Source organism: Ochotona princeps, chromosome 23, assembly GCF_030435755.1.
Source record: "Ochotona princeps isolate mOchPri1 chromosome 23, mOchPri1.hap1, whole genome shotgun sequence".
NCBI lineage: Eukaryota > Metazoa > Chordata > Mammalia > Lagomorpha > Ochotonidae > Ochotona > Ochotona princeps.
Window position 1 is genome coordinate 11,312,696 of NC_080854.1, and position 60,948 is coordinate 11,373,643.

Sequence of the window (60,948 nt, forward strand, 5' to 3'; positions counted from 1 at the left end):
GGGCTGCTTCTGGCTGAAGCCAAGAACTTGTGATCCCATCCACATCTCCCAGGTGGCTGGCAGGACTCATCACTTGTGCCATCACCTGCTGCTTCAGGGTACACAGGATCAGGATGCTATAAGGAGGACTCGAGCCCACAGTGCCTTCTATGACACGTTACCAGAGTCTGATCAATAGAGCAAGTCACTAGCTGCAGCCCACATTCTAAGGAAAAAGAATGCAAATATTAAAAACATCCACTTTCTTATTTTAAAATGATACTTCTTTTTCTTGTAAATGTTTTAAATTTTAAGATGGTCCACTTTTTAAAACTTATTACTTGAGAGGCCGAGGAACAGAGGGGGGGAGAGTACAAAAGGCTTCCCTCTGCTGATTCGCAACAGCTGGGGCTGAGCCAGGTAGAATCCAGAAGCTGAAAGCTCCATCCAGATCTCCCACATAGGTGGCAGGGGTCCAGTGACTTTGGCAGTCCTAACGCTAACAGGGCTCTAGGTTAGAAACAGAATAACTGGCACTAGAGCTGGTGCTCTGAGATGGAATGCTGGCATCACAAATGGGTCTTTAAGCTGCTGTGCCAAGATAACACCTTCACCCAATTGTTTTAATTTGGAAAACTTCCCAATACATGGTACTCAGACAATTATGTATTTATATGTAAGGAAAACTAACCTTGACCATTAAACTGACATTATACATAAGAATTAACTCAGAGTAGATCATATGGGTGGGCATTTGCTATGGCAGGTCAGTCACCACTTGGGACACTTTTATCCCCTGTCAGAGGGTCAGGTTTTGAGCTCCCTACCAATGTGCACCTGGAAGCATTAGAGGATGGTTTCAATAGTTAAGAGCTTCACATCCATGTGCAAGCGTCCATCGAGTTTTGGGATTCTGGCTGTGATCTGGCCCAGCTTCAGCTGTTGTGGAATTTGAGTGAGTCAGTAGGGGTGTGTGTGTTTGTGTGTGTGTGTGTGTTTCAAATAAACAACTAAACTATGCAAAAATTTTAAAAGCAAATAATTGCTCTAAATTATCATATCTTTAAGACTTGTTTTAGGGTCTGGTGCATGGCTCAATGACTAAATCCTCACCTTACACACACCAGGATCCCAAGTGGGCACTGGTTTGAGTCCTGGCTGCTCCACTTCCCACTCAGCTCCCTGCTTGTGACCTGGGAAAGCAGCAGAGGATGGCAGACCCTGCACCCACATGGAAGACCCAGAAGAGCTCCTGGCTTTAGATCAGCTATCTCTGGCCATTGTGGCTACTTTAGGGAGTAAACTAGCAGATGGAGGATCTTCTTCTCTGTCTCTCCTTTTCTGTGGAAATCTGCCTTTTCAGTAGCAATAAATGTTTAGAAAAAGGACTAATGTTATTCATTTGAGAAGCATAGAAACATAGGGAGAGGGTGGGAGAAATTAATCTCCCATGCACTGGTTCACTCCCTAAATGACTACAATGACCTGATGCCTGGCTTCTGGCTTCAGCCTAGTCCATTACAGCCATTAAGGGATTAAATGTTTGTCTCTCTCTCTCTCTCTTTCACTCTCTCTCTCTCTCTCTCTCTGTAGGTATAGCTTACAAATAAATAAGTAAATCTTTAACATAACATCATCAACAACAACCAACACTTAATTCTTACAGCTCTGGAAGTTGAGAAGTCCAGGCTCATGGTGCTGGCCAATTCAGTCTGGTTCACAGACGGCCACCTGCTCTCTTGTCTACCCAGGGAGGAAGTGTTTAGGGAGCTCCATGGGGTCCGGTTTGTGTGTCTGATTCCCATTCATGATAGCTCAACCCTTATGGTCTAATGCCACACAAAGATCCCACCTCCAACCTGGGCACCCAGTTCTTTCCCTTCTTGATTCACAGAAGTGGAACCTGAGCCTTATGTCCCAAGTGCCAGGCAGCCGCAGGTGTGTGGAGATAGGCGTTGGCACCACACGGCCTCTCCAGACTGAGGGGATGGACTGTGGTCTCCAGCCTTGCTTCTAGCCTTTGGCACCAAGGAAAGGCCATTCACAAATGTGGTTTTATGACTTGGTCAGAAATATGTCCGTGAGACTCCCAACACTCACACCAAATCAAACTTTGGGGAGCAGGCTAGGCATCTTTTAACAACAGTGCAAGCCAAGTGCTCAAAAATTCTATTTTACCCCTTAGTCCACTTTTTTCACTTTACAAAAGTTTCCTTTTTTTGTTTAATGTTAATTCATTCACTCATTTACTTGAAAGAGAAGTGAGAAAGGGAGAGACAAGGAGATCTTCCATCTTCACGCTTCAAATGCCTGCTGTTGCCAGGGATGGGCCAGGTCAAAAGCAGGAGCCAGGAACTCCATCTGGGTGTCCCATGTGGTGACAAGAACTTAAATTCTTGAGCTCTTGCACCTGCTGCTTCCCAGGAGGATTAGCAGCAAGCCAGATTGGAAGTAGAGGCAGCACTCAATCTGAGACACCAGGTGGCAGTTCAACGTGCTACACACGGTAACCCTTGCCACTCTTAAGCTAATTAGCACATCACTCGGGTGTGGTCCAGGGTAGTGCTGCTCAGAGTGTGGTCCTGCAAACTGTTACCAGTCTCTGACTAGAGAGGGAGCTGATGCTGGACTCTTCTCCTGAGAATGTTTGGCTGTGCAAAAATGTCAGCTGAGATTAGCGCTTAATGACTTCAGGGCATAGTGACATCGCTTATTTACATTCTGGCTCAAGTTCCTTAATGTGTTACTACAGCAGTCCAAACTTTGAGTAGCTCTGATAATGAACTAGACTCTTTGGAGGATCATAAAATCAATGTTGGGAATTTCAACTTTGAACAAAAAGAACTAACAGAATGGAAAAATATTGGAGTATATGCTAATTAGGAAGAGAAAATATTTACTTATAAAACTTCTGTTTTAGCATCTATGTATACATACTCAAACATTCATCTACACATACTAGTACAGGCATAAAGTAATAATGTGCATTTCTAACTGTGGTTCTTGAAAAGCTCCAGCCTATCACTTCTCAGTCTCTTGGCTAAGATCAAGTGTAGAAAAGCACCAGCCTAGCGTAGGGCTGTGACTCAATTGGCTAATCTTCCCCTTTCAAGCTCCAGGATCCCATTTAGGTGCCAGTTTGTGTCCCAGCTCCTCCACTTCCGACAAGCTCCCTGTTTATGACCTGGGAAAGCAGGCAAGGATGGCTCTTACCAGCATGGGAGACCCAGAGGAGGCTCCTGGCTCCTGGTTTCAGATCCGCTCAGCTCTGGCCATTGTGGCCACTTGAGGAATGAACCAGCAAATGGAAGCTCTTTCTGTCTGTCCTCTCTGTCAATCTGCCTGTCTAACAAAAATAAATCTTTTTTTTTTTTTAAGATTTATTTATTTTATTACAAAGTCAGATGTACAGAGAGGAGGAGAGACAGAGAGGAAGATCCTCCATCCATTGATTCACTCCCCAAGTGGCCACAACAGCTAGAGCTGAGCTGATCTAAAGGCAGGAGCCAGGAGCCAGGAGCCAGGAGCCAGGAGCTAGGAGCCTCTTCCGGATCTCCCATGTAGGTGCAGGGTCCCAAGGCTTTGGGCCGTCCTCCACTGCTTTCCCAAGCCACTAAAAGGAAGCTGGATGGGAAACGGGGCCGCCAGGACACAAGCTGGTGCCCATATGGGATCCCGGTACGTTCAGTTCAAGGACTTTAGCCACTTAGACTACCTCACCAGGCCCAAGTCCATTTTTTTAAAGAAAAGTTATCTCTTAAAAAATGATCAGTCTGAATGTAGAATTACTAGAGTCCAGAAAGGGTTAGGGAGGGATAGAGGACATTTGGATGATAGGACACAAAATGCAATAGGTAGAAAGAAAAAATTTTAGTATTCTATGGCATGGGGCAAGGGTGACTATAGTTCACAATAAGCAATTATCCATTTTATGAATAAATAGGAGAGAGAAACTCAAAGATTCCAATTACGAAGTAATGATAAGGAGATGATGTTAATTATCCCAATTTATGTGCATTTCTTTAAATATCACATTGTCTCCATAAATATGTATGATTAAATACTAATAAAAATGTTGAATGTTTAAGAAGATGACAATGCTAACTAACCTGATTTAATTCTTATATATTTAATACATGTATTGAATCATTACATTGTGCCCTACCAACACATACAATTAAATTAATAAAACATTCACGGAAAATGCCAGGAGTTAATGTCAGGAGTAATCTTCATGAAGATGGGAATTGATTGTCAAGGCTCTGGTTTTCCAGACCCCTCTAAAATACTTCACCGTTTTTCAAGTGTGCCACACCTTTTCTAAGAGGGGTCTTGGTAGAACTGAACGCCTCTGGCAGTGTCTCATTCACACATGCTGGGGATTAAATTGTGTGCTTCCCAAACTCAGGTGTTACAGCCCTCACTCTAAGTACCTCAAAATGTGGTAGAAATGAGGCTTTTTATAAAGACATGGTCATATTAATAGAAAGTCCTCAAGGTAGGACCTACTCCAATAAGACTGGCATCTTTGTAAACAAGAAATTTGGATGCCCAGAGATGCCAGAGGTGGACACACAGAAAACAGATCCTTTGATGGGGACCCTACCTGCAAGTCAAGGAAAGCGGCCTCAGAGGAAATCAATCCCACCGACACCTGACCTCAGGCTTTCTTTCTCCCAAACTGATGTTTTTGATGCAATCAGTTCCTGCCATTGCTTCTAGGTAGAGAAGGTCTTGACGTTGAAAACCACTCGGGGCCAAGGTGTGACTGTAAGTGCTGGATGTCTAGTATTCCATAGCTGTTGGTGAGTGAGGAGCGCTGTGGTGCAGTGTAGATGTCTCATGTATGCCCTTGCAGTTCTAAGCACAGTGAACTCATACATCTTTTCCTCTCAGAGACAGGAAGGCCTGGTTGATCTGATGTGGCCAGCTCAGAGCTTGTGTGGACCATGCTGAAACCTACCACTGTAAGTCAACATGTGTCTGAAGGTACCAAAACCATATCCTAAAGCTCCCACCACACACGGCACCCCAATTCCAGCACACAAGCTGTTGGGAGACACATTCACACTGTTGCCAGACCACAGCAGGACTGTATGACTCAGAGAACTTTCCCTCTATGTGTTACTGCCACAGTGAGGTTGATCTGAGACACATTGGTTTGTTGTTGTTGTTGTTGTTGTTTTGTCCAGTGTTAGAGGTTATTCTAAAAAGTAGGACCTTTGTTTGGAATATTGCTTTTTAAAAGGGATTGCTTAGTGTGCATTCATAATGATCAAAATCTCACATACACACCATCTTTTTTTTTTTAAACAGTTCCTGGTTTTGTTCTTAGCCTCATGATGCAAACAGAAGTGCCCAGGTTTTTACCCCAAAGCAGACCTAGATCTAGATTCAGTTTGATCACTTGCAAATAAGTCTGTTGTTGTTTCTTGGAGCTTTAGTTTCCTTGTAACAACAGTACCCACCTTGCAAGGTAGCTGGGAGAGGTGAAATAATATATACTTGCTCAGTACTCAGCAAGTATTTATAACATGGAATTATATCCTCTGATCTCCAGTTAGTTTCTACAAATCCAATGAAGGAGAAAAAAAAGAAGGAAAATCCATATTGAAATTAAAGGCATACCTTTTAGATATTCTTAACATGTTTTATAATTTGAAAAGAAATTAAATAAAAAACCACCATCACACCACACCCTACCACAAACCCCAAGTAGCCAATTTTCCTTTAGTATCCATGCAGCAGGAGAGGAAGGAGCTGGCCTGTATTTACAGATCATGCTGTGTTTATGGTGTGTGTGTGTGTGAGAGAGAGAGAGAGAGAGAGAGAGAGAGAGAGAGCGAACATATGTATATATTTGGATGTTTGCATACCAGGATTACAGTCTACACAGCATTGTTTACACTGTGATGGGTCAACCAGAAGTAGAAATGATGCATGCCTCCCATCACAAACGAAACCCAGAGCGTGTTTGTTGAGTGAAATGGAGAGCCATCGGTGGCAGACCTCAGGTTCTGCATTAGTTCCTCATGATAATTTACATATGCATAAAGTAAGTATAGTTCTTTTCTTTTCAAGATTTATTGCTCTATTTATTTATTTATTTGAAAGAGTTGGAGAGAGAAAGAGAGCAAGACCTATCTTCCATCTACTGGCTCATTCTGCAAATGACCACAACAGCCAGAGCTGGACCAGGCCAGAACCAGGAGCTTCTTACAGATTTCTCACATGGATGGCAGGGCACCAAGTACTTGGGCCACCTTCCACTGCTTTCCCAAGGGTGTTAACAGGGAGTTGTATCACAAGTGGAACAGCCGGAACAAAAACCAGTGCCCTTATGGAATTGGTGTTGCAGGTGGGGCCACACCATGATGCCAGCTCCATATAAATCATTTCAGTGCTTTCCTTGGGAGGTGCTAATTTACATGACTTGGGTGAAGCTCCATTCTTCTTGCCCTATGCATCCCATCTTATTTTTTAGTAGTTTTATTTTATTTTTGAAGATGTTGACAAGGATGCATGCCCAGGAGGATTAGCATGGGGGAAGTTGAGTGGGATAAATGCTTCCAATTTTCCTATGTTTCCCCTTTCTCCAGTATGTGGGTTTAGGGGAATGAGAGAAGGGGAAGGAGCTGTTTCCACCTGCCAAACTATATCAGATCTTAAGTACGATTCTCTAGAGAGAGAGAGAGCGCTCTTCCATCTGTTGGTTCACTCTCCAGATAGCTGCAACAGTCAAGCTGAGCCAGGAGCTAGAGCTTTCCTCCAGGTCTCCCGTGTAGGTGACAGGGTCCCAAACACGTGGGCCATCTTTCACTTTCCCAGAGGCATTAGCAGAGAATTGGATTGGAAGTGGAGTAGCCAGGAAAACAATCAGTGCCCATAAGGGATGCTGGCCTTTAGACAGTGGAATTATGTGCTGTGCCACAATGTCAGCTCCAAAGTAAAGTTTTTTAAAAACTCTCCCTAGCTTCCATTTTAACACAGTCCTACTTTGGAATCATAAAGCAATTGTTGGTAGTTATGGTTGCTCCACTCTGAATTTTTAGTCAGACTTTTTAAAACAGTTAAACTTAAGAAATCTTCACAGTATGTATTTTGAAATGTAAATTGAAATAAAGGAAATACAATAAGCTTTAGAGGTTGTATTTTAATATTTGAAACATCAGAGTAACAGAGAGAGAGAAGACATTTTCTTTTGAAGGAAAAAAAAAGCCCTGCTAAATTAAAAGACCTTAGTATTAGAATAACCTACAAAACTGGACAAGTGCCTGCAGTTGCTGGGGCTGGGCCAGGCTAAATAGGAGCCAAGAATTCTAACTGGGTACAGTGGATACAGTGGCCCAGTACTTAGACTATCTGTTGCTTTTCCAGGCACATTAGCATGGAGCTGGACCACAAGTAAAGCAGTCAGGACTTGAACTTGTACTACAATATGAGACACCAGCCTTTCTGGCTGAAGCTTTAATCCTCTGCATCCCAATGTTGCCCCCTGATATTTGCATATGACTTATGTACATCCTCCAATATACTTTAAATCTACAAATTACTTAACATACCTGATACAATGTAAATGTCCTATGAGTCATTGTTAATGCTAAATCTTTCAGGGTATAAGAAAGGTTTGTGTTTGTTGGGGCTGGCACAATGACTCAACTGGCTAATCCTCCACCTCCAAGCATGGCATCCCACATGGGCGCCATTTCAGTCCCAGCTGCTCCACTTCCCATCCAGCTTTCTCTTTGTGGCCCGAGAAAACAGTAGAGGATGGCCTAAAGCTTTGGGGTCCTACACCCACATGAAGACCTGGAAGGAAGCTCCTGGCTTCAGATCAGCTCAGTTCTAGCCAGGGAGGCCACTTGGGGAGTGAACCAGTGGATGGAAGATCTTTCTCCCTGTCTGTTCTTCTCTATAAATCTGCATTTCCAATAAACATAAATAATTTTTTGAAGTCTGTACTTACTTGGTACGGATGCAATTTTTAAAAGGTATCTCAAATCTGAGATTGGTTGAATCCTTGGATACAGAGCCTGCGGGTAAGGAGGAGCACCTGCGATGACTTTCTTCCCTCTCGACCTCTAAGAATGTATTGCTCTTGAAGAAGATCTCTAAGGGGTAAAGAAGCCAGCATTGGGAGGACAGACTAAACACTATTGAAATTTAAAGCACTGCTTTCAGTTAGGCTCAACACTCATCTGTAGGCCATGATTTTGAGAAGAAATTGAGGTGTTTTCAGAGACTTTCACTTTTTTACAAACACTAGATAAAGGCTACAATAAAATCCTTCTGTGATTTCATCTTCTATTTCTATTTTCTAAGGAAAATAGAATGGATTAATCCCTGGATTGGTTGCATTGTAGCAGCATATATTCTCCACCATCATCAAACATGTAAGTTTGAACACAAATGAAGTGAACAGAGGATTTCTGAATGTGTAGTAATAATTCTCTTTTTCCCAGAGTAAATTCTAGAGCTTGGTGGGCACATTGCCTGAACCATTTGGGGCTAACCTGACAACACAGGATACACTGAGCAATTTCAACAATAGATGTTTATTTTCTCACCATTCCCGAGGCTGGGAAATCTGTGAGCAGTATCCCGCAAGGCTAGTTTCTGGGGAGGGCTCTCCTCCTTGCCTGCTTAAAATGTCTTCCTCCTTTCTGTGCACTTACATGGCCTTTCCTTGGTGTATATACACACACACACGGAGGAAACACAAGTGGAAGTGAGCAAGCCCATAAGAAGGGGTGAGATCCTCTGATGCCATGAGATCAGGACCCCACCTGATACCCTTCTTTACTGTTAATTGCTGCTTCCTCACAGGTTGTGTTTCCAAATGCAGCCACACTGCGAGGTATGGCTTCAAAACACACAGTTAGGGAGAACACTTCAGCCCACAGCACACGCTTATTAAAGAAATACTATGCCTGTGATGCTACTCCTTGCAATAAAGAAATACCACTTTTAGCCACAGGTTACACTCTATTATAATAAGCTTAAATAATGAACTGCATCTTGGTTACTCTTGTTTTATAATGTACTTGCTCCTCTAGTAATCTAGCTAATAATACATGTTTTGTTGTTTATTTCTAAATGACCTGAAATACTCAAGTGTGGGTATTAGATGGCACAGTGGTAGAGATACTACCTGGATGCCCTTGTGCCATATCAGAGGGTGTGGGTTTGAGTTCTGGTTCCATACCCCATTCTAGCTTTCTGCTAATGTGGCACAGCACGGGAGGTAGCAAAGTGATGGCTCAAGCCGCTGGCTCCCTGCCACCCGAGTGGGAGATCCAGAGCGAGTCCCTGGCTCCTGTCTGGCCCAACCCTGTCTGATGCAGGCACCTGCAGAGGAACTAGGGAGAACAAGTATGTGGAACTAGCAGATCTGAGGAGTAAACTGTTGGATGGGAGATCTCTGTATCTCTCCTCCTTTCAAATAGGGAAAAGAAGCAAATACACCTCGAAACAAGAATTCAGATTCTCAACAGAAATGAAAGATGAAAGTGGACTCTTTTCTAAAGCAATGCAAGTTGGCATTTCAGACTGACAAAGAGAAAAGGTTTTGCTAGTTAGGCTATGTGGCAAGCATTTTCCACAAATAGAAAGGACTACATCTACAGCTTTGAAGTTTTGACAAAGATATGTTTAAAATGTGTGATAAGATATAAGCATTCTACTTAAAAATATGTTTGGGCACAAGAGTATTGAAATTGAGAACATTTCCATTTGTCTCCTTTTCTGAGTATGTGGAGTTAAATACACCCCTTTAGGTAGGGGGAAAGTATAATTAAATAATTGGTTGATATGTCTTGGCAGTCATTTTTGGTAATCTTTATCAAAATTGAAGTACATTATACTGAAAAAGACTATAAAGTTTATTAACAAGTCCTTTTCTAACTCCAGTAGCTTTTAATTTGTTGTTTTAAGCATAAAGAAACATAATTAAAATATGGCATATAGATCACTAAAAATAATATTTACTAGAATATCATGTTACTAAGGAGATCACAATGAAACGTGATGGTTAAGTAGCATAGCCCTATGAGTCCTGTTTACTTACTATTCAAATGTGGCTTCCCAAGTCTACTTCTATTCAAGTTGAGAATAAGAATAGAATTTGGAGTTCAGTGGGCTAAACCAGCCTCCCATATGAACACCAACTTGAGTTCCAGTTGCTCTATTTCACATTCAGCTCCCTGCTAATGTTCTGAGAAAAGCAATAGAGGGTAGCCCAAGTCTTTGGAGCCCTTCATCCATGTGGGATAGTCAGAAGAAGCTCCTGACTCCTAACTTCTGACCCACCCAGCTCTGGCCGTTGTCAACCAGTGGATGGAAGATCTCTCTCTCTCTCTCTCTCTCTCTCTCTCTCTCTCTCTCTCTCTCTGTCTCTCCTCTCTCTCTGTGACTCTGCCTTCCCCATAAAAATAAATAAATCTTAAAAAAAAGAATAGTATTGATGTTAGCCTCTCAATCTAGTATTGTCATATCCACCCACAGGTACATGAATTAACTTTTAAAGATCTTAATAATCTTATCAAGATATTGATTTTAATGTAATTTTTACTTCATAAGCTTTCATTTATAATACATGTGTATTGTTTTAATCAGTTATGAGTTAATAATAATTGTGCTGATAAGTCAATCTGGAGAACTATTAATTTACACTGTAAATTTAGAGATGTTTTTATTACAGATAAAATAAGGTATCAGCAAAGGACTGCTAAGTATAAAGCTTATTACACTTTGGAGAAAACAGAGCAGAATATGACTTAAGGGGAAAAAGGAATCATAGAAAGTTTCCTACTATTAAAGAAGATACAAGTTGTGCATTTTTAAAATGAATGATGGAACATCAAATTGCTACTAAAACAGTTAGACTCCAGTGCATACATATCGAAGTGTTCTATAATGGTTTTACATTAAATGGTCATCATTATAAATAGTAGAAAGTATATCCTTTACAATAGAATATTTAAACTTATAAAGAAAAAATTAAATGTCAGCCTAAGCATGTGGGGAAAGGGTGCAGCTATTGAAAAGTTTTGGGGTATGCATTTAGCCTAGAAGCTAAGAGACTGGTTAGGGGGAGGCCTGATTCTCACCGGAGTGCCTGGCTACATTGTGTGGCTGCAGACACAGCTCATGATTCAGCTTCCTGCTGGATGCACACCCTGGGAGGCAGCAGGCTCCTTTCCTCTCATGTGGGGGACCGGGATTGAGTTTCCACATTCAGCTAAGTGCAGTCCTGCTCAGGGTAGGTATCTGAGTAATGAGCTAGCATTTAAGAGTATTGTCTTTTCCCCTCTTTCCTCCCACCCCTCTCAAGTAATAAAGGGATCCCTTAAATTAAATAAATTGGGAAACCTAATCAGTCTTCTTTTTACAACTTTAATGTTTTAATTTAAAGAATCATTTCAGCATATGTCAAATGTATGGGATACCATGTGTTTTGTTCCATATAATCTCTATGATATCCAATTGAGGTGATCTGGTCTTCTTACAAAGGCATGTTAGTTGAGGATGGCGCTGACTCACAGGTTGAACAAATGCTCATATCTGTGTTTTCCTGTAGAACCTTTTTCTTTGGTGAGACAGGCACTTTAACCAACTAAGCTAGAGAACCATGCGGAGCCCTCTCTCTCTTTTGATCTGTATCTTTTCTCCCTTTCTCCTGTCTCCCCCCCCCGCCCCCCCCGTAATCACCATGCATTCCATCTCTTCTTAGCAATCTCTGTTTAGGCAGAGCTTATCACAATCAGTTGGCTTTCGCAGAGAATGGTCATCCATCCCAACAACAAAAATTTGCTAGAGTGCCACACTGGAGGAATGGATAAAAGTCAGCCTAATGCAAGGTACCCTTGTTGGCTTTGCAGTCCAAAGCAATACTGAGAGGTAACATTAAGACAATGTTCTAGGTTATGGTTGCAAAATGGAAACACATGGACTGACTTGTGATTTCCTTAACATGATGTAATTTAGACTGTGCTTAAAGTTTTTAAGTTAGTTGATGAGTTTTAGGGGTCAGGCATTTGTCCTAGACATTAAGATGCCAGTTAGCACACCCTCATCCCAGATGGGCCTGGGTTTGATTCCTACTTCCTGCACCCCATTCTAGCATCCCACCCATGTGGACTCTGGGAAGCACAATGATGACTCAAGTCATTAGGCTCTACCCTCCCACATGACCTGGATTTCATTCCTACTCAGGCCTAGCCCTTGGCCATGGCAGGCATTAGAAGGCTGGACCAAAGGACAGGAGCTCTGTGTCTATACAAGAAGGAGGAAGGCAAGGAGAAGAAAAAGAAAAGTGGGCCATTAGTTAGCAAACTTTAAAAGCCAGAACATTTCTCATGAAAGTCTGTCATTTCAGCTGCTCCTGAGAAACTGGAGTATCTGGGCGCACTGGGCTATTCTCACAAGGCAAGTCACTGCTGGAATAGGGTGACAGCTGCCCATGTAGGCAGAAGACCCTCTCTCCCAGCTCACTGCTGCTCCCACTTTTTCTATACTAGCCTCCTTCACTCATGCATTATGTTTGCCTGACTACCGTTGGTATCTCAAATTAAGGCATTAACTTTAGCTAGTTTATGATTTCCTCTTGGGTTAGAGGGGATTTATAGAAGGCTAAATACTTATGTATTATAATCATTCTACTAAGAGCTGCTTTCAGGAAGTCATGTGCTCATAGTATGCCTTCAACTTGCATGGAAGCCCACTAAAACAAAGTATTATAAACCTGCTAGTGCCAGGTTAATGAGTATTTTAAAAATTTTTGTTTATTCATTTGTTTAACAGGCAGAATAACAAAGGAGACTGGGAAATCTTCCATTTGCCGGTTCATTCCCCAAGTGGTAGCAATAACCAGGGCTGGGCCAGGCTGAAGCCAGAAGCCAGAAACTCCATTCGGGTCTCCAAGTGGGTGGCAGGACCCCAAGCACTTGGGCCAGTCTCTGCTACCTTCCCAGGCACATCATCAGGCAGCTGGGTTGAAAGTGGAACAGCCAGGACTTGAATCAAAACTGAGATGCCAGTATCACCAACATTGGTTAAACTTGCTGCTGCACTGCCACGCCCGGCCCCCAAGTATTTCTTTTGAACAATTCTGAAAAGCTTTTATCTCCTTGAAGGATTTGTGGATTTAACCCTCAGCAGCAGCGAAAATTGGGCAGCTAGCTGATTGTCTCCATTGTTTCTGCTGTGCTTTGCTTTGGCTCTCAGGCCTGACTCTACATTGTTCTGCGAACTCTGACACTGCACTTCAAGATCTGCATATTCTTGTTCTTATCCGTGTTGATCTCCTAGTTAGTGTCCTTGGTCCACATTTTTTATATGTATGGACTGTTATCTGTCCCAAATCACACGTCTACAGCCAATCTTTCCTTGATTTATTCTATTTGGTGAAGGTGGCTTCCCTAATGAAGTGTCCATGGTTTTACCTTTGAGCTTTCCTAGCTCTTGCCTCCATTGACCAGCTACAGAAATTTGACTACAGTCACTTAGATGACAAAGAATGAGCACTTTTAAGGGGGTTCATGGTGCTCAGGATACAACATAGGACTTAATTCTATATAATGCCATCTGTTCTGTAGTGAAATGGCCAGAAGGTAAAATTATCATTTGGACTTACAAGAACAAAAAAGAGGTTTGTACCTATATACTGACTCTTTTAAGTTTCATCATCAAAAACATCGAAAGACTGACCCATTGATGTGACAGATTTGACACACTTTCTCATAAAGGGAATGTGTGGCAGACTGGACTGCAAACCTTTCCTCCAGGGATCAGGAGGGGGAATGCCACTCTGCTTAACTGCTTGTTAACTTAGCTTCGTTTGTCTTTTTATGAATCCTTATATTACTCCATGGACACAGACTCTTTATGATGGAAAGCATCACAGATGCTTATACAAAAAAATCCTTAGAATTTCATAAAAAGAAAATTTATAGAGGCTCTAAGTTCATGAATGTGCATGTGTCTGGGTCTTTCCTTCATGCCACGTGTATACTTCAGATTAGGTGGTTTGCTATGAGAATGTGTTTCTAGCAGAGGCTGCTGCAAACACTCTCGCAGGCTCCGATCTGGGTCTGGCCTGCGTCCCACAGCTCCAGATCCGTTTGAGATCTGTGTACAAGGTGTGCTCCGTGCTCCTGCTGAACACTAGTCACCTGCAGTTAACTCCAAGCCATTTTTCACTTTGAAAACTCTGAACGCCTCATTGAGGACAGTAGGAACGACATGTGCCAAGCCTCTGGTTTCAAAGTTCAGCTGTTTTGGAGTTATTTGACTGGACAAAAGGTCACAAGATATCTTTCACTGCTGGGAAAGTGTAATTTTCCATGTCTTTATGATGTTTTGAATAGCTGCAGTGACTTTTTTACCCTAAAATTTCCATAAAGAAATAACATTTACTGGTGGCATAAACTTGATTTTGACAAGTCCTGGCAAAACATTTTGCAAATAACCCTCTTTGCTTCTCCCATGACTGATTTTCTGACTCTATCCCTCTGTATCTCAGGAACAGGAGAATTCATGGGGACCCTAGGCTTAGATACAGAGCTTTCCCTAATGGATTGAAAGTCTGGAAGGTTTTAGGTACTAAAAAGTTTCTTGGCCCAGCGTAGTAGCCTAGCAGCTAAAGTCTTCACCTTGCATACAGCAGGATCCCATACGTGTGCTGGTTCACATCCCAGCGGCCCTGCATCCCATCCAGCTCCCTGCTTGTGGCCTGGCAAGCAGTCAAGGATGGCCCAAAGCCTTGGAACCCTGCGCCTGCGCAGGAGACCTGGAAGAAGCTCCTGGCTCCTGGCTCCCGGCTTCAGATTGGTACAGCTCCAGCTATTGCGACCACTTGGGGAGTGAATCATTGGATGGAAGATCTTCCTCTCTGTCTCTCCTCTTTTCTGTATATCTGACTTTACAGTAAAAAAAAAAAAAAAAGTTTTAAAAATATCTTAAAAAAATGTTTCTCTTGGGGCTGGTACTGTGGCATGTTGGGTTAAACCTACATCTGTGGCACCTGCAACCCATATAGACACTGGTTCTTGTCCTGGGTAGTTCTATTTCCCACTCAGCTCCCAGCAGCAGCAGCAGGTGGCCCAAGTCCTTGTCTCCCTGCACCATAGGGGAGACCCCTACATCCTCAGCACCTGTATCCCAGATGAGCACTGACTGGTTCATGTCCTGCTAGCTCCACTTCCCATCAGCAGCAGGTGGCCCAAGTCCTTGGGTCCCTCCCCCAGGGATATCCAGAAGAAGCTTCTGGCTCCCAGCTTCAAACCCCTCCAGCTCCAGCCATTGAGGCCATTTGGGGAGTGAACCAGTGGGTGCAAGACCTCTCTGTCTTTCCTTCTCTGCAACTCTGCCTTTCAGACAAAAATAAAATATATTTTAAAAAGTTTGTCAACTTTTGACACAGCCCTGAAACCTCAGCCCTGTTATTTACCATGAGGTGTGCTTTAGCCATTCTGTGCTAATGGCGTCTGCACCCCACTTTTCTTGGGACCTTAACACATCCTTTCTTCTCCACGCTTGGGATTCTCTCAGGTCTCCCACCTGAGGACTGCGTGTGTCTTCCAGGTCTGCAGGCCCTCTTTAACACGTGCAGGATCCCCAACTTAGGACTACGGCCCAGTTGTCAATTTACATGGCCACGGCTCCTGCTCAAGTAGCCTAGCGCGTATGTGGGCTTAGATCACGCACCCCTAAAGAAGAGCAGATGGACCTGCTGAGCCCTGTCTTCCCTCTTCCCACTTTCGGACTAGCTTCTTGGAGGGTAGGAGGGACTGGGGGTGGGGAGCGCTGTTGATACAACAGGGTTTTCATACCTTTCCTGTTCTTCCATAGGTCTGCCACTCCACAGACCATTTGGGGATTAACGCCCCACCCCCCGGGTTGGTTTATATTTTTCCTCCCTCAGCGCATACTATTTAATGAGCGTCTTCTTTGGATTGTCCAAGTATACGCAGCATCCTTCTCTTCCCAGTCCATCTCTCGCCTTGCCTTGTGGGCTATTACCACCTTCCAGAGTCTGCTGGACAGGTGTCTGCCTCCATCGTTCTGAGCCCTTGTGCGAGGGTCCCCATTACCCTTTCCGCAGGTCTCCCCGGGGAAGTCACAGCGCCGCGGACGCTGTCTCTCCCTCTGGACTGACCCCTCGCCCCGTCGACCACTTCTCCCAATCCGCACAGAGCTTGCCCCTCCTCCCCTCCCGTGGCTTGGTAGCTCGCTTCTTCGCACTTAAGAAGTCTACCCAGGGGTCGCTCCAAGCCTCTGCCTGCCTCACCCACGCCCCACCGCAGCGGAGGGTCCAGTGCCGGTCCCCAGCTGTCCCCCGCCGGCCGCTGAACGTCGGCTGGCTGGACGTGGGTCTGTCCCCCGCTTGACTCTTAATTCGACCAGAACTTTGTTCCGGCCCAGCGCAGAGCGGCGGTGAGCGCGGGTGCGGGACGCGCGGCGCGCGGGCGGGGCGCGGACAGGCGCGGCGAGGGGCGCGGGCGGGGTGGGCGTGCGAGCGGGCCGGGGGCGTCGCGGGCCGCCCTGCCCTATAAGGGGCCGAGCCGCCTCCGCCGCCGGGCGGGTGCCGGGCGGACCGCGGCGGCGACGGCGGCGGCGGCTGCGATTGGCTCAGGCGCCCCATCCGGGGACTGGGCTCGGCGCTGCTCGTTCGCCCTAAAGGTACCAATATGGCGGAGGTGAGCAGGGAAACCGGGCAGGAGCGGCCGGGCTGGAGCGGGCGTCCGGCGGCTCCTTGCGGCCCCTAGGCCAGCCTGGGGGCGCCAAGGCCTCTTCCGCGGGCCCTTGGGGGTCGCTGAGACGCTGCGGAGGACCCGGGCGGCGACGGGCCGTGGCGGGGCCGGCCGGGGGGCGGGAGCGGGCGCGGGAGCGGTCTCCCTCCGGGACTAGGCCGCGGCCGCTTCGGGCCCCGGCCCGGCCGGAGCTGCGGGGCCGAGCGAGGGCGGCGGCCGGCGGCAGCGAGCCCCGACCCGGAGACAGCGCCGCTCCGTGTCCCCGGCCGCTGACGCGGGGCCGCCGGCACCTCCGCGCCTCCTCCCGGGGGCCGAGGTGGGTGGAAACCGGTCGAGCCCCCCCATTCCACCCTCTCCGCGGACCGGATTGCAAAGCGGGGGAGCGGGCTGCGCCACTGCCCTGCAGGAGTGCGCTGCGCCCCCGGCCCACCGCGCCCCGGCTTCGGCGCCGTGCGGCCGCACTCTCCACTTTGCCCCGGGCACAGAGACGAGCGGGATGCGCGGGCGCTGGGCTTTGCGGGAGAGGAGCGGGACTCTGCCCAGCAGCTCCGGAGGTGCGGGATCCCTCGAGATCGAGGAAGCCGACCCAGACTCCCGACGACAGCTCCGGGAGACAGCCTCGACGACTCCTCTTCCTTCTGGGCTAGAGGAGCGCGGCTGGGCGGGAGAAGCTGCCCTGGCCGCCCCCTGGGACTCGGGGGGCTGGGGGAGGGGGCGAGGCAAGAGCTGGGGCGCAGCGCGGGCCGGGAGGGAACTGAGCACCCTGACAGGAACCAGCATCCTAGGGTCGGGGCGGGGATGGGGGCTTAGCCTCTCTGGACTTGAACTGTGGACGGCGGCGGGGGTGGGGGTGGAGGGAAAGCTCCCACTTGGGTTTGGGGTCGAGTGTCCGGTTCTAGCCGGCCTACGTTCCAGAGGAAAGAGAATGGCCCCGGAGTTGGGGCTCCCGTAGTATCCCGAGGGAGTGATATGGGGGCACCGAGGGTGAGTCCCTTCAAGGAAGGGGTATTTCGTTGGCTAAAGAGTTGTTGGGGATGACGGAGAGTCGGATGCGTTGTTGGGAGGTATTCTGGAAATGCCTGGGACGGGGGATTGATGCTGCCAGCCGGCAGCTCTGGGCTTTGCTTCTCTTTGTAACTTGCTGAGCTCCAAGAAGCGGCAGCGGAGTTGCCTGTTGGAGTCCGGGCTTCGTCCCGGTCTGCGAGTCTGTACCCTGGGGATCAGGAGAGGAAGGCGATGCAGCCAAGAGGGGGCCCCGAAAGGGGCCTGGAGGATCGGAGCGAAGCTACGTCTTGCACTTTTGGCAGCCGCGGTGGAGTGCTCGCTCCGCCTCTCCTGCGCCCTGTTGCCTGAGCTGCCTCTTCCCTGGCTGCGCGATCTAACCTCACGTTTTTTTTTTTTCCTCTCTCTCTCTTCTAGGCTTCCTTTGGAAGTTCGAGCCCAGGTTTGTCCTTAATTTCCTGCTTCTTGGGTGGGTCCCAGTGGTTCCCCGAAGCTCTGGAGTCCGTGGTTAAGAAGGACTTCCCTAGCCGCACTCCCAACCCCCACCCCAGTTTTTCATCATTTAAGAGCTTCGGTGTGCATTTGATAATTAGGTTGTTTGAGAAACAGTTCTACCATTCCCGTTTTCCCCCTTGCGTGCTGGAAATAACCTTGTTAAAGTGCCACTCACAGACAAGACTTCCTCTAAGTTACAAGTCTTTAATTTTCACTTTTTTCCCCCTCCACCCAAGCCGGAAACAGTGAATCCCAAACCAACTTCAGCAGTTCAGTTTAGATTTTAATTTCAGTTTCTTTGAGAGATTGATTTGGCTTGTCACAACTTTAAAGCTGCCGGGATTTAATATTGGCTATAACTCCCCATCTTGTGATTCTGTTTGTTTTCCATAATTAAGAAATATGTTTAGCATGTGTTAAAATAGAGAGGTAGGTAAAAAACACATTTTAAAAAATCCCCAGCTTCCAGTTTTTGTCACGGAGAAGTGGTAATTGGCAATTTTGGAGCAAAGAAAAGCATGGGCCATTTAGGACCGTGTTTCCGGAACCCCCTGGCAGGGTTTGATAAAGTAGGGGGGACTCTGTCCCTGGAACCCTCCACATGGGTATAATTATAGGTGGCATTCCTGGAGTGGGGACAGGAGAAGGGGCTCGGTGCACAGGTTATAATGTGAAGTTTGCTGGCATTTCTCACTGCCTTCGAGCGCCCCTCTTGGCTGCCTCTTTCCCTTCTCTGTCCATCAGAGACTCCTCTGGTTTAGTCCAGCTCCTTTATTTTACAGTCAAAGAGACCTAATTAGTGGCATGAGACTCGCCTAGTTAGTAGCTGGACTAGCCAAGTGATGAGTTCTCACATCTTCCGTTACAGCATGTTGCCCTGGAATGTAGTACTCTTATTGCCTTGCCACATGACTTTTCATATTTAGTCACCTTTTGAGACCTGGTCATTGTGGCTGTTTTAAAAATAGCTACATCTTTAGGTTTAAAAATCATATTACAAAGGTTTTCTAGTTTTGAAGCACGTTTCTTTGTTGTAAACGTTTTCAGGAAAAGAGTATGTACATGATGTCAGACAGCTGGTTGATAATAAAACTTTTCCATTTCTCTGCATGGTGCACTTGAAGAAGTTGCAATAGAATAGATGAGATGTGTTTTTAATGTCTAAACAGACACCTTTCACCTGTTTCTAATTAATTAGCTTTGAAAGAGAATTTTGGTGCTGAAGGGATTCTAGGGATCGTTTTGGTCAACATTTGTGTTTCGCCATTGGCAAACCAGAGCAGATTAGGAAAGTTTAAATGACTTGCTTAGGACTGGGACGGTCAAGGGCATAGCCGGGAGGAGACCCGCAGCCCTTCTGCTTCGCCCTAATGCTTTGGCAGCCCGTGGGGGTATCCAGGAAACAATTTAACATGGTGGCTGTTCTGTTTTTTTCTGTTTTCTCCATAATCAAAGTTTTGTCCTGGTTCAGTGTTTTGTTGATGGCCACACACTGTCCTTAGAAACTTACAGCTTACAACATACTAACCAGCTTGACTAAAGCCAGGTGGGAGATTGTTGCTGAACATGCTTCCATGGACCCTCCTTCCTCCTCCCCTGGTCCTGAGACCTTTGCCTCCCCAGCTGGTCTACTGGTCTACTGACATACACAACAAGAGTAAAACAAATGGAGAAAATCCTGCTTTTCAGAAAATCAGTTTCATTCTCTTGGGATTATAGGTGTTACTCATTTCTTTGGGTTTTTGGAGTATCCAGTGGTATTTGGATTGGCTACTCAAAAATATTAAAATTTTATATGCAGATGTGGATGAAATAATGCAAGTTGTGATGGGCTACATCTTCCAGAAGCTTTTGGATAGATTTTTATTCCCTAACCCTAACCCTAGTCATTAAGTCAGACAAGGTAATGTTGGGGAGCTTGAAATACTGTTAGGGAAATGCAAAGTGATAAAGTGCTTTAAAAACGGAATTTCTGCTTCACAGAAATGTGTTTTTCTATAAACCAAACTTGTGTGTGTGTGTTTGCAGGTTAGAGTACAGGTAAGATGTTCCTGGAGCGTTAAGCTTGGTGTGTAGCAGAGCTTGTTATGGCTCCCATGCATGGAAATTTAACCCTTCTGCTCTTTTGCTGTTGCATTTGGACAAATGTATTCAACTCAGTGATAAGCAAGTTGACTTCTTTTCCACGAGGACATGTATTTAAGACCATGCCATTGAAATCACTGTGCTGGTGTTAATGAGTTATTTTCACATGGGCTGGATCCCTTGTAAATGTGTTTGTAAATTACTCTGCCTTGTTCTTTTGCTGATTTAGATATCTTCTCAGAACCACACTGTTGTGCTTATAGCCTGTAAAGTATGTAGTAAAGTCATTTAATAAAACCCACATAGAAACATTAAAAGAGACTGGCAGAAGATCACAAATTTTATTTTCTTTTGTAAATAGCCTTGTGAATATGTGAAATGATTCAGTTTGTTTCCTTCCAGTTGGGTCTTTGTCTTCTGAGGACCATGATTTTGACCCCTCTGCTGAAATGTTGGTCCATGACTATGATGATGAAAGAACTCTGGATGAAGAGGAGATGATGGATGAGGGTAAAAACTTCAGTTCTGAAATCGAAGACTTGGAAAAGGTAAAGGATTTAGTATTTAAGCACAAACTTGTACTAAAGATTATTGAAATTATGTTGTGAAATCTGTCGTAATTTGTTTAAAATAAAAATAGCATCAGCATTTTGTTCTTATCTTACTTTTACAGAATATTGCTGGTTCTCGTCATTTTAAGGAGCAGCCTAATAAGTACATTAACTAATTGCTCAGGATCATTTTTTATGTTACCCTGATTTTTCAGCCTATGATAGCAGAGTCGAGTAGGTATATCTAGTAGTTCACAAATGAGAAAGTTGAGCTGGAGAGAGCTGTAGACCAAGCCTAGTCCTGCATCCTGGCCCCTTTTGCCTGTTGTCATCCTATGTTACTGGAGATTGAACTTGAGTGTGGCTAAGACCGTAGTGTGTAACTTACAGTCCAAATAGCTTCATATTGTTAAGAAAATCAAAAGTCTTAGCTGTGTTTTCATATGTCAGTTAGCTACATCATATTCAGTCTTCAAGGTAGTTTTTTGTAGGGAGAAGTCTTCCATCTACTGGTCCACTTTCCAAATGGCCTCAGTGGCCAGATTTGAACCGATCTGAAACCAGGAGCCAGGGATGCAGGGGCCCAAGAATTTGAACCGTTCTCCACTGCTTTCCCAGGCTGTAAGCAGTGAACTGGGTGGGAAGTGAAGCAGCCAGGACTCAAAAATTGCCTCGCCCATGGAATGCTGGCGCTACGGGTGAAGGATTGACCTGTCATGCTACCATGCCAAATTTCTTCCACCTCAGTTCACAGATTTTTTTAAGGCCAAAGTCAATATAAATTCAAATTAACTTTATTGTAAACATGTATTTATGTATCAGGACATTAGAGACCTAAAGGGGTTGATGTGAAAGTTTGAAGCATTATACTTACTTATGGATTCACCTTGCTTGAACACTTTTTTTAAAGATTTATTCATGTATTTTTATTGGAAAGGCAGATTTATAAAGATTAGGAGAGATAGAAAGATCTTCCATCCATTGATTCACTCCCCACTTGGCCTCAACAGCCAGAGTTCAGGCAATCCAAAGCCAGGAGCCAGGAGCTTCTTTTGGGTTCCCCAAATGGGTACAGAGTCTCAAGGCTTTGAGCTATCCTTTACTGCTTTCCCAGACCACAAGCAGGATGTTGAATGGAAAGTGGAGCAGCCAGAACACAAACTGGTGCCCATGTGGGATCCATCACTTGCCAGGTGGTTTAGGTGAGGATTTAGCCACTGAACCACCAGCTAGGCTCCAGAGTAGTGAAACTTTCAGGAATACTGTTGTCTAACATTAATCCTGTGAGTTCTCATACCTCTTCTGGAAGAGGGCAGAGCTCATTGCTATGTATCTGTGTACGATCTGTGAGGTGGTAGGGGAGTACTGTGTTGCGTGTTTTTTTTTATATTAACACATAGGAAATAAAACAGGCTTGCTCCAGGAGATTTGAAGTTTTCTGAATGCATTCTTTCTTCCAACCAACAAATCCAGTATTGTTTCAGCTAGGTTTATTCACTTAAAAAAGATAGCTCCTATAAAACTGAACAGATCAGAGGTTCTAAAACTGAAATTGTAATGAAATTCTCAAGTGGTAGAAGAAGAAAATTCTTTTGCCGGATGTTCCTTTACAGGTGAAGATAAAAGATCGCCTGTCAAAGGGAAAACATGCCTCAAAATTTGCTCTGTGCCTTGGCTGTCTGTATGCAGGCAGGTTTTTTCCTAGCTGAGAATAGTGGAGAATTTAATTGTGGCTAACCTTCATTCTCTCTAAGCCAGGGACTGTGGGAGGTCCTGGGATTGCAAAAGTGAGCAGTTTAACAATGCCCTCAGACCCCGGGAGCTCACAGTCCAAGGCCAGGTAAAACTGGAAACAAAGATTTTTAACATGATGTTCCGACAACTGAAAGAGATAAGCAGTGAGAGGTGTAGGAAAAAGGGTATTTATCTTTAGTGAAGGATGGTTAGGCTGATGTGGAAAGTCAGGGTGGCTCTTGTAAATACACAGTCCCTCTGCCTGTCATGATGGCAGGACCGCACCGTGGGTGCATGGCAGTAGTCCCTAGCAGCAGTCCCTAGTAGTCTCAGAGCACGCCCCCACTGGTGTTGAGTTTATCATTAAAGGTGGAGAGGCGGTAGTTGTAACCTGATTTAAAAAAACATGATGGAGGCCCGGCGCGATAGCATAGTGGTTAAAGTCCTTGCCTTGAACGCGCCAAGATCACATATGGCGACCGGTTCTAATCCTGGCAGCTCCGCTTCCCATCCTGCTGCCTGCTTGTGGCCTGGGAAAGCAGTCGAGGACAGCCCAAAGCCTTGGGACCCTGCACCCATGTGGAAGACCCAGAAGAGTTCCTGGCTCCTGGCTTCGGATCGGCACAGCACTGGCCGTTGCAGTCACTTGGGGAGTGAATCATCAAATGGAAGATCTTCCTCTCTGTCTCTCCTCCTCTCTGTATATTTGCCTTTCCAATAAAAATAAATAAATCTTTAAAAAATTAAAAAAAAAAACATGATGGAAGAGTATGAGACTTCATTTTTCTTTTTTCTTGGAAAGGCAGATCACAGACATGAGACAGAAAGATCTTCTGCCTGCTGGTTAACTGCCCAGGTGGCCACAATGGCTGGAATAAAGCTGATCCAAAGCCAAGAGTTTCTTCAAGGTCTCCCAAACAGGTGCAGGATCACAAGGCTTTCGACTGTCCTGCTTTCCCAGGCCACAAGCAGGCAGCAGGATGGGAAGTGGAGAAGCTGGGACATGAACCGGTGGCTCCCTTATGGGATCCCAGCACGGGCCAGGAAAGGATTTAGCACTAAGCCATTGTACAGGGCCGGATGCTTCATTTTCTTTTAGAGATGTGTGCTTGAAAGGAATAGTAAGAGAGGGAGAGAGCGAGGTTTACCATCTATCTGCTGGATGATTCCCCAAGGACTGCAACTTCCTGGGCTGAGCCAGAGCAAAGCCAGGAGCCTTCAGCTCCGTCTCGGCCCCGGAAGCTAGGACCCCAGTGGGCCCGTGAGGCGTGCTACTCTTACAGGTAGCCCAACTCACCATGCCACAGTACAGGCCCCCTTTGTCTTATTTCTGTTTTTAACTAATTTTTGTTTTTGTTTTTGTTTTTTACTGTGTTAACCAAGTTACCACTTGAGTGTGAGTTATCTGATAGAAATGCTTATGGTATGGTATAATGTTTTTTCATATTTTAGATTTTGTTCTTCCAGAGATTGTGTTAAGGCTGCTTTGATCAGTGTTCAGAGAGTTTTTAAAAGGAAATGGATGTAAAGAAATTAGTAGCTAAGAGTTGATAAATATTCACAGAAATTTCATTTCTGTGATTTTAATTTTGAGTAAATACTAGGAATTGAGTCTTTGTTATATGGTTTTTTGTCACCAAAATTTGTAGGTTTTGAAAAGATTATAGGTCTTTGACTATTTCAGCTTCTCTGTATGTGCCGGGACAGTTTTGTTTGTGGGCATCTTGTACTGTTGGAAGCTGGAAAGAAAAGTACAGATGACTTGTAGACAGATTCTGGAAGGCCCAAGAGTTGTGCCTCGGTTTAGTAGGGTAACCCTTCTCACCCGCACACAGACCAGAGGAGCTGTTCTTACTAGGGACTGGTGGCCTACTGCTCTGGGGTTCTGCTCTGTAGTAAAGTGTAGCTGTGTGGTTGTGGTCTCTTCCTCATTGCTGTTTAATGAAACTTGAAAAGAAACAGAAGCACAGAAAGTAACCATTAGTCATTTTTTGGAAGATATTTCAAGTTAGGTTTTGATCATTTCTGTGTAATTTGAAATAATGCAGTCTGTTGATCTTTGATTATTGGAGCACTGATTTAGATGTTGGTGGATGGATGGATGGATGTTAATTTTCATCTACAAAAATTATTCATTGGATGCTCACAGTAATTTGATTGTCAACTGTAAACATAGTCTATATTTTATGTATTTAAGATTTATTGTATTTTATTTGAAAGACAGCTACAGAGGGCGGGGATGCGGGGAGAGACAGAGAGAGTTCTTCCATCTGCTGGTTCACTCCCCACAGGGTCCTGACAGCTGGGGCTATGCCAGGTCAAAGCCAGGAGCTTCTTGTAGGACTTCCATGTGGGTGCAGGGCCCCAAGCACTTGGGTCATTTTCTGCTGCTTTCCTAGACTATAAGCATGGAGCTGGTTTGAAAGTGAAGTATATGGAACTTGAACTGGTGCCCATGTGGGATAATGGCACCATAGACAACATCTTTACTTGCTATGCCACAATGCCAGTCCCATTATACTTCATTTTAGTGCTTAGAAACTTCTGGTGTATCATATGGTAAGGAAAGTGAGATGACAGATATAGAATCAGGTTCTTTGTTTAGCTCTTTGGTGAGGATAGATGATGTGTTTAGATTTTAGTTACTAAGCATACACAAATGAAGCTCATATCACCTGGAAGAAGTTTGCATACTGGTATTAGAGCATATCCTGCTAGCGCTGGTGTGCATAATAGGATTGAGAATATAATGGTATTTGCCTTTGTGGTGTTTGTTTTTTGTTAGTTTTTGTTTTTTAAGATTTATTTTTGTTTGAAAGGTAGTTATAGGGAGAAAGAGAAAAGATTTTCTATCCACTGGTTCATTCCCCAAATGGCCACAACAGCTGAAAATGGGTCAGTCAAAAACCAGGACCTCTTCAGGGTCTCCCATGGGTCCAGAGACCTTGTGCTATCTTCCACTGCTTTCCCAGAGCATTAACGATGCCTGTGTCTTGCACTGCACTCAACATGGTACCCTGGTAATTAACATTGCTTAGCCAGTGTCATTGATGGTGGATCATGTGTTGCTTGCGCTCAGCTGTCTGTCCTCTTTGAAGAGTTTGCTGAGCCTTCACCTTTTGTGTGTACTACAGTAGCCTGTATTCATTATTCCTGGCATGTAGACCTTCTCTTCCCCTTTTTTAAGATTTATAATATTCTAGAATTGAGTATTATAGCTACTGTACTCTTAGGATTTTTTATTTTAATTTTTAAAGATTGATTACTATTTTTTGTTAGAAAGTCATATCTACAGAGAGGAGAGACAGAGAGAAAGATCTTCCATCCAATGATTGACTCCCCAAGTGACTGCAAAGGCTGGAGCTGAGCTGATACAAAGCCAGGAGCCAGGAACTTCCTCCAGGTCTCCCACACAGATGCAGGGTCCCAAGGCCTTGGACTGTCCTCAACTGCTTTCCCAGACCACAAGCAGGGAGCTGGATGGGAAGTGGAACAGCTGGGATACGAACCAGTGCCCGTATGGGATCTTGACACATACAAGGCTAGGACTTTAGCCACTAGACTGCTGCGCCAGGCCCTAGGATTTTTTTTAACTCATCAGTTTCTTCACAAAGACTGAATTCCTTGTGATCAAGGCTTTCCTATAATTTCAATTTAAATAGCTCTCTGTAGGGTAACTGGAAGGTGGTGCATCAAGGTGAACTTAAGTGCACAGTGAAGGGAGATCACCCCCTTCCCCAGCTCAGGGAGCGAGTATGAAACTGAGAGGGCTGGGGGCCAGTGTTGTGGAACAGTGGATTAAGCTACAGCCTGTAATGCCAGCATCCCACCTGGGCCTTGGCTTGAGTCCCAGCTGCTCCACGTCCAGTCCAGCTTCCTGCTAATGCACTTGGGAAAGCAGCAGAAGGAGGCTGAAGTGCTTGGTTCCTGATATTCATGGGAAATGGACAAGACAAATTTTGAGGCTTCTTCTGGCTTTGGCCTGACCTACCTGTGGTCATCGGGGATGACAGATCTGTCCCTATCTCCCTCTCCAGTACACTGTCTTTCAAATAAATGAGATAAACCTTTTTAAAAAATAAATAAATGAACAGTTTGAAAAATACTACTGACAAGTGCTTGGTCAGGCCTGCAGCCCAGGCACCTCTTAGTTGACCACATGTGAACCCAAGGGAATGGGTTGGGGGGACTGTGGGCATGATTCAAGGAGCAGTGGAGAGGCTTTCAGTTTGACTTGGCCACTGTTGAGGTCTTTGCATTGGGAGGTTTCCCATTGGCGTGGATGAACTTCTTTCTGTTCTGAGCACCCAACGCTCTTTGCGTTGACTGCATGTTCCCAAAGCCAGAGCATTGAAAGTCACCCGCACTGTGCATCTGCAGCCAGTGAGAACGCAAAGGGCTGAGCTTGGAACCCCAAACAAAGCCTTGGTTTTGTCACCTGCCAGAAAGTGATAATCAGCCTTCATCAGAAAGTTTAAAGATAAAAACTGATATAGAATATCTGATAGACTGTAAAAGAACAGTTGCACTTTAGGCCTTGTTATATACATGTTGCTGATAATGTTAGTAGGTGCTCAGCAAACATGAACTGACTGAGATGAAGTAGTCAGATGTTCCTTAATGACAAGACAACAAACTCCATTTCATGAACCTTTGCTTCTATTTAAGCAATTGCTTCTAATTAAGAAGTGTTTTTGAAATGATTTAGAAAATATGTGTTTTATTTGAAAGGCAAAGTTACACAGAGAGAGAGATCTTCCTTCCATTTCCATCCCGATTCACTTCCCAAATGGCAGCAACAGCTGGGGCTGGGTGAGGCTGAAACCAGGTCTCCCACAGCATGCACGACCCTGAGCACTTGGGCCAGCTTCTGCTTTCCTGGCGCATTAGCAGGGAGCTGGATTGGAAGTGGGGCAGCCAAGGACTTGGCCTGTGCCCAATCTGGCACACATATGGGATAACAGCAGTGCAGGTAGCAACTTTACCTGCCATTGCCACAACACTGGCCCCAAGGCAAATTAATGTGAAAGCTTAAAAAAAATCTACTCCAAAAAAGCAAGTTTAGGGAGAATTTTTAAGACATGAAATAGTGTTGGAAAATAAAAACTGAAATGTTAAGCTTTTGCTAATACATTATAGCTCTGGGTGCATGATCCTGTTTCTGCCAACAGTTCAAACAGAAACATTAAAACTTAGCTTGAATGATAGCTTTTTGAATGTAAGGATGTCTTAGTTTACCTGCAGTTCATTATGTGGTTTTGATTGAGTTCATGTTTGTGCCTTGACTTGAATAGGAAGGAAATATGCCCCTAGAAGATTTGTTGGCATTCTATGGCTACGAACCTGCAATTCCAGCAGTCGCAAACTCTAGTGCAAACAGCTCCCCAAGTGAACTTGCAGATGAATTACCAGATATGACATTAGACAAAGTAAGTACGAGCATTTAAAATCATTGAAAATCCATTACCACCTGGCTGTTTTTATTTGTTTCCTTCATTGAAAGGGTCTTTAACATTTGAACTATATAAACTTCTTGGTGATCCATGGCTCTTATTTTTCTAACTGATAGAGAAATTGTTTTGCGTTAATCATTCTATTTGAATAGTAGCAGCAACTTTGTACTATGTTGCATTCTAAATTCCCCTCTCCCCGTAGCTTTTTCTTCTTTCCTGCATAGATTATATCTAAACTTAATTTTTGCCTTAATTTCTTTGCTTCTATAAGCGTGTAAATGACTGTCTTAAGGAGTCCCCCAGAAACGTTGCCTGCAGCCCGCTTTAGGCATCGTGTGGTTGGAGAGTTTTCTTTTCTTGGCTCTGGTAGCAACAGCACCCCAGGCCTTGGTGATTTCTCTAACATAGGCTCATCCCAGGAGTTGTCCTCGCAGAAGGCAGCCCCTACTGCTAGCCCAGGTAGCTGATACTGCCAGCCGTGGCTCTGCCCTCAGTGCCCTGGGCAGGTTGTTTTTGCCTTTCGGATGTCAGCCCAGGAGAGGAGTGCACATCTTGGAGCCTCTTTCTGTGGCTTAGACTGTTCCCTTCCCCAATTCAGTGTGGTGGCAATGGACCACAGGTTTCAGTGACGTCATCCTTCAGCAGAGTGTAGAGTGCCTTCTGTGTTCCCGGCAAGGATGACTGCTTACGGGGGAGGAGTCAATGCAAATCAGGCTTCTTGCCAGGTTACCACGAGGCTGAACTGTTCATTTTTAAACTGTTACAAGGGGAAAATTTGGAAGCTTTTTTTTTCTTTTATAATTTAATGGCAGATAGTATAATTGTCAAGTACGTGGAAGGCGATTATTTTTCTTGTAAATTTGCTAAAAATTAGCCTACAGCTTCATGATAAGCTTCCCACATACTGAAAATTAGGCAAATTGCTACAAGTGTGTAACTACACTTTGATTATTAGTATTTAATAGTATGTTATTAAATATTATATGTAGTCAAAATTAAAATGTTACTAAACGAACTTCCTCAAAACTGAGCTCTTAGTTTTAACTAATTCTTCACTGTATGAGGTGTGATAAGATGTTTCCTTTAGTTGATGGCAGATAATCACCTCTAACTCTGGCACCATCTTCCCGTTCTTCCAGGAAGAAATAGCGAAAGACCTGCTGTCGGGTGATGATGAAGAAACCCAGTCTTCGGCAGACGATCTGATGCCCTCGGTGACCCCTCATGAAACTTCGGATTTCTTCCCTCGGCCATTACGATGTAAGAAACCCAGTCAGTAATAGTTAAGAGTAGCATTGGCACATTCTGAATGTTTTACATAGTTCAGATAAAATGCTGTAATAATCTGAACAAAGTTATAAGTTTTTCTTTTTGCTTTTTTTTTTTTTTGCATAGAAGTACACTAATATGGCACTTCAAAATTGAAATGCTGCTGCCTGCACTTTGTTGTTGATAAAACCAACACGTGTGCTGCCGGCATCCCATCTGGTCACCAGCTTGAGTCCTGGCTGCTCCGCTCTCCATCCAGCTTCTTGCTAATGCCTGGAAAAGCAGTAGAGGAAATCCCAAGCCCTCGGCCCCTGCACCCACATGGGAGACCCTTAAGAAGCTCCTGGCTTCTGATCCAGCCAGCTCTGGGCGTTGTGGCCATTTGAAAGGGAGTCAACCAGTAGATAGAAGGTCTCTTTGTCTCTCCCTTTCCATAACTCTGCCTTTCAAATAAATAACTTGTTTGTTTAAAAGTAGGAAAACAAGTGTCTACTTAGTTTTGCAAGGCCATCTATTTTCTTTCCTCAAGACTCACATGTTGCTATAATAACCCTCAGTTCATCCATGAAATTTTATAGGCTTTTTGGATTTCTGTTAAAAGGCCTTTGTTACCCTGATCCGAAAGTTTAGTGATTGTTTAGTATTTTTCCCTTTCGGCTCTCGGTGTTACCCCATACAGTGTTTCAAAAGCTGTGCACTGCAGTGATTTCTTACTTGTGGTCTTGCTTGCTTTTTTGAGGTGTTTTTTCATAGAATGTGCACACCTGACTGGGTGTGTGTACAGACACAGTTGGGATGAGCCTGGTGTGCGGCCCTTTACTGGATTGGCCAAATTGCTATCATCACAGCACCAGCACTCTACTCTCTTTCTAAGGTGACCACAATGGTTTACCCTGTCAGCACACTATAATAATTTTAAGGGTATTATGATTTTACTGGACTTTTCAGTGTCTCATTGTTGACTATTAAGTTATGAGAATAGTACAAAGGCTTTAGTATATTTATGTTAATCTCATTTATTTAACCAACTCTGTTAAATAGAATGCTACAGGCATTCTCCCAAGTGCTGAGAAAATAGGCAATGAAAACCTGAATCTTCTTTTTAAAGCTAATACTACGTGTGATGGCGACAAGGAATCAGAGGTTGAAGATGTTGAAACGGACAGTGGAAACTCGCCTGAAGATTTGAGGAAAGTAAGTTGAATATAGACCATTTGGACAAACACAGTTTTCTGAAATGTTTCTGAACGATTACTGGTAATTTTTTTGTGGAAAGGTGAAGTGTCTTGACTTGCAGCAACTGATTAATGTTAGTAATTTGTTTTTTACTTCTCAATTTTCTTCTAGGAAATAATGATTGGTTTACAATATCAGGCAGAGATCCCTCCTTATCTTGGAGAATATGATGGTAACGAGAAAGGTAAGGACAACTTTGGATTTTGATGAGTGGTAGGCTTAATGTGCCTGTTTAAGTACCTGATTATTTAGCAGCCTTGGCAATGTGAAGATAATTTGGGGTCAGAGAAGCTCCCTGAGTTGGGGGTATTTCAGTCTGACTTGGGAGAAAACATCACCACAGTTACCAAGAGGCTGCGTGTCATCATCATGCCATCCTTGCCAGGCACGACCCTGGTACTTCTGGGCAGTAGTGTAATGCCAGCTAAAGCAGCGGAGAGCCTCCTGGTTTGACATGTGACCTGTATCCCAGTGAAAGTAGACTAGTCTCCTTCCTGGATACGTTGAAAATGAGAAGGAAGCTATCTTGTGGAGAGAACATTCTTAAAGAAGAAAGAGACTAGGAGTTTCTAATCTCTGGCCTCAGCTGGGAAGGAGCAGGGGACGGAATGTAAAGACTCTGCTTTGGCCAAGGACATCCCTATCACCTGTGGTCAGTTTTTCCTCATTTTTTGGTTGGCTCCAGCTATGGAGAGGTGTTAGGAAATAAAATGCAGGTGTATTTTCCTAGCTGAACTCAGAAATCGTGTTTGGAATTTTTTTTTAAAGATTTATTTTTATTGGAAAGTCAGATATACAGAGGAGCAGAGACAGAAGATCTTCCATCCAATGGTTTATTTCCCAAGCGGCCGCAAAGGCCGGACATGTGCTGATTTGAACCCAGGAGCCCCACGCAGGTGCAGGGTCCCAAGGCTTTGGGCCATCCTTGACAGCCTTCCTGGGCCACAAGCAGTGAGCTGGATGGGAACCGGGGCCACCGGGATACAAACCAGTGCCCATATGGGATCCTGGCACATGTAAGGTGAGGACTTTACACACTAGGCTACCGTGCCAGCCTTCACATTTGGAATATTTCCTTGGGCATTTGGCCTTGTCCCTAGTTAGTTTGTCCCTGAGAAGTCGCAGGACGAAAGCAACATAACATCACAGAACTCCCCATCCTCTCATTCCTCGATGCATTTAAAGGAGGTAGGAACAGGTGTTTGGTGAAGTGGCGAAGACCCAGCCTGGGGTGTCTGTATCCCAGATTAGAGCCCCTTCGTTAGAATCTTGACTCTGTCTGATTTTTAGCTGCTTCTGATGCATACGCTGTGAAGCAGCAGGTGATGGCTCAGGGATGGAAGATCCGGCTTGGGTTTCCAGCTCCCACCTTCAGCTTAGCCCAGTCCTGTTGTTGCAGGCCTTTGGGGTATGAGCCAGGTGGACAGAGATGTCTGTCTGTCTCTGTGCTTCTCAAATAAATAACTAAAAATTGTAGAAATAGTATTGGAGGATTGACTGCCACGGGGTCGTTAGCCTGAGTGGCCACTAGCCTCTCCATTTTCCTAAGCTGCTTTCCTTTCTGAACTGAGTCAGTTGTCCCAGGGGAGCAGACATTAGCTGAAGAGGTTCCGGTGCGGTACCTGTGCAGCCTTCCTCCTGCTGCCACACACGTTTTTGGGATCTAGTGTTTCAGTCTGACTTAGAGACCTGGTAGTGCATGTCTTTAGTTAAAATGCAGTCAATGCAAGTGATCGTTCCAGAGGAAAGGTATATACTTCCTGCCACTGAGGGAGTAAACCCAAACTTTTAAAAATTTCTTTTAGTTGTGACCAAAGAGCAAAAAACTGATTCCAGAAACTTCTCTCTGAAGTCCATCTTCCCTAATTTTTTAACTTGCTGCTGAGTGGGACTGATAATTCCTACTTCATAGTGTTGTAAATATAAACCATTTCTCATGGCCCTTGGTACCTCATGAGCATTGAACAAATTGGTACCTGTGCTTCTGATTTATTATGAAACACTGAGCTAAATGCCTGTACCGTCTGTAGCTAAAGGAAAGGTTCTGAGTGAGGCAGTAGGATGCATTATAAAACACAATATCACTCTTTTAAAAGCTGGTGCAAAGTTTACTTGTCTTGTTTCCCTTTCTAGAAACTTCCCAGGAGAGGTTCGTTTAATCCTCTTCCTTCCTTAAATAAAAACTCTCCTTTTGGAAGGATATCAATCAAGGGAAAATAGGGCTTTCTTAGGTACTTCCTTATTACCAGATATATGTGTTTAACTTGAAAGCCAGAGTTGGGCCCAGCACAGTAGCCTAGTGGCTTAAGTCCTCGCCTTGAACACACCGGGATCCCATATGGGCACCGGTTCATATCCCATCCAGTTTCCTATCCAGCTCCCTGCTTGTGGCCTGGGAAAGCAGTGGAGGATTGCCCAGAGCCTTGGGACCCTGGTTTGTATCAGCTCAGCTTCGACCTTTGCGGTCACTTGGGGAGTGAATCATTGAACTGAAGATCTCCCTGTCTCTGCTCCTCTCTGTACATCTGACTTCCAATAAAAATAATAAATCTTTAAAGAAAGAGATTTATTTAAAAAAAAACATAAATAAAAGAAAGCCAGAGTTACAGGGAGAGGGAGAGATGAGAGACCTTCCGTCTACTGGCTCACTACCCAAACAGCCGCAGTGGCCAGAGCCAGGCTGATCCGAAGCCAGAAGCTTATTCTGTGTCTCCCAGGTGGGTTCAGGGTCCTAAGGACTTGGGACGTCCTCTACTGCTAATCCAGGCTACAGGCAGTGAACTGGGTGGGAAGAGATACAGCTGTGACCCAAACTTGTGCCCATATGGGATGCTAGTGCCGCAGGTGGAAGGTTATCTTACTGTGCCACATGCCAACTCCCTTGTTTGCACCTCTAGACATTTTGTAGAGCTGTTAGAGAATGGAAAATACCGATGAAATCAGTGAAGAATCTACATATTTTTTATACATTTCCGTATTTTTATATACCTTCTGATTGATCAATAAACCCAACCACCAGAAAATCTACTTATTCCATATTACTGCTAAAATTTTTGTTTTGTTTTATTTTAGAGCTAGTGAAAGCTTCTGCTTGACAGAAAATCAGTTAGTTGTCCCAATGCATAGCCCCCTATAAAGGAAGAGGAAGCAGAGTTTGCACTTTAGAGCGTGTTCACTGTTGTTTCTTTATCAGTGTATGAAAATGAAGACCAGTTACTTTGGCGTCCAGATGTGGTATTGGAAAGCAAAGTTAAGGAGTACCTTGTTGAGACCTCATTAAGAACTGGAAATGAAAAAGCAATGGATAGAATTTCTGCAGGAACACACACAAGGGACAATGAACAGGTATGTTTCTGATGAAATAGTGGCTAACCAGGAGTATCCTCTTGATTCCTTATATTTAACCAAGTATTTCTTGCATGTGAGTTTGGTATTTCTTTTTGGATTCATTTTTTTTTAAATTAGCAAAATGCAAGCACTGATTTTTAAAAATACATAGTATTGAGACCTCGAGATAGACCAGTTTATAAAGTTTTCTGGTTTTTTTTTCCTGCAAATGTACGTGTCTTACTTTAGTTAGCATTTTATGTACGTTTAATCACTTAATATTTTATTTTGCCACTGAGGATTGTGTAGTGGTCTTACTATGTATTCTGTATAATGTCACTTATTTAAACATTGTCTCTGTGGTTGGATGTCTAGATTTCGTGATAGAAGTATTTTAATGTTTCTTTACTCAGGAAGTGATTGAAAGGTGATGTCTGTGAAGACACCCTGAGTTAGGAGCATCTGCTGGGTGCTTAGTGCACCTGTAGTTGCAGAACACTTGTGATAGGATGAGGAGTAGGGGTTGGAGTATTACCCAGTCGGCGTTTTCAGTGTCCCTGGTTTTGCTTCTATGGTACCATTTTACATTTTTCCATATGTTTTTCTCTGTGTGTCTCTAACGTATGTGGTACTAATGAGTATCCAGAAATAGACTCAAGCTTGAATTCGTAAGTAACAGTGTAACAAAGAAGTCATACTATCTGAACTTAGAAGTAGTTTTGTCATCTGTTAAAAAGAAGTCCCATTGCATTTTTGTATTGAATGTGTGTCTATTGTGTGTAAAAGAGAGATTTACTGATACTGTAAGTGCGATCTCTATAATTGTAGATTGCTGATGTAGAGAAATGTCTGTTATTTTTAAATATGTCTTATCTTTAGCTGTTGAAACTTTCATTTTTAGTTTGTCAAGTTTTCCAGTTTTTATAGTTGTTCAAGACTTACTAGAGGGCCCGGCGGCGTGGCCTAGTGGCTGAGGTCCTCGCCTTGAACGCCCCGGGATCCCATATGGGCGCCAGTTCTAATCCCGGCAGCTCCACTTCCCATCCAGCTCCCTGCTTGTGGCCTGGCAAAGCAGTTGAGGACGGCCCAATGCCTTGGGACCCTGCACCCGCAGGGAAGAGGTTCCAGGTTCCCGGCATCGGATCGGCGCGCACCGGCCCGTTGCGGCTCACTTGGGGAGTGAATCATCAGACGGAGGACCTTCCTCTCTGTCTCTGCTCCTCTCTCTGTATATCTGACTTTGCAATAAAAATAAATATTAAAAAAAAAAAAAAAGACTTATTAGAAAGGTAGATTTATAGAGAGAAGGAGAGACAAAAGATCTTCCATCTGCTGGTTTACTCCCCAAATGGCTGTACCAGTCAGACCTGAACTTATCTGGACCCAGGACCCAGGAGCTTCTTCCGGGTCCCTCACGCAGGTACAGGGTCCCAAGGCCATCTTCCTCTGCTTTCCCAGGCTATAAGCAGAGAACTGGAGGGAAGTGGAGCGGCCAGGGCTTGAACTGGTGCCCATATGGGATGCCACAATTGGAAGTAGAGGATTACCCAGTTGAGCCAATGCACTCGCCCAAAAATATTGTAGTTTTTGCATTACTATTGGTTTTTGGCTTAACAAAGGCTGTTTTTCTTGTAGAAGGCAGTATCCTTCTATTCACAGCTGTTACAGTTTTTGTCCTTTTAAAGTTAGGAATGAATATTGATTTATCAAATACCTTTTTAGTAGCTCTTGAGGTGAATGTGGTTTTTTATCAACTTTTTTTTTTTTTTAAAGAGAAGGATAAGAGAGAAAATCTTCCATTGACTGGTGCACTCCCCACATGCCTGCAAAGGCTGGGTGGTATCAGATTGAAGGCAGGATCCAGAATTTTTCCAGGTCTGCGGCTTGGGTGTGTGAGCCCAAGGGCTTGGGCTATATTCTGCTGCTTTCCCGTACATGGTAGCAGGGAGCTGAATCAGAATTGGAGTGACCGGAACTTGAACCAGTGCCCATATGGGTGGGATGCCATTGCTGACCCTGAAATGAGTGTTTTCATGTTACCTACTGAGAATACTAAACTTTTTTTCTAATATTGAACCACCATAAAACTTATGTGGAAAGGCTGATTAATTAATTAAGCTTCAGTTGAATTCTGTCTCCTGTTTGTAGAGTTCATGATTCCAGACAGATTGACTAGGAAGAAATTATAATTTGCAAAGTGATGCCTTTCGTGGTAGGATTAATTGAGGTCATAATAATAAAACTTCATTAAAGTGTGTATCCTTTTCCAGGCGTGATGTTTTTTTGTTTCCTCAAAATTAAAGACAGAGGGAAAATGATACCAGCAAATGGGTTTTAATTCTAATCCCCCCCCCCATTAGAATCTAAAATATAGGAACTCTCAGCTCAGAAAGGCCCATAATTTAATAAGTGAGAAAGTTCAGAGGCGCCACTGCCGTGCGTGCTGCAGGAGGTTAGGCCTGCCTCCATGGTGCTGTTTGCACCTGCCGGCTTTGCTTGCAGTGCAGCTCCTTGCTCATGTGCCTGAGAAGGCAGCAGAAGGTGGCTCAAACACGTGGCCCCAGACACCCTTGGGAGAGACCAGAGTGGAGTGCCAGGCTCCTTCCTGTCTTTGTCATGGCCCAGCCAAGCTGCAGCTGCTGTGGTCATTTGGGGAGTGAACCCCCAGAGGAAGATCTCCTTTTTCTCTGTATCTTCCCTTCTTTCTGTAATACTGCAAAGAAAAAAAACAATTGTTGCTAGAAATGACTTCTCAGAAGAATCAAGAATCACCTTCGGATGTCCTGCAGGCAGCAAACGTTTCAGCCAGTGTGTGTCAAGCTTCTTAGGATGTACTCATTTTATTGAAGTGCTGTTGAAACGAATGTTTGGTAGTTTTTATTGGGTATTTTTCCTTCTCAATCACCTAGGCATTGTATGAACTTCTCAAATGTAACCATAACATAAAAGAAGCAATTGAAAGGTACTGCTGCAACGGAAAGTCATCTCAAGGTAAGAAACACGGGCTCAGATCCGGGAATTCACAAGGGAGGGTCCCAAGGAGCTGGAGGAGGACACAGCAATCCTGGACACTTAGATAATGTCTGTGGTCATCATAGGAAATAATGCGTTCCTTTTCTTGCCCTGTATTTTTAGATTTACCACAGATTGTCCAAATATAATTAATTATCCACTGTCACCTCCATTTGCCTAAAGAAATAGTTACAGAAGAAAGCAGACCTCAGAGATGGCATTGTGTCCAAAGTAATTGACGAAGAGTGATTTTATGATTTCATTGAAAAAAGGTTGTTTTTAAAACTGGACAAGAAATGAAAAGACTAAAGATTAAAATATATATAATGTGTTCCACTAAATTTATTGGAAGAATTGTGTTTTTAGTAACCTTGTAATAAGTTTGCAGTCCTTACATTTTGTTTTATCTATCCCGTAACGATTAGCTTACAGAATTTATCATGGTTTCCAAATTAATTTGTATTGTAGCTTTCATGAAAAAGATGTAAAATGCAAATACTAATACATAAATGCTTAGAAAAATACCAAACTGAAAATAGTCTTTTGAGGTGCTTTCCCATGTAGAAGCTGGTTCTCTTAAAAACTTATTTTAAATTTGGGCTTGGCACAGTGGCCTAGCAGTTAAAGTCCTTACCTTGAATGCCCCAGGATCCCATATGGGCACTGGTTCTAATCCTGGCAGCCCCGCTTCCCATCCAGCTTCCTGCTTGTGGCCTGGGAAAGCAGTCGAGGATTGCCCGAAACCTTGGGACCCTGCACCCATGTGGGAGACCTGGAGGAAGCTCCTGGCTCCTGGCTTCAGATCAGCGCAGCACCGGCCATTGTGGTCACTTGGGGAGTGAATCATCAGATGAAAGATCTTCCCCTCTATCTTTCCTCCTCTCTGTATATCTGGCTTTGCAATAAAAATAAATGAATCTTTTAAAAAAATTATTTTGAATTCTCAAAACTAGAAAACTAAATACTAGTTTCTTCCTTAAACTGTTCTAATTTATATTGTAGGGTACCTTTAATGGCTTTGGGCACCTGGATCCCAGTATCATTGAGTGAGATTATCAGCATTAGCATCTGGAAAGCTTAATGGATATAATATTTTAGAGCATGGACCGGTTCCCAAATGTATTTCCAACCTTAAGTAAATTTGCATTGCTTGTATCTGTAAAGAACTTAACAGGTTTGGTATAAAACTGAAATATGGCTGCTTTCCCCCATCAACAAAATAACATTTCCCTCCCCCCAGATAAAAGTAGTGTGTGCATGTGTGTGTGTACATGCATACTTAAGGAAAGCAAGACTTAATTATGGAAAAATGTTAAGTTCTTATTACACAAGTCAGAAGAACAAAATGTTTATATTTTTGTATTCTAGTTTTTTAGAGTTTTTTTAAACAGTGAAATTTCCAACATACAAAACTCTGTGTGTGTGAGAGAGAGAGACACTGTGTGAGTGCACATGCGTGTACATGCAAGATAGCAAAAATAAACACAGGATTCATGTAAAAGTTTTGAGGCCAATGAATTTTTTGTAATTGTTTTTAGAAGGAATGACTGCGTGGACAGAAGAAGAATGCCGGAGCTTTGAACATGCACTAATGCTGTTTGGAAAGGATTTCCATCTTATACAGAAAAATAAGGTAAATACAGAAATTGCCTACTAATTACCATGCATATGAGTGACTAATTTAGAATTCATTTAAATCAGAAAAAAAGGCAACCACTTAATGTTCTCCAACCATTAGCATTCCTAATATCACTCTCCACATGTCTAGAATTTGCTCATGCAAGCCACTCTGGCTGCTGCAGGGCTTGCTGACAGTGTCCGTATCATTTGACATGGTGAGCCTGATAGTAATAGTCACAGAAGTTGTGTTTACTACATTTTTCAGGATGTCATGCTCTTACATTTTCTTAAATGGATTTATTTATTTGAAAGGCAGAGTTCCAGAACAAGAGGAAGAGAGAGATTTTTTTCCATCAACTAGTTCACCTCCCAAATGACCACAGCGGCTGGGGTTGGCCCAGGCTGAAACCAGGAGCCAAGAGCTTCCAGCAATAGGGCCATCTTCCAATGCATCCTCCAGCTGACGACAGGGGGCAGACTTGATGTGAGGCAGCGCCCTGGGGGATGCCAGCATTGCAGGCTGTGGCTTTACCCACTGTACCAACCCCTGCATGTTTCCTTGACAGTTATTTGTTTTTAAATTATTCACACAGTTGTGACCTCAGAAAATATTTTTTCTTCAGTAGTAAGAATTTTAGGTGCTCAGAGAGGAAACATAACTAAAAGCAACTAAAAATATATCTCAACAGCATGAAATACTAGTAAGAATTGTGGAACAATGAAAACTCTTCATTAATATCAGGTGAGAATACAAAATAGTATAGCTGCTTTGGAAGGACATTTGATAGTTTCCTATAAATTAAACATACTCTTAGTGAATGATTTAGCAACAAATAGTTGCCAAAACCTGACCCAGTCTGTTCTTTGAGGTGAGTGGAGCGACAGGACTATTAACTCAGCATGGAAAATGAGTGAGCTGTCAAGTCACATGCACTCAGAAAAATGTGAGGGACCTTAGAGACCATTTCTAAGTGAAAGAATCCAATCAGCAAAATCCCCTGTAATGTGATCATTTGGAACGGCCAGTCTGCCAGTGACCACTGGTTGTCAGGGATTGGGAAGAAAGGGGTGCAGAGGCAGAGCACAGAGGGCTTATGTGCAGTCGAGCTGTGCTGTGGAATATGTCATGCATGAACAGACGTCTCCATCCAAAACCCAAAGAATGTAGCTCAGGAATGACCTTAATGAAGACTCTGGACTTGGAGCGCCCATGTTGTCAGTGGGGCTGGTGTATTAACAGATCAAACTGATGTTGGATGTTGATGGTGGGGGAAGCTGTGGCTGTGTGGCCACAGGCTCTACGTGGAAGCTCTGTCCCTTGCTCAGTTTTGCTGTTAACCTAAAAATACTTTTAAAACTATGTACTTATTTATTTGAAAGAGTTCTAGAAGGGGAGAGATACAGATAGTGTGCTGGTTCACTCCCCAAATGGCTACAACAGCTGCAGCTGTGCCAGGCTGAGCCAGGAGCCTGAACCAGACTGAGTGCAGGGGCCCAAGTGCATGGGATGTTTTCCACTGCTTTCCCAGACACATTAGCAGGGAGCTGATTTGGAAGTAGAGCAGCCAGGGCTTGAATGGTGCTCATATAGGATGCTGATGGCTTAACCCTCTGCACAGCAATGCCAGTCCTTATAAAATACAATGACCTTACAAAATACATTCTATTTTAAGAGAGAGTGTATTTGTCACTAATATTTTTCAATAATCAGTTCGTTTTAAGACGCTTTGTTTATTACCTCCTCATCTAAAGGAAGACAGAGTGCTAAAGTTGGTATGTGGACAGACCAATATTTTATGCCTTTAAAAATTAGTAGATTTTGGGTCTGGCGCCGTGGCCTAACGGCTAAAGTCCTCACCTTGAACGCCCCGGGATCCCATATGGGCGCCGGTTCTAATCCCGGCAGCTCCATTTCCCATCCAGCTCCCTGATTGTGGCCTGGGAAAGCAGTTGAGGACAGCTCAAAGCCTTGGGACCTTGCACCCGCGTGGGAGACCTGGAGGAAGCTCCTGGCTCCTGGCTCCCAGCTTCGGATTGGCATAGCACCAGCTGTTGTGGTCACTTGGGGAGTGAATCATCGGACGGAAGATCTTCCTCTCTGTCTCTCCTCCTCTCTGTATATCTGACTTTGTAATGAAAATAAAATAAATCTTTAAAAAAATTAGTAGATTTTATTTTTGTAGAGCAGTGTTAGGTTTAAGCAAAATTGAGTGAAAGTAAACGGTTCACATATGTCTTTATCCCTAGAGATTCCCGTATTACCAATTTATATCAGTGTGGTATGTTTTGTACAGTTAATGAGACAATAATGATATATTATTAATTAAAGTAATGATTTACATTGAGATTATATGGGATTTGTATAGTTTGTTTGTTGTTTTTTGAAAAACAGAAGTTTTCTTTGCCGAGTGACCAAGTGTATGTAAAATGCAGAGGGCAGGGGAAAGCGCCCCCAGGAGAGGGCCAGGAGGTGGGCGCCTCTTGAAAGGAGAGAGGGAGAGACATCCCAGCTTGTATGTTCTTTAGGAGGTCTTTTGTATTTAGAAAGCTGAGCCAGGGTTGGGGGATTTTCCATCTGCCTGATCATTCTTTAAGTGGCTTCCTGGGTGCATTAACAGGAAGCTGGATCATAAGCTTGGTAGCTGGAACTTGAGGATGGGATGGCAGCATCACACGCAGCGACTGAACCCACTGTGCTGCAGTGCTGACCCCTGTTCTGTTTCTGTGTTTTGTTTTAAAGCAATACCGATTTGTTTGAAATGCAAAGTTAGAGAGAGACAGATCTTTCGTCTGCTTGTTCATTCTCCACATGGTCAGAGCAGCCAGTACTGGGCTGGACCAGAGCCGAGAGCATCTTGCAGGTCTACCACACAGTTGCAGGGACCCGAGCTTGGGCCATCTTCCTGTGTTTTTCCCTGGTGTGTTAGCAGGAAACTGAAGTGCTACAGCTGGGACTCCAGCCAGTGCCCATATGGGATGGCAGTGCTACAGGTGGCAGTTTAGCTTGCTGGACCACAGCACTGGCTTTGTGGGTGCATTTATGGTGTTCTTTCCTGTTCTGGTGATCTATTTGTTTCCTCCTGCTGATACCATACTTCCTTGATTCTCGTGGTTTTCCTAAGGTTGGGTAATATCAGTCCTTGGACTTCCTCCCTTTTGCTTCAGCTGTTATAGTAATCATTTTGGGTCTTTTTCTTTTCTGCATAGACCTAGTTGATCAATAGCCTCAAGCATATTTGCTAGTTTTGTTCGGGATTTAGTGAAGTTGGGAAGAACTGACGGCCTGACAGTTATGTCTGTGCTGAGCTGTGGCTGTAGACTACCCCTCCGCGTGTTTCTTTTCTGATTTCCTTAGAGTTTAGCAGTTCTGCTCATACAGATCATGTGTGTATTTTGTTACATTTGTATCCAGATACTTAGTTTTTGGGAGATAGATGCTAATATAAATGGTGTGGAGGTTTCAACTTCTCATTTGTGAAACATAGGAAAGCAGTGCACTTCGTATAAGCCGTGTATCATATAATCCTCGCTGTAATTGTTTATTAGTTCCAGGGGATTTTTGTTGATTATTTGGGATCTTCAGAGATAATCATGCTATGTATGAATAGAGGGAAGTCTTTTTCCTCTTTTGCAGTGTGTGTATGTTTTCTTTCTCTTGTCTTACTGCATTAGCTGGACATGATATGATGCTGAAAATTTCGTGCTGTTGGTGTGTATGAAAACCTGATGTTTTCTCGAAGATAACATATTTAATATAGCTACCAACCATTTTTAAAGATGACTGAATTATAGTTTTATGTCAAAATAAAACCGTCAGTTTTGTATTTACAGATTTACTCTGTGGCAGACAGGATGGCTCAATAGCCTAAACTTCTACCTTCAAGTGCTGGCATGCCCTATGGGCACCAATTTGTATCCCAACTGTTTCACTTCCCATCCAGCCCCTGATTATGGCCAGGGAAGTAGTAGAGGATGGCCACGGCCTTGAGACCCTGCACCCACAGAGGAGACCTGGAAGAGGCTCCTGGCTTCAGATTGGCTCAGCTCCAGCTGTTGTGGCCATTTGGAGAGTGAACTAAAGGATGAGAGATGTTTCTCTCTGTAAATCTGCCTCTCAAATAAAAATAAATAGATCTTCAACATAAATGATGTTTTTATAAAAGAAATTTGACCCTTAGGGCCTGGCGTGATAGCATAATGGCTAAATCCTCACCTAGCATCTGCCAGGATCCCATATGGGCGCCGGTTCCTATACCGGATGCTGCACTTCCCATCCAGCTCCCTGCTTGTGGCCTGGGAAAGCAGTCGAAGACAACCCAAAACCTTGGGACCCTGTAGCTATGTGGAAGACCTGGAAGATTGACTCAGCTCCAGCCATTGTGGCCACTTGGGGAGTGAACCAGCAGACAGAAGATCTTTCTGTCTCTCCTTCTTTGAACATATCAGCCTTTCCAGTTAAAGAAAAACAAAACATTTTTTTTTTAATTAACCACTAATTTCATGAACAATTATGTCCTTCCACTTATCAACTATTTTAGGGACTAGAGATACATCAGGGAATAAGACAGAAAAAGGTCTGTGGCTCCAAGAAGCCTGTATTCTCCCCAAAGTTAGTGATGTTTATTGAAAGGTGTACTGTATTACCTGGTTTAAAATGCTTGTGCCTATATTAGTGACTTTAGACTGCAACCCATTCAGCAATCAGGATAAAACTGCAACACTTTTTAATTTTAATACATATGAAACAGGAAAGTGTTTTTTGGGTTACAGATAAAGCTTGTTGACTGTGTTTGTGTATGTCTGTGACTGTATGTGGTTAGACGAGCCCTCACTTCAGAGTGGAGCCATGTTGTCAGGTGAAATTGTGTAATTTTAGTTATTACTGAATTCTGTTAGAGCTAAGCGCCAAGCATATTGGAAGGGACCTGACTTTAGTCAGCACACCATCTTGCTGTCTAGATTGCTGATTCCTTTCTGAAGGGTTCCTAATCTCTTTTGGATAATGGAACCCTTTGGTCTAATGAGTCTACATTCCTTCTCCCCACAAAAAGTATGTGTACATATAACTTTGGGAATTAATAGTTCCCTGTGAAAGTCATTTTTAATTCCTTTAAGAGTTGGTTAATCTAAAGTTAAGAAATTCTGTTGTAGCCATAGTAATCAGTGAGAATTCAGTAAAGAAAAATGAAAACGGCCAGCATTAAGATTTTTCAGTAAAGGTATAGGATAATTTCTGCATGCCTGTAAACTGACACATTCTTATTAACAACAACAACAACAACAAAAACTGTCTTGGGCTTTTGTTAATGTAAATACGAATACAAGTGTTCAGAATTGCGCAATTGAGAAGATGCAAAATAAGTTGCTAAAAAATGAGTTCTGTTTGTGGTTTGTTTTTAAAATCCAATGTTTTTCCTTAGGTGAGAACTAGAACAGTTGCTGAATGTGTCGCATTTTACTACATGTGGAAGAAGTCTGAACGCTATGATTACTTTGCTCAGCAGACAAGGTTTGGAAAGAAACGGTATAACCATCACCCTGGAGTCACGTAGGTACCGGGCTTGACAAGACTGGCTGGTGGTTTTCACTGTGATGTGCAGTTCTAAAATCATAATGCTGTGTTTCACAGGGACTACATGGATCGTCTGGTAGATGAGACAGAAGCTCTGGGCGGGACGGTTAATTCTCCAGCCCTACCTCCCAGCCGGCCGGAGCCTGGTCCTGATCAGCATATGAGCATTCTCAACTCCTTCACTGCCAGTGACTTGACAGGTACAGTGAAGGCCTGTGTGTGTTCTTGCCGAGTTTATGTTAGAGGACCACTTACTGAAGCCGTTTCCCATTTCTTTTCAGCTCTGACCAACAGTGTAGCAACTGTCTGCAACCCCGCGGAAGTGAATTGCTTGGATGATAGCTTTCCTCCACTGGGCAACACACCCCGTGGACAAGTAAATCATGTGCCTGTTGTAACAGAAGAGTTACTCACCCTGCCCAGCAATGGGGAAAGTGATTGTTTTAATTTATTTGAGACTGGATTCTATCACTCGGAGCTCAACCCAATGAACATGTGCAGTGAAGAGTCAGAAAGACCAGCAAAGAGATTGAAAATGGGACTTGCCGTCCCCGAATCCTTTATGAATGAGGTGTCTGTAAATAATTTGGGTGTGGACTTTGAAAATCACACACATCACATCACCAGTGCCAAAATGGCCGTGTCTGTGGCTGACTTCAGCAGTCTGGCTGTCAGTGAGACCAATGGTTTCATCAGTGCCCATGCTCTGCATCAGCACACTGCCCTCCACTCCGAGTGACGCAGCAAGGAGCTCCCAGCGGCGGGCGTGCAGTGCCGGTAAACTTGAGGGGAGCGATCAGGTTTGCGTAGTCTTTCACTGGAAGTTTGAACCTTTTTCACTATGACATCAGTGATGTCAGTATGTATAGAACTATATCTTGATTTATCAAGAGTATTTTCATTTTTCGATCCATAAATGTGGAAATGAACTATGATCAACAGAGTTGGGAACTAAGATTGAACTCTGTGGTGCAGCTTTAAGCTCTGCTTCTCTTCCTCATCCCCCAGTACCTCTTCCCTGTGCCCTGTTTTTTTTCTGTTCCCCACTGCCCTCACTCAACGATTTTAAAACCTGTAGACAGAGGCCACCAGCTCAAAACCAGCACAGATGTTCTGAACTGAATGGGGTGGCTTCTTTTTGTGTAAATTCCTTTTGCCGTAATGGATGCAGTGGAATAACAATGTTTACAGGTACCAATCCCAATCCCTGCTCAATGTAGCATTTTTTGTTTTTTGTTTTTATTTTTCTGGTTTATTAATAAAAGCAGGGGTAGGTTTCTTTAAACTGCACAAACATGCAAGGATTTTTTTAAAATGGAAACTTCTCTCATGTTATTCAACCAGAGCACTTCAGTTTACAAAACAGCAAGTCCATCTTTATGGAAGCCAGCATGAAGAACTGTGTGCAAATTATGAAGACGTTTGCTTGGATCCTGTTTCAAAATTCTAGACCAGAGCTACCGTATGCAGAATGGGTCATTTTACTGCCGGGATGTTTCTGTGTAACGTCACTTACTGGCTAAAAATTCAGCATTTGAAAATGTGGTATCGTGTGGGGTTTTGTCCACCATTGTCAAGATTGTAAGCTTCGCTGTCACACTGGTCATTGATACTTTAGTTTCTCCTGAAGCGGTTGGCTTGCAGAGGCCCTGTCTACCAAACCCAGGATGTTGCCACTCAGTGGTTGGCATTTTGGGACACCTCTGAAGTTGTTTGTAGGACTGCAGTTCAAAGTGTTTATGTTTAGAGGGACTTCTAGATTTTACATACCATGCAGTAGAACCTTGAAGTATATTTAAGCTATTTTGTTTAGCTTAAGCAGTTGGAAAAAAATGTGAGTTCCTATCTGAAAGAGAATGGTACGTTACCACTTTAAGTTTTAAAAAGTGAAAGATATTCAGATGCATCTCACACCCAGATTTATTTTTATTCCAAACATTGTGAGTGAGAAGCCATCGTCGTAAACTTTGGCCATTTTTACTCTGTGGACATGCATCTTTAAGTTATAATAAGGTGAATCAAACGATGTGTAATACAGTATTAGGATGTAATAAGCTTTGCTTTTATAGTACAGTTAAGACATTTTTTGCACCGTCTTAATTAAAAGTTTTGATTCTTAATAGTTGTGTTGCTTTGCAAAAACTGAAGTGTTTGTCTGCATTGCTAGTGTTTGTAACTGAGTTGCTTCAAGGTTGTGCTGCCGCGTAGCTGGGATGTAGTGACCTTAGTGATCGAAAGGGAGGGTATTTATTATACAACTGTGAACTGCAATGACATCCTGTTTAGGATGATATGTATTCTTAATTTTCTTTGCAGCAGTTTAATGAAGATTGCTTTGAAGTGTTTACGCAGTAGCACATTTCCTATAAATTTAGTTTAGCACAGTGGACAAAAGTAGTTAAATTAATGATAACTTGAAATCAGTCTCTAATTTATACATCTAAAAAACAGCATTCCTGTATGCACACAGTAAGTAATGGGTGGCCTGGGCTCTGTGTTGCTTTTCTGGTATTTTTATCCAAGTTGTCAGCTTCTCATTGCTGTGTTGTGCTAAACTTTGAACCTTATTTCTTTCATTTTAAAAATCAGTACAGTTTTCAATAATTTAGTAAGATACTGACCATAATTTTCCATTGTTAGAATGCTAGATTTCACTCTGGGTTTACAGTGGCTGGTCTGTATAAATAATTTACACAAAGATGACTGAATGCTAATACCAGTTGCACTTAAATGAACACCCATTCTCATTAGCTGATGCAGTAATATATTCAGTTTATCTATGCATTGCTGGGATCTTGATATAAGATGGAAACTTGTGTTTCTTATCTAAAGTTTTGATTGTCAGCAAGTTGAATGGACACTTTAGTTATTTAAATAAAGATTTTTGACCAAAATCCAGAAAATGGTATGAGAGAAAAATAAATTCCAGCTAGTTTAATAGATTTTTAAATGCCAACCTGATTTTAGCCTCTTAGAGAGTGCTGACTAGCTGGTAATGTTTACTTTTAATTCCTTGTTAAAATGAGGCAATAATTTGCAAGATTTTTGTATATATCTGTAAATTCTTCATATCTTTTTAGATCTAATTCAATATTTTCTGACTACTTCTACCATGTATAATACCATTTTGTGCATGCTTGATGTGACATTCATAAATTGTACCACTATGACTTTATCCATGTAAAATAGCTATTTATTGAATTTTCTTTTAAAAGCTGGATTTACTGGTTTTTTTTCTCTGTTGAAACTTCTTAACAGAATTTGTTACTGTTTATTAAAAGAATTGCGTTTGAAAGCATGGAATATCTGATTTGCGATCATATGAAACAATAATGCCTTTATTACTAAGTGTTAAGCACAATTCTTATAACAAACTGTGATAAATTCTTCTTTTCCTTTTGCCACATTACTTTTGTATGAACAAACCAAAAATTGATGGTGAGCATTTGCAGTGTTGCCTGATACATCTCTTCTGTACAGGGAATTGGAAGAGGACAGCGGATTCATTTAGAAGTGTAACTGGTGCTGTGATTATAGCAATACTTTACTTTTGCTAGTCATACTTCATCTTTTTCATGCTAGCTTTTTTTAAATTTTGGTTTTCCTCTTGTCATCATCAACTGCTAAATTTACTTGAAGGATGTAGAATACTGCATAAAAAATACTGAAGTCTATATAATTAGGTCAAAGAATTGTGCAGTTGTTCCTTTTTAATTTTTAAAATTGAGGGTCACAAATATTTGAAGACGTTAGCTCTGATAGAGCATAGTGATACTATTTAACCAAAGTCTGTAGTAAATATTTCAACTTTGAATGTAAACTAACAAGTAAACCTGACCACCAAGGAGATGGCTTGCCCGGAGTTTTAAAGCACATTGCCTGCAAGTGGAAACTGAAATAATTTATAATATAAAGTATTGACATTGCTATGTTTTTTTTTAAATTTCCTAATTTTTTCACTAAAAGGAGGAAGCTATTGGTTTTATTGTTACATATGGTAGACATCAATATTCTTCTTAGATGAACAGTGATTCCAGTTGTCCCAGTTTGAGCTAAGTACCCTGTGAGTATAAGATAAATTAGTGACAATCAGAACAAGTTTTAGTATCAGAAGTACGAGAGGAAGTTGCTGTTGTTGCATTGATTTTAATATTTGTATATAAACACTGATTTTTTTGAGCATTATTTTGTATTTGTTGTACTTTAATACCCTGTACAGTTCCAGAAATAAAAATCTGGAAATCTTTTTTTTTCCCCATTGGTTTGTGTGAATATTTGCAAAAAAATAATTTTTTTAACTTAACAAGTGTTCAGTTATACAAAATATGTTGATATTGTGCCATGGTTAAATTGCTTTTAGGTATAGTAAATATTTGATAGGCAGATAATAAAGTTTGTAGGTTGTTTTCTTCAAATCCTCTATAATGGTTTTCATGTAAACTTCTAACCATCCAAAGGGAGGATTATGCTGTTTATGTTACCAAGCACAGCTCCGGCTGCTGTGTCTTTTAACATGACATGATACCTGAAGTTTGATTAGACACTGACAGACTCATATTTATGTCCACTTAACAGTCATCTCTTACGCTATTCATAGTTTCATTGAGTGAGGCCTTGAATCTTCCCAAGGTAAAGATCTTGTCTAAGGCAATTTTCAGAAGTTTATTCCATATTTCATCTGTTATCAAATGAAACTAGAGGTTTCCTAGTTCCATGTTTTTAAAGATTATTAATTTATCTGAAAGGCAGAATTACAAAGAGAGAAAGCCCAGCATGATAGCCTAGTGGCTAAAGTCCTTGCCTTACATGCACTGGGATCCCATATGGGTGCTGGTTCATATCCTGGCTGCTGCACTTCCCATCCAGCTCCCTGCTTGTGGCTTGGGAAGGGAGCCCAAAGCCTTGGGACCTGGCACCTGTGTGGGAGATCCAGAAGAAGCTCCTGGCTTCAGATTGGCTCATTTGGGGAGTGAACTGGCGAATGACAGATGTTTCTGTCTCTCCTAATTTCTGTAAATCTGACTTTCCAATAAAAAAAATGTAAAAGATGTTTATTTTTTAAAAAAAGATCCCATCTATTGGCTTTCCTCAGATGGCCGCAGTGGCCAGAGTTGGCCCATTGGGAGCTGGGAGCTTCATCCAGGACTGGCACGTGAGTGGCAGGGGCCCAAGCAGTTGGACAATCCTCCGATGCTTTCCCAAGCACATCAGCTAGGAGCTGGATCAGAAGTGGGGCGATGGGCTTGTGAACTGGATGCTGACATCTTAAGGCAGTGGCTTAATGTGTTATGCCACAATGCTAGTTCTTTGTCCCATTCTTAATATGCAATGATTAGACCCATTTTTTACAAAGCAAAGAAAGGATCACACGGAAGCAAAAGTCTGACTTCTCTAGTTACTTGTCTAAAATCACATTCCTTCATTCAGATCCCACAGTGGATCTTTGTCGTTCTTTGGTGGATCCATCACAGAAGTACCTGCAGAGGGGCAAGGACAGATTGTGAACTGTGAATTGTGAACTCGGCCAAGTTCAAACAATTCCATGGAGCCTGAGAGCTACATTGAATTACTTGGTGCTTTAGGGAAGGAAGGAAAGAACCCTTGTTTGGAAGCACAGTAATTAATGATTTCTCAGCCACCAAAGGTCATGTTGGCTGTAGTTTTCATCACCAGTTGGCTTTATAATGCAGGAAACATGGTGTCTGGATTGGTGTGGACTGTAAATGTCAATAGGATAGTTAGGCAAAGCCCTCACTGAGAACAGGATGGGGCTGGAGGGAGTGGGTGGGGGACAGTGAGCTTTGCAAGAAGAGAGCAGGTTCCCTGAGGCAGTTAAAGCAGTGGCTAGAAGGTGAGGGAGGCTGGGCTGGAGCCAGCAAGGGGCACACAGTGAGGTCCGAGGGAATGACCACCCCAGCCTATGTTGACTGGGGCTGTGTCCAGTCCCTCATTCAGAACTTCCCTTCATGATACCTTGTGTCAAGGGAACAGGAATGAAAAGGAAAGGCAATTAGAAATCTGGAAATTGCAACCTGTTGGATGAGCAGAGCTGCTGGCCCCGCCCTGAAGGTGAAGGTGACCAGTCTGGTGCAGGTGACAGGCTCCTTCCCCAAGTTAGAAGAAAGTTTTGGAGCAGAGGTCGCGTTTCCTGGTTTTTCAGTTTGGTTTTCTGAATCATTCAGGGTTGTGGATGTAGAGATGTTCAAAGAGGAGAAAAAAACAGTATAGTGACCTCACCTCTTAACCACGAAGAACAATCTTTAATACAATTTGCTCATAACAGCACAACACTTTTTGACTTTATTCTATAAAATAAGTTTTTTTCAAGTTTCTATACAGCCACAATACTACATGAATTGCATGAATTGCTGATGTGTGGCTAAAGTTTTATAAACTGCCCCAAAGATAATACAAAATAGAAATTTAAATTCACATAGTAGGTTTTATAAGCTGTTGTATAGTTAGGAGAAGACCAAATTGCATTACACATTTGAAGTTGCAATGAAGCTAATTGCTTTATCATGAAATTGGAACACAAGACAAAAAAATTCTGTCCCAGTTAAGTCTTGAAATGTTTGTTCTACAGGTGGAGTTGGAAGAAGTGAGCCACAAAAAAAAAATTGAAAATTAATAACTGAGTAGAAAACCAATTTCTAACTTACACAGTCAGCTGACAATTGTAAAATAGTTTGAAAAAAGCTCTTCTCCTTCTTTGATATCCCTGAGGGCAACAAGAACAACACATCGAAGTGAGCTGAAAGTAAAAACAGAAAAACAGATAAAGTGTAAGTATGTGTTAGCAGACTCAAGTTTATATCCCTAACATAGCCAGTGTGAGTTCAATAGCTGTAATTCTCTTAGATTCCTCACATTTTAGTTGATGTATTTGTCTTCCATAAGGGACTAATTCTTTGCTCATCCCTCATGCAGGTGTTCTAAAGTAGAAAATGTTTATTCTCTCTATCAGTTGAAAGGACCACAAATCAGTGTTTTACACCATTGGTTGCCTCTTCTGAAAATGTTGCTTCTATGTTTGGGCCCCCTAAACTGGCATCATGAAAAGGATTTTCAAATATCATTACAGGTTAGCTTTCTTTTATTAATGGTGCCTTGTATTCAGAAAGATGAGAACATTACTTAATTGAAATTTTTAAAATACTTTTTCTGGACACTATAAGACATTGAGATGCACATCTTCAAAGCTCCAATGGCATGATTTCCCAAAGATATGATCTATTGGCTTCAACACACATGTAGAGATTAAAAAAGTAAAGTTTTAGGTAGAGGGACTAGTCTACATTTTGAATGGCATTGATCTTAAAAGTACAATCTAATATCTCCCATATTTTATGAAGTTTACCAGTAACTCAATGAAATCCTATATAGGTATCTTCCTGCAGCATCATTAAGAAACTCATTGCTCTCCAGCATTATGTTTAAAAATGGATTTTGATTTGTGCTGCCGCTACAGCACAGCAGGTTAGGGTGTTGCCTGCAACTGGAGAAGGAGACCTTCCTGGTTTATTCCACAAATGGTTACAACATCTGGGGTTGGGCTGGGCCGAAGTCAAGACCCAGGACCTTCATCTCTGTCTTCTACATGGTTGCAGGGGTGCAAATACTTAGGACATCTTCCACTGCTTTCTCAGGCACATTAGCAGGGAGCTGGATCAAAAGTGGAGCTTCTAAGGTTCAAACCAGTATCCATAAGGGGAGGCCAAATTTCAGGCAGTAGCCAAACTGCTACACCAAGTGCTAGTGCCTAAACAACTTGTCCGAGCAAATACATATTTTGGAAATACAACCCAAGACAGAAGAGAGGAAATTCTGTTTGAGAAGACTAACCTTTGCTTGTCAGAGCTGTAGGCAATGTTGGGAAGATACTGCTTCAGTTCCACAGGAAAAAGGGCAGGCACATCAAATTCCTGATAGCAGACGTTAGCTGCTCTGTCTAGGAACAGCACGCAAGCGTTAGAAATGATACAAAGCCATGGAAAACAGTACTGGATTCAGACACTGGATGTATGGTTTCCTAAATCATTCAAAAGTGATCAAAATAACTCTTGGGTCACAGGTACTGTTAGATTTGATATATATTATACTAAATAATAAAATTTAAAATATTTACAATAAAGAGATACACTTGGTTTTATATACACAAATATATATATATACATATACACACATATGCTCTAATGTTTGCTTTTTTTAAAAAAGATTTATTTATTTTTATTACAGTCAGATATACAGAGAGGAGGAGAGACAGAGAGGAAGATCTTCCGTCCGATGATTCACTCCCCAAGTGAGCACAACGGCCGGTGCTGTGCCTATCCGAAGCCAGGAGCCAGGAACTTCCTCCAGGTCTCCCACACGGGTGCAGGGTCCCAAGGCTTTGGGCTGTCCTCAACTGCTTTCCCAGGCCACAAGCAGGGAGCTGAATGGGAAGTGGAGCATCTGGGACACGAACCAGCACCCATTAGGGATCCCAGAATATGCAAGGTAAGAATTTAGCCACTAGGCCATCATGCCGGGCCCAAAATAAATGTTTTTTTTTTTTTTTTTTTTTTTTAAAGATTTATCATTTTATTACAGCCAGATATACAGAGAGGAGGAGAGACAGAGAGGAAGATCCTCCGTCCGATGTTTCACTCCCCAAGTGAGCCGCAACGGGCCGGTGCGCGCCGATCCGATGCCGGGAACCTGGAACCTCTTCCGGGTCTCCGACACAGGTGCAGGGTCCCAAAGCTTTGGGCCGTCCTCAACTGCTTTCCCAGGCCACAAGCAGGGAGCTGGATGGGAAGTGGAGCTGCCGGGACTAGAACTGGCACCCATATGGGATCCCGGGGCTTTCAAGGCGAGGACTTTAGCCGCTAGGCCACGCCGCCGGGCCCAAAATAAATGTGTTTTAAAGATAAGTTTACTTTGGTACAAAATTTATGAACTTCATGTTTAGGAGTTTTCAAAGGTTTATGGAAAATGTGTACTATGAAGACAATTATGCATGGATTTCACAATTATAAGGTTGTATTGAAGGTAAAGACAAATAACAACAGAACACTAAAATAATAATAATTAAAAAGGTTTTTGCCATCAGCTACCCTATATTCACTGCAGAAACATAACAGAATCCAAACAATGTATATCATTGTATATTAATATTTTCCAAATTCTCTGTGATATCTTCTCAGAAAGTGATGTTTGCCCAGGCACTTTAAATATCTAAGATGATATTTAGTGATATCATCGGTATTGAGTGATATGGAAAAGAAAGAAAATTAACCATTGCAGTACCTTCTGCCAGTCTTTTGATGCCAACTTACCATTGGAACAATTGTTGACATACTGTCCTACGGCCAGTGGATTATGAATGTCTGACGTTAGCCATGTGCTGTCACTCATTCTTAAAGGGCCGAGCCGATCCCTGCCATTGCAAGATCTGAAAGAGTTGAAAGTGTTCACTTTGACTATTCTTGTTTCTTAAAGTACCATTCAAAAATACAAAGTTAAGTCTTGAACTAAACAGTTTCCCTCGAGAAAATTGTTTTGTCTAATCAGTAGGACAACTAAGCTGTTATACAGCGATTAATGAACCTATTTGTGTTTAAAGTACACATGCTGCTGTTCATAACCATTGTGGGAGGTGTGGCTGTGTCTTGAATAACTAAATTTTAATGTCAGTTTCACTTACCTGTACACAACTTTTGATATTCCTTTGTCATTTCCATCAATGAGTACACCATCAAGGCATCTAAAAATAAATGGATTTCCAATGGACTGGAAAAAGATGGGTTCATACTTCTGATATACTGTGCCTATTATACAATAAGACAAACATATTATGCTAAAATTTAACAATTACAACTACAATAAGGATCTTTTCTGTTCATTACATAAAATAGAAGAATTAGTTTTGTTTTTTCCATAGTTTTCTAACATTTGACCTCTAACCTAAAATATCACATACCCTTGGGTCACCTTTCCCCTTAAAAAGTGAGTGCTAGCTAACAGGTACTGCACATTACCAACTTGTCCACATTGCAAAATAAAACATGAGTATTGGCTAACAATATCACATTTTAGACTTTGTTTTACAAGTTATAGATTCATATAACATTTTTAAAACAGTGTGATTAGACATCTATTAGAGAGATTTTTAAGAAATGTATTTTTAAAATAATGACATATCATAAGGGTACTTCAAAATTTCATGGAAATGGAATGGACAGTTTGAGTTTATTTTGGTACATGAAACATCTGAAATCCAGGAATATATCTTCTCCACATATTTGCAAAATTATTGTTTTTTAAATTTATTTGAAAGGGAGAGAGATCTTCCATTTGTTGGTTCATTTTTCAGATGGCTACAATGACCAGACCTGGGTCATGCTGGAGCCAAGAGCCTGGACTTTCATCTGCATCTCCCATGTGGGTGGCAGGAGCCCAGCTAGTTGGGCCAAAATCTGCTCCCCTCCCAGGCACATTTCCAGGAAGCTAACCTGGAAGTGGAGCAGCGGGGACTCAAACCGGTGCTCATGCGCTACGACAGTGTCCCAGGTGACAGCTTAACCAACTATTACACAAAGGCTCTTGGGGAAAAAAAATGTTTGCACAATAAACACAGCAACATAAGCTCTTATTCTTTAATTTTCTCATGTAGTTTTTGAAGTATTTTTGTAGATGAATATGAAATTTAGACTTGTTTCTCATTTTACTAACAAAGGAAACAAGAGAAACTTAATACATATCGTGGGTTTCTGTTCCAGGCACAGTAACCCACTTAATTATATTAAAACAGCATAATTTGTTTGTTGGCCTATTTGATTTTCACAGGCTGACTCTAGGGGAGGAAACTGAGGTTTTGCGTAGGGACACAAAATTAGAAAATACCAGAAAATATTTTTAAAAACACAAGTCTATGTGACTCACATTCCCACACACTTTCCATGCTACTGTAAAGAAGCTGTTCTACCTTCCAACTGGAGAAATAGCAAGATGCCTTTATTTGGCAATATATGGGTTTAATCTCTGCCTTTTGCATTTTAATCCATGACATGCAAAGACATTTTTTAAAAATGTATGTATTCTAGATGCAGAGAGACACAAAGGCAAGGGGAGAGGTGGCATAGGGTTATCCCACCGGCTGACTCACTTCCCACATACCTCCAGCCAAAGCAGAGTGCCTGGAAACTCAACACTCCGTTTTGTCCTCCCATTTGAGGGACCTGACTACTAGACCGTTTGCCTGCTGCCAGCCATGTGGAACCCATCAGCAAGAAGCTGTAATCGGGAGGGAGTCAGGCCTTGAACCCAGCACTCCTGTCTGGACCTGGGTCTCTTGCCTCGGATGCTACCCACCAAGCTCAACACTGGCTCCCACAGCAGTTTTTTCTTTAGTTTATCAAATAAGCCAAATTGAGTTAGTGTTGTAATTGCTTTCTAAGTAATTTGTCTAATTAAGCTATACTATATTCCAAATGTAAACATTAGAAAAGTTTCCTTTCAAAGTTATCTTTAAGAAATATTTTATCATTTGAGAAAGAGAGAGAAAGACATCTTCCATCCACTGATTCACTCCCCAAAGGGCCACAATGCCTAGGGGTGGTCCAGGCCAAAGCCAGGAGCCTGGAGTTTTCTATGCCAGTCTCCCACTAACAGGGGTCCAAGTACTCCAGCAATCTGCTATTGACGTCTCAGAAATGGAGCCATCGGGACTCAAAACAGTGCTCTCCTACAGGATGGTGATATCACACACAGCATCACAACACTGGCCGCCAAAAAGTATTCACTGAAACAAATACTCCAGGACATATTCTAACATAGAACGTTATTCACACATGTGCAACCTAGACTTTCAAAAGTCTATGGAAGGGCTCGGTGGCGTGGCCTAGTGGCTAAGGTCCTCGCCTAGATCCCATATGGCCGCTGGTTCTAATCCCAGTTGCTCCACTTCCTCTCTATCTCTCCTCCTCTCAGTATATCTGACTTTGTAATAAAAATAAAATAAATCTTTAAAAAAAAAAGTCTATGGAAACACGAGTTTTCAGTTCAACCTTTAATGATGATAGATTTTCTCGGTATATAGCAATAGATAAAAAATGCCAAGCGAAGTACTAATTGTGCTATTACCCGGATACATAGATACAACCGCGCCTTTTGGTACCAATCCTTCAGTCACGAAGACACCTTTTCCAGCGGAAGTCAATGAGCTAGTGGCTCGGGTCACACTGAAACCCAAAGTCTTATACATTATTTCTTCAGGTTTAAACGTATTTTGCTGCTGTTGACTATTTTCAAGCAGTTTTTCCCTTTGATGTTGAACTGTCAGCAGGTCTTGATATTTTGACCTAACAGGTGCAGGAAGCATGGCCAAGGTATCTGATTGCTTATGGAAATCATTTAAGAATAGAGCCTGAAAAACTTTCAGTAATGTGCCCAGGACATCTTCGTCTGAAATAAGCTTGTCTCTGGATTCCTCTGGAACATACCGAAGGGTCCTGAAAATGGGAAAAGTTTCTATTCACTACCCTTTAACCGAGAAAAGTCAAGCTGGCCTGACACTCCTGGGTGCCTGGCCTTAAAGAATTCTGTGTGTGTGTGTGTTGTTACTCTCTTACGTTTGAAGGACATGAGGCTAAGAGGTCCCAGGAAAAAAGTATGGTTTAGGGTCACCACCTCCCAACCATCGCCTCACAAGGAGCCCAATCTGAATCCAGAGCTGGCAGATGCTCCACACACTAGCCCCTTTCTGAAGACGAGAAGATACTTGGCCACGGGAGGGTCCCAGGGCCCCAACAAGAACGCAGGAATGCTACCACACAGAGACTCCTCATACTGCAAAGGCTTTTATTGCTAAGCTTGTCAAGGAAAGTGTCACGCTGATTCTCTGCTCCTGTCCCAGGAGTTCAAACTTTAATGCCGATCACTTCGATTTTGGTAACTTGATCATTTAAGCACTAGCTGTCATCCCATGGCCGAAGCGGACGGAGTTCCCGCCTCAGCCTCTGCAACAAGCCGGTCAAGGAACATGCGCTCCCCAAGTTAGAATTTTCTGGAAGCTCGGCCGGCAGGGACAAGGGCCCACAGCCCCCTAGTCCTCAGCCAGGGATGAGGTACTGATCCGGCACTTGGCACAGTCTTCTTTACAAAAAATAAAGTCGCTATTTTTTTGCCCCAACTAGTAAAGACAGCATTAGCGAAAAGCTCGCCGGAGACCCCAGCCACACAGGCCTTGGCGGGGCGGCGGACACTCGGTCAGCGCCCGCCTCGGAATCCCACCTCAGCCACTACCGCCTCTGGGACCGCCCTCCTCATGGCCCCGCGCGGCCTGAGGCTCCACCCACCGCAGGCTCCGCCCTCCTCAGGGCCCCGCGCGGCCTAAGGCCCCGCCCCACGCAGGCCACTCCATTTCGGCCCAGGGGCCCTCGGGCTCCTCCCACTACAGGCTCCGCCCCCCACAGGCCAACTCCACTTCGGCTGAGGGGGCCCTTGGGCTCCTCCCACCGCAGGTCCCGCCCCCTCAGGCAGGCCAGGCCCTTCGGCCGCCCCAGGCTCCTCCGCTCTTCCAGCTCAGGCTCCACCTGCCCCAGGCCGGGAGGCCATGGCGGCGTCCGTAGGAAGACGCCTCGGGCCTGTCGTCCCGCCCTCTGACCTCGGGTTGTGGCTTAGGTTCAGCGCGATCCAAGGAACGAAGCGGTACTTGTAACGGCGCCATCGTTGCCACAGGCCCCGCAGCAGGCGGCCTGGCATGGCCGGCCCTCGGCGCCGGGACGAGGGCGGTGCGCGGGCTCGGGCCCGGCCGGGCTGCAGCCGCCAGTCCCCGGGAGCGGGGAGGAGCTGGAGCCGCGCCGTCCCCGCCCCCCTAAGTCTCCGCCCCCGGGGTCCGGGGCTCCTGGGGCTCGGGAGACGCGGGCCGCGGGCTTGGCCCGCCGCGTGGTCTTCCCCGGGAGCTGCGGGGAGGTCCCCGGAGCGCGGCTTCCTCCACGCGTGGGTCTGCGGGCAGCGCGCCTGGTCGCCGGGCCCCGGAGCGCATTCCTCCCGCGGGGAGCGCGTTTAGGGCGCCGGTCCGCTCGGGTCCTTGTCGCGGCTGCCGGCCCTCCCCGGTCCCCGTTCAGCTCTTGTCTGGCATCCTTGACTCTCGCCGTCCCCTGAAACACGCCGTGATAAAACTGCATAGGCAGCATTTTTAAAAAAAGCCTTATTGAGGTATAATCGGTCTATCCCACACTGCCCATATTCAAGCGAAGACTTGGTCGTTTTCCTGGCGGGCAGTGCACCTGTGGGCTGTCGCCAACACCAGGAGGGGGGGCACATCCGCCTTGAAAGTTGCCTTTGGCCCTAGACTCCCTCCACTAGCCTTGCCCTCTGGTTTGGCGCGGTCGCTCAAGTCGTTATGATGTATTATCTTTAAGACATTCCTGGATCCGATTTGGTTTCTAATTTTGTATTTAAGGCCGTGAGGAAGTGTTAGTCTGTGGTTCTCTTGTAGTGAGTGGTCAGGTTTGGGGAGGAAAGCAGGGTGGCGTAGTTCCAGTGGAGACCAACTCCAAGAATCCCCCAGCACCTTCAGATCAACAGGTGTTAAGGAATGAATGTCTTGGGCGCAGTGTTGTGGCTCCAGGGTTCAACTGCCTGTTATGACACTGGCGTGCTCATCTGGGCACCGGTTTGTGTCGCAGCTGCTCCCGTTCTGATCCAGCACCCTGTTAATGGCCTGGGAAAAAGCAGGGGAAAGTGACCCAAAGGTTTGGAGCCCTGTCACAAAGGTGGAAAGCTGCCGGGAGATTTTTCCAGGTTTCCCGTGTGGGTGCAGGGACTGCAGCCATCTAGGGAGGGAACACTATCTCTGACTTTCAAATAAATCATTTATCTTAAGAATGAAGTCTTGGGGACCTGGCGTGGTGGCCTAACGGCTAAAGTTGTCTTGAACACGCCTGGGATCCCATATGGGCGCTGGTTCTAATCCCAGCTGCTCCACTTTCCCATCCAGCTCCCTGCTTGTGGCCTGGGAAAGCAGTCGAGGATGGCCCAAAGCCTTGGAAACCTGCACCTGCGTGGGAGACCTGGAAGAAGTTCCTGGCTCCTGGCTTTGAATTGGCTCAGCTCTAGCCATTGTGATTGCTTGGGGGATGAATCATCGGATGGAAGATCTTTCTCTCTGTCTCTCTCCCCCTCTAACTTTGCAATAAAATATAAAGAAATATTTTAAAAATGAAAAGAATGAAGTCTTGGTGGCATTTTTTTTCAGGCTGGAAGTTTCTGTTTCCTTGCTGTTTGCCTGAGTCAGCATGAATCTAAGCTAAGATCCTCCACACTAAACAGCTGAGCCTGCGGTGAAAGTCCAGGCTGATTCCAGGGGCCTGCGCACCTATGTTTTGTTCTAAAGGAAATCAAGGGAAGAAGCGGCGCCCGCGAATGCCTCCTTCTGTGTCACTTTACATTTTCCCGACACCCTCTAGATGTTAGAGACTGTTCCCCATTCCCTAGGAGCTGAGCTTTATGTGGATTTACCTGATTTGCTAAGTGGAGGTAATTCAGTTTCAGTAGTAGTAAGAAATGGCAAAGAAGTGCCTTTTAGTGTCCAAGCTTACAAGGAACCAAAAAGAACCTTTCCTATTTGTCTAAAATAATAGATTTTTCAATATATCCCTGGTGCTTTTGATATTTGTGCGTTACTAGCTCCTGAACAGTTTGTGAAAATATTGCAACAGAAATATGGTAAGGTTGAAGAAGTCTCTCAACCAACCTCTGCATCCTGTTCCGGTTCCCGTTCTGGTCCTTGCTGGTTCTTCCCAGCATTTGGTGCCATATTTACATAGCTGTGTGTGTGTTCGCAGTGTTTGGTGTGTCTTTAAATAGTATACCTTCAACTTTTGAAATTACTCAAAAATAGATCTTGGAGATCTGAATATTTTTCTGAATAAGTCTACATCATTTCTTCTAAGGTGTCACGTTTCAGTTTAATCTTTGCTGTAATTTTCTGGAAATTTTTCTCCTCTATTTTTGGCTCTCCAAGAATTTTTGTCTTAAAGGAACAGGAATATCAAATGCTTTGGGGGAGCTTCCCATGCCATTTCTTTTCATCTTTGTGTTCGTGTACGGAAGTTGGAGGATTTGTTGAATCATCCTTGGATTTTGAAGACCCTTCGGCCTGGTTGTGACTGTCTCTGGTCACATCCATGCAGCCATCATGAAAGCACCTTCCCTTCCCGTCTCATGTCTTGACTGACAAAGGCCAACTTCGGTTGTTGTGAGTTACCTATGACTAACCTGAGAATTTCAAGATCTTGGGGCTGACGCTGTGGTGTAGCAAGCTAAGCTTCTGTCTACAACACCAGCATCCCATGTAGGTGTTGATTCATGTCCCAGTGGCTTCACTTCTGACCTAGCTCCCTGCTAATGGCCTGTGAAAGCAGAGAAGGATGGCCCAGTGCTTGGACCCCTGCACTCATGTGGGAGACCTAGTAGCAGCTCCTGGCTTTGGCCAGGCTCTGGCCATTGCAGCCATTTGGGGAGTGAAATGAAAGATAGATCTCTCTGTCTCTCTCTCTAACTCTGCCTTTCTAGTAAAAGGAAATAAATAGTTTTTTTTAATTTATTTTTATTGGAAAGGCAGATATACAGAGAGGAAGATCTATCCAATGGTTCATTCCCCAAGTGGCCGCAATGGCTGGAGCTGAGCCAATCTGAAGCCAGGAGCCAGAAACTTCTTCTGAGTCGCCCACATGGGTGGGTGCAGGGTCCCAAGGCTTTGGGCTGTCCTCGGCTGCTTTCCCAGGTCACAGGCAGGGAGCTGGATGGGAAGTGGGGCTGCTGGCATTACAACTGGCACCCATATGGGATCCTTGCATCTTCAAGGCAAGGAC

At 43.6% G+C, this 60,948-nt stretch overlaps 2 protein-coding genes across 5 annotated transcripts; one reads left to right on the top strand and one right to left on the bottom strand.

Annotated features, from left to right (window-relative positions):
* The first annotated feature begins 16,534 nt into the window (after positions 1-16,534).
* On the top strand, positions 16,535-48,342 carry MIER3 (MIER family member 3). 3 transcript variants are annotated; one of them, XM_058679958.1, is made up of 14 exons: positions 16,535-16,676; positions 18,150-18,174; positions 20,715-20,860; positions 27,892-28,026; positions 29,190-29,310; positions 30,428-30,513; positions 30,667-30,739; positions 33,749-33,900; positions 36,792-36,873; positions 38,433-38,527; positions 43,935-44,062; positions 44,144-44,286; positions 44,368-44,863; positions 45,431-46,414. In XM_058679958.1, exons 1-13 carry the CDS (start codon positions 16,668-16,670, stop codon positions 44,823-44,825), a joined length of 1,653 nt encoding a protein of 550 aa, XP_058535941.1. In that variant the 5' UTR covers positions 16,535-16,667; the 3' UTR covers positions 44,826-44,863; positions 45,431-46,414. The 3 variants fall into 3 exon arrangements, with proteins under 3 accessions (XP_058535941.1, XP_058535942.1, XP_058535943.1); XM_058679959.1 differs by having other exon boundaries at positions 38,436-38,527; positions 44,368-48,342; XM_058679960.1 differs by lacking the exon at positions 18,150-18,174 and having other exon boundaries at positions 16,542-16,676; positions 44,368-48,342.
* Positions 48,343-49,499: 1,157 nt separating this feature from the next.
* On the bottom strand, positions 49,500-57,876 carry SETD9 (SET domain containing 9). Of its 2 annotated transcripts, XM_058680188.1 has the most exons (7): positions 57,735-57,876; positions 56,213-56,580; positions 53,775-53,898; positions 53,407-53,522; positions 51,932-52,037; positions 50,749-50,840; positions 49,500-49,563 (listed from the first exon to the last, which is right to left on the bottom strand). In XM_058680188.1, the coding sequence occupies exons 1-6, from the start codon at positions 57,830-57,832 to the stop codon at positions 50,753-50,755; spliced, it is 900 nt and encodes a 299-aa protein (XP_058536171.1). In that variant the 5' UTR covers positions 57,833-57,876; the 3' UTR covers positions 49,500-49,563; positions 50,749-50,752. The 2 variants fall into 2 exon arrangements, with proteins under 2 accessions (XP_058536171.1, XP_004583765.2); XM_004583708.3 differs by lacking the exon at positions 49,500-49,563 and having other exon boundaries at positions 50,452-50,840.
* Positions 57,877-60,948: the final 3,072 nt, after the last annotated feature.

What these genes read in the sequence shown, in the direction of transcription:
- MIER3 (XM_058679958.1), top strand. An exon ending in CTTTGGAAGTTCGAGCCCAG is followed by an intron (nt 18,175 to 20,714) that starts GTTTGTCCTTAA and finishes GTTTCCTTCCAG; the next exon opens with TTGGGTCTTTGTCTTCTGAG. An exon ending in CAGATATGACATTAGACAAA is followed by an intron (nt 28,027 to 29,189) that starts GTAAGTACGAGC and finishes CCGTTCTTCCAG; the next exon opens with GAAGAAATAGCGAAAGACCT.
- SETD9 (XM_058680188.1), bottom strand. Translation starts at nt 57,832, where the DNA reads ATGCCAGGCCGCCTGCTGCGGGGCCTGTGGCAACGATGGCGCCGTTAC. An exon ending in GGTTGTATCTATGTATCCGG is followed by an intron (nt 53,899 to 56,212) that starts GTAATAGCACAA and finishes ATTGTATAATAG; the next exon opens with GCACAGTATATCAGAAGTAT. An exon ending in TGTCAACAATTGTTCCAATG is followed by an intron (nt 52,038 to 53,406) that starts GTAAGTTGGCAT and finishes TGCTGTTCCTAG; the next exon opens with ACAGAGCAGCTAACGTCTGC.